Genomic DNA, 58360 nt, shown 5'->3' on the forward strand with positions numbered 1-58360 from the left:
TTCCAGTCCTCTCAAGACTACATTTTAGTGGCTCATGTCTCTGGGGTCTCAGAATCTTCCAACCCCTGACTTTTCCCCTCCCATACAGAGACATCACTTCCCTGCAGCCTCACCTCCACCTGCTCCCAGGCCCCTGCCCTCACATCACTGACTGTGTATTTGCAGCAGGAGGAAATGCTGGCGGTGCCTTCTGGCAGAGGCTCAGAGGGAAAGCTGCTCCCTCAGGAAGAGATAAGTGACAGCTCTGCAGTTTTCACTGGGCTGTTTTTCTTTGGAGGGAGGAGGTGTGCAGCTGGAGAGAGAGAGATTGGAAGGAAGGGAAAGACAGAGGGGGAGGACCCAGGCTTTTTGCCAACCTGAGTAGGAGGGGGGGTGGCAAACAGCTTTGCTCCAAGTAACAGGAACAGCAGCAGCAAAACAATTCCTGGAAATTTGCTCTTTCTCCTTCCTACCCCCCCCCCCCCCCAGTTTTTTTTTTTTTCTTCAAAAAATGTAGACAAGACATTGTAATCAACAATCAGAAAGGAAGGAAGGTACCAGGGAGGAGTTATTGGAGACAGAGATAAAAGCAGGCAGCTTCCCAGGGTCAGGTGGGGGCCAAGGGCTTGTGCCTGGACGCCAGAGGAAGGGGCTGGGCAGGCCAGCCCAGGCATCCCCCCATTTGGCTGGTTTGTGTGGCTGAGAACCCCACTTCATGTGTGGAGGGCAGATGGATTGTGGATTGGTCCAGGCTGAGGAGTTTGGCCAGCTTCCCGGAAGTCCCTGTGTACAGAAGCCCAGCCCAGCCGCAGAAGCCCTTCTGCCCTCCTCCCACAGCTTCCCCATGCCAGAGTGGCAGCCTTGTCTGCCCAACAGCACCAGATAAGGAGCTCCCCAAGGTTCCCCAAAGAAGGATGTGGTCCAGTGGCCCTGTCCTTGGTTCTGCTCAGGTCCTTCCTGCTTACTCACTATTCACTGAGACATGGCGGACATAACACTTTCTTGGGGCCAGACCTGGCTTTGATACCTGTTTCTCCCACTTAGGAGCCATGTGACTTTGCACAACCACTTTACCTTTCTTTTCTCTCTCTCTCTTTTATTAAAGATTTTGTTTTGGGGATGCCTGGGTGGCTCAGTGGGGTAAAGCCTCTGCCTTCAGCTCAGGTCATGAACCCAGGGTCCTGAGATCGAGCCCCACATCAGGCTCTCTGCTCAGCAGGGAGCCTGCTTCCCCCTCTCTCTCTGCCTGCCTCTCTGCCTACTTGTGCTCTCTGTCTGTCAAATAAATAAATTAAATTTTAAAAAAAGATTATGTTTTTATTTATTTGACACACAGAGAGAGCACACAAGCAGGGGGAATGGCAGAGGGAGCAGACTCCCCGCTGAGCAAGGAGCCTGATGTGGGGCTTGATCCCAGGACCCTGAGATCATGACCCAAGCCGAAGGCAGATGCTTAAGCAACTGAGCCACCAAGCCACCCCCACTTTACCTTTCTGAGTCTCAGTTCCTTTATATGAAGTGAGGAAAAGTGTTATTGTATGGGATGCCAGAGATGAGATATGTACAATATGTCCCTTACCCGCTTTCTAGAGGTGAGGAAGAAGAGATTCCTTCTTGTGGAATTACCTTGAGATACCTCTCCTTGGTCCCACCACCATTTTTCTTTGCACTGGATCAACACCAGCTTCCTCTTTTATTTAGTTGTCTGGTGTTGTGTTTCTTACATAGAAGGTCAAGAACATCCCCAATGGTGCTATGAACTACCACAAAAGAGATGTAGTAATAGTAACAGTTAACATTTATTGAATACTTACCATTTACCAGGCATGATTGCGAGGTGCTTGATGTTGCCAGGTGCCTCATTTAATCCACATAACAACTTAAGGAGGTGGCTACTACAAGAGACAAGGATTCTACCATAGCATGAGGCACAGGGAGGTCAGACAACTTGCCTGAGTCCCACTGTTGTAGTATTTCAGTAAACCCGTACTGCGGGGATTCTTGACCTAGATTCCTGGCACCTAATGGCTTTAGGTGATCTGTGAACCCCCTGAAAAGTATATTCAAAATCCCATGTATTTTGTTAAGTCATTTTTATGGGGCTTAGAGTCTTCTTGGATTCTCAAAAGGATCCATCATGCCAAAAATAACTGCCATGAAGCACCTCTCATGGATGGGGCTGGGATAAAAAAAAAATAAGTGGGGTATGCTATAGGCTTCTGTGGAGGTGACTCAGCCTGTGGAATTCTGGGAAATTTCTTGAGTGAGGGTGAACACCCCCCTCATGGGATGACCTGGGGAGGGGTTGAGAAAGGGGAGGAGAATTGTCTTTGCTTTCACAGGATGAAGAAGAACAACCATTTCCTCACCGTGGTTTCCCAAGAAAGTGTATGTGGAGGTGAGTAAGGTTAGTGCAAGGAAGAGGAGAGACTGAAGGCTGGGAGGTCCCCAGGGAACTGGCACCCCCCCAGCAGCCTCCAGGCATGCCTCAGCTCTTCCCTGCTCTGCAGTTTCCTATCCATCTCCTGGCTTCAGTTCCTCCCGTAGAATCCCCCCACTTCCTAATCTCCAGCACCTCCCCTGGGGGGCTCTGTAGATGTCCTGACAGTCCCTTGCTGATTCCAGATTTCTCCTGTTGTGCTCACTTTGGTTGAGCACCTGATGGGTGCTGGGCAGAAATGCCCCTTGAATTCTCCAGAGTTTCCAGAGGCCTCGACTTCCTAGGGTTCCGTCTTGATGACAACATAGGGGTTCTTAAATTCCCCAGGAGCTGGAATTGAGAGGACTCATGAGACCCTCCTGATCCTCCTCCCTTGTTATAAAGAAGAGGAGATGGAGGTCCTGCGGACTCTCACATGGTTGGACACTGTGAGAAACGCACTGTGAAAATGGAGCATGAGGTGGGGTGCGGCAGTCACCTAGCTCTGCACCCACTCCTCTTGCAGGATGTGGGGCACTGCCGGGGGCTAGACCCGTCCCTACCCCCGAGAGGCTGCAGTCCTCAATGCTCTAGGGGTTTAGCACAATGGGGTACACCCCACATTGCTTCATTCACATGAAATCATTGTGTCAGGCTGCACCTGGAGCTTCTGGATTTCTACCATATCTCTCCCCCTCAAACAATGATCATCCAGCCATTTTGTGGCCCCTTGAGAAAGGACGTTCAAGAGGTTTGGGACCACATCTAGATGTCCTTTCCAGAGTGTCAGGGAGCTGTACACTGGCTAGGGGTCTTATTTCTGCTAGTGCTTCCTGAAGGACACAAACACTGAAGCTTGCTGTAGCTTGAGCTACAGCTCAAGGGCCCGCCATGATGGCAGGACAGCTGTGAGGACAAAGACGGCCAAAATGAGCCAGGTTCAGTATCCTTCTGAGCTTCCACATGACTCACCTCCCTCCTAGGCCTCTTTTCTGGGAGAAGGTGGCTGGTGTAGTCCAGTGGATGTAGGCATGGACCTGAGCCCAATCCTGTCAGAGGCTACTGGGGTGCCCTGAGGAAGCTGCTCCAGCCCCAGCTTTGTCCACTCTCCTTTTGTGGAAGTGGGGTCCTCTGCCTCACTCTGAATCTCCTCTATGGACAGCTGTTCTGTCCGGTCTCCAGTCCCTTCTTTAGTCTGCTAAGGGGGCAGCTACCACCTCCTCCCACCATCACCCAAACACACACCAAAAGAACATCTTTGCAGTTACACGGGATTAAAGCCCTGCCTGCTTCGGTGGGGTTTAGAACACCCCCTCCCTCGGCCCCTGTGCAAACCGGTCTTTTCTGCCATTGGCGTCTGTGTCTGGGCTGGATTCTGGCTGTGGGAGGGCAGAGCACAAGGCAAGCTGGCACCCTGGGCCAGGGGAGGGGCATCTCCATGGAGTGAGACCTGCTTGGCCCAAGTGCTTCCTTTCCACCCTCCCAGCGACTGGGAGCCGTGTCTCTCCTGAGTGTGCCCACCCCCATTCCCTTCTCCCCTTTCCTTGCCTCTGAGGTCAGATTCCCCTTCAGGCTCCTAAATATCTGTCTGCCTCAGAAAACTAGTGCAGCAGGAGGGGACCTTCTACTCAGTGCCTTCTTCTAACTCTGGAGAGGCCAAGATTGACTTAGATTTCTGAGGACTGAGCTCTGTATCCTGAGCCCAAAGAGGAAACCCGGGCTCAGGGAACATGTTGAAGGCAAATATGTTTTTTTTTTTTTTTAAGATTTTATTCATTTATTTGACAGACAGAGCTCACAAGTAGGCAGAGAGGCAGGCAGAGAGAGAGAGGAGGAAGCAGGCTCCCAACTGAGCAGAGAGCTTGATGTGGGGCTCGATCCCAGGACCCTGGGATCATGAGCTGAGCCAAAGGCAGAGGCTTAACCCGCGGAGCCACCCAGGCACCCCAGCAAATATGTCTTGAATCAAAGTGTAGCTTCCTTACATTATATGTTAATTAAAAAAAAAAACCCAAAAGATGTATTTTCTAGTAAGAACCTTCCTGAGCTGGGGAATCTCCAGGTCCTGCATGTCAGCAGACAAGTGGAACTGTTCTAAAGCTGGAAGCCAGAGCAATGTGGTCCGTGTCACTCAGTGTGGCCACATGGATCCCGAGAGCAGAGTGCTGTGAAAGGGTGAGGGGGAACTGCACTAGCCATGTTTCCTTTCTGGGCAGGACTGGGGCTTTTCAAGGGCATATGTCAGCACTTATAAAAGTAGTCCAAAGAGCAGACAGGTTGGGGGTAGGAAAAAATGTTCCAGAAAGACAGTGATCAGGAGGGAAATGAAAGACTTCAAGATGCCAGAGAGCCAGGAGGCCCGACTGCCTTCACAGCCATCTGGATTGAGGAGGCCAGACTGCTGATCAGAGCTTGTCCATCTGTTACCTGCAAAGCCGTGTGATTGTACCTGGCAGCCCGTGTGGGCCTCGACTACCTCCTGGGCTTGTATCTCTGAGACAAGTACATCGTCATCACGGGCTGTGACTCGGGCTTCGGGAACCTGCTGGCCTGGCAGCTGGACCTTCGAGGCTTGAGGGTGCTGGCCTCGTGTCTGACAGAGGAGGCAGCCCAGCCTCTAAGAGGCCAGATGTCAGACAGGCTGGGGACGGTGATCCTGGACATCACCAAGACAGAGAGCATCTCTGAGGCTGCCCAGTGGGTGAAGGAGCATGTGGGGAACAGAGGTAACACCCAGATTCATTTGTGTCCCTTCATTGCTTCTCTCTGTGCAAGAAAGACCTCTCTTCTGCTAACTGGGAAGATTCCCAGGATGTTTTCCAGATCTTGAAGTCATGCTAGCTTTCTTCACCTCACCCAGCTTATCAGCAGAACCTCTTCTCTCCCCATTGCCCACCAACATTGAGACCTTGGATCTCTGGACTTTTGGGGAGAATGTGACCTGATGAGGATTTGCCTTCCCAGAATTCCCCTTTACGGTGCCCTCTTTCAGCAGAAATTCTGGATTTCTTGATGCTGAGTGTCTCGGGAGGCTCACTTCCTGGAGGAGTTGCTGAGACAGGGGACCTGCCTAAAGGTTGGCATCGGTGGCTGGGGACATTGCCGGGGCTGGGTCCTGCTCTCAGCACTTTAACAGTACCTCGTAGTATGCTGTGAAATTGTTTCCGACATTGTATTCATTTCATTCAATATACATAATGTCTTGGTAAACTTCTTTGTTGTGTTTGTCCCCAAGGCCTCCCAGTCCTTGCCCCTCTGCTTTGCAGGAGGGAGCTCTCCACTTCGGAGTGAAGATGTGATTGAGCCTGGTTACTTCAAAACTAGTATCAGCAGCCCTGAGAAGATTTCTAGGGCCACCCAGGAGGCATGGAATCAGGCCAGCCTGGAGGTGAAGGAGATCTATAGGGAGAAGTTCCTGGTGTCTGGTGAGTGAACTGTGGGCTGGGGAGAGGGAAGCAAACCTTTGTGTGGTCGTCCTGGGCCCATCCCTAGCGCCTCCTACAGACCGGGGCCCCTCTTCCAGGCTCAGAGTCCCCCCACACAGAAGGGATATTTCTTACCAGCCCCATGGTCCCATGTGATTACCTGGTGACCTCAGGGAAGACACAGACTTGTTAGACCTGCGACCGCTGTTTCCTCTAATGCCCTGGTTGTTTGGGGGAGGAACCTGAAGCCAGAGAGGGAAGAAGACAGACATGGATTCCTGGCAAGCCGGCGTGAGAACCGCTGGTTTTCAGGTGCTCAGATGGCTAGTGTTTGTAGAGACCTCGGTTTCTGCAGAGCACACGTTCCCATGATGGAGCCAGAGGGGGCTTAGTGTGGAGAGTGTTCCTGCGGTAGGAGGTGGGACAGGCTCCGCTGAAATCCATGCGCCCCATCCTCACACTGAAGGCAGAGTTGTCTCTACAGTTCGCGGCTCCCACTCCGGGGGGGGCAGAGGGGGCATTCCTGTAGAGCTGGAAACACGCTTGCACAGCTAGTACTCACGCCTTGCCCTTTCCAGCTCCCTTTCCCATCACCTGTGGCTCCCCTTTTCAGAAGAGCCACACTGGATGGAGAAAAGGGAACGGGGTGGGGGTCGCGCCGCTTGGAAGGTGGTCCCGCTGAGCCTCCAGAAGGGCACCACCAGGGGGCGCGCGCCTCCGTCCCAGCGCGCACTTGGCTTAAAGGGGCGGTCCTGGAGCCGGACTCTCCCTCCTCAGGGCGCCACTGGGGATCTCAGTGCAGAGATTCGCAGCGACCAGTCTCCATCCCCCTGGGGCCTCTGCAGGCTTTCTCGTTCGAGCCCCCACAGCTCCCAGGTAAGTGAGGGGCACCCCAGCCTCTTTTCTCTTACTGCCCTCTCTGAATTTCCTGCGGTTCTTCCCACCTGAAATGGACTCTGAAGCTCCTCGCAGCCCCAGAGAGCAGCGGCAAGCGGTCACGTTGCTTTGAGGATTTCCAAAAGTGCAGCAGGGCTGGGAGATGTCTCTGCTGCCTGGCCCCCTTGAAAACTAGTGGGGAAGGCATTTGTGGTCACTGAGGAAGAAACCCTCTGGTTCCTTGCAAGTAAAGGAATATGGTCTGCTCCCTTAGTGGGGTTTGGTGTCCAGTTAGGACGTGCATGTTGCCTTGCACCCCTGAGCGTTTCCAGGGCTCCTTCCTTCCTCTTTCTTCCTCCCCCAGCCTTTGGGCAGCCTGTGTAGGAGGGTCCTGGTGGTGACCCCAGGAAGCAGGGACGGTTTCATTTCTGCAGCCCTGTCGGTGCTGCCACAGCCTCCCACCTTAAGAGACAAACACTTTAAGACTGTAGTCAGCTCCCCACACAAAACAACTAAAGGCTTAATCGGTGCCCCTTCATGTCTTTTTCACCTGCTGGGGGAGACTTGGGGGCAGGCGAGCCTCTGGTTCCTGTGGGGCAGTCTCTCTGCCGATCCTCCCCTCCCCGTGCCTCTCCTATTTCTCATTTACCAGGTGGAGCTGTATAAATGTGGATAGTGCGGGAGATACCCAGTTACACCCAGAGCAGTCCAAATGGCTTCTGTTCTTGTCCCAGCCCCAGCTCTGTCCACTCTCCTTTTGTGGAAGTGGGGTCCTCTGCCTCACCCTGAACCCCCTCCATGGATAGCCATTCTCCAGTCCTTTCTTTAGTCTGCTAAGGGGGCAGCTCCCGCCTCCTCCCACCATCACCCAAACACACACCGAACCAACATCTTTGCAGTTACATGGGACTACAGCCCTGCCTGCTCGGATGGGGTTTAGGACACCCCCTACCTTGGCCCCTGTGCAAATCGGTCTTTTTGGCCTTTGGAGTCTTGTCTGGGCTGGATTCCAGTCTTTTCTGCCTTTGGAGTCTGTGTCTCGGCTGGATTCTGGCTGTGGGAGGGCAGAGCGCAAGGCAAGCTGGCGGCCGGGCCCGAGGACGGGGCATCTCCACGGAGTGAGACCCCCTTGGCCCAAGTGCTTCCTTTCCACCCTCCCAGCGACTGGGAGCCGTGTCTCTCCTGCATGTCTTTCCCATTCCCTTCTCCCCCTTCCTTGCCTCTGAGGTCAGATTCCCCTTCAGGCTCCTGAACATCTGTCTGCCTCAGAGAACTAGTGCAGCAGGAGGGGATCTTCTATTCTGTGCCTTCTCCTTCTAACCCCTGGAGAGGCTGACAGTGGCTTAGATTTCTGAGGACTGAGTTCTGTATCCTGAGCCCAAGGAGGAAACCCCGGCCCAAGTGTAAGCCAGCAGGCCCAGGTCACACAGCTGGTTGGTAGCAAAGCTGTGTTTTTAAATCATGTGTGCCTTTTTTTTTTTTTAAGATTTTATTTATTATTTGAGAGAGAGAACGAGAGAGAGAGAGCATGGAGGGGAGGGGCCAGAGGGAAAAGCAGACTCCCTGCAGAGCCGGGAGCCCAATGAGGGACTTGATCCTGGAACTCCAGGATCATGACCTGAGCCGAAGGCAGTCACTTAACCAACTGAGCCACCCAGGTGCCCCAAAACCACATGCATCTTGATTCACGGTGTATCTGTCATCTTTATAAGAATCTCCAGTAAGTCAGGGAGACCAGGGTTCCAGCCTTGAATAAGAATGAAGAAGACAGTTCTGAAGCATGAGATCTAGGGCATAGGGGACCCCAGTGCGTGCGTGTGTGTGTGTGTGTGTGGGTGTGTGTGTGTGTGTGTGAGAGAGAGAGAAGGTGGGTAGAGGGAAATGGGAGGAGCACAAGGACCAGAAGAAGGTAAAGCATCTGGGTAAAGCATCTCTGTGTCAAAGGATTCTTGGTGAAATCCGATGGCATCTAGTAGAAAGGGCGTAAGTGTACCAAAGAGCGTGGAAGATGGCACCGGAATCAATAATACCCACTGAAGATGGCGACCGGGAAAAACTCGAGGACGCTCTGTCAGACACCCTGGAGGCTGGCCAGCTGCATTTGTTCTTAAGTCATCCTGCCTGACCACTGGCCACACTCTTGTTTCATTTCAGCCTGTGCATTCCCTGCAAAGCCATGTGGCTGTGCCTGGTGGCCCTCGTGGGCCTCTACTTCCTCCTGCGCTGGTACCGGGAGAGGCAGGTGGTGAGCCACCTCCGAGACAAGTACGTCTTCATCACGGGCTGTGACTCGGGCTTCGGGAACCTGCTGGCCCGGCAGCTGGACCTGCGAGGCTTGAGGGTGCTGGCCGCGTGTCTGACAGAGGAGGGGGCCCAGCAGCTGAGAGACCAGACGTCAGACAGGCTGGAGACGGTGATCCTGGACGTCACCAAGACAGAGAGCATCTCGGCGGCCGCCCAGTGGGTGAAGGAGCAAGTGGGGGACAGAGGTAAGGCCCCGATTCCTGTTTGTGTCTCTTTGTTTCTTCTCTCTGCACCGGGGAGACCTCTCTTCTGTGAAACTGGGGAGGTTCCTGAGATGTTCTGACTTTCAAAGCCTCAAGCTCTGGAGTTTCCAGAGCAGAAGGCCTGCAGTGCCTGGGTCTGAGCTCAGGGTTAGATGAGCCCAGCCTAAGTTTAGGGCCAAAATTCTGGAGGAGGTGTTGGGCCCTCGAGGCTGTGATGGGGCAGCACAGGGCTGGGCCAGGCTGGACCCAGGCTCCTGGTCCCAGCAGGTGCACTGTTTCTGGATGGGGCCTTCACACCCGGGCCTCTGTAGGGCTTTAAGATCAGCCGTGCTTGACTTAGGAGGACACTGAGGCTCGGGGAACTGAAGGGACTTCTAGTCAAACATGGGTGAGGAGTCCTGCTCTTTCTCCTCTATTATGCTGCCTGCTCTTCTCGGGAAAGAGGACATCACTGATGTCTTTTTTTGTGATTAAAAGTATAAAACACACTCGTAGAAAACATAGACGAGGATTAAGATAAAAGAACATTTCCCAAAGGCCGGTTTCCATAGTCATTCTCTATATTATTATGTATCCTCTGATCAGCATTTTCATCATCACATCTTTTCCAAAACGTAATATTCAATGTCTGTATATCCAGGCATGCTACGAGACCACCATTCATTGGAGCCATCCTATAGCGTTGTCTGCTGACGTGTGTTTTCCACTTTTGCTGGCAGAAACAATGTCTCAGTGGAGATTTCTGTACGAAAGCTTTGTTTCCATTCTCAGTAATGTTAAGTAAAATACAAGAATTGGATCAGAGAGCATGCATTTCTTTAAGGCCGGAGAAGGTTTCTGAGCAAGGGAGGGATGAGTATCACAGGGGGCCTTCTTCCCTATCCAGTATCCCCAGGGTCAAACCCTGTGCTTCCCCCCCACCCCCCACCTCTCCCTACCACCAGCCCTTTGTCACTGAGGACTATTTCAAATCCCTTGTGTGTCTCTTCTCCCCATCTCTCTCCGGGGAGCTTTCCTGAAAGCTGAGGCGGCTGGGGACTTAGGAGGAGGGGGTGAGAGTGACCTTTTGGGAGGGTGAAGGAGAGGGCGACCCTTCTTGGGGCTAAGGTAAGACCTTCAGTCTCACCTCCTCCAGAAGCCTGGCCCAGGCTCACCGTGGGGGGACTTTGGAATTCCCTAGCACAAAGGCCGGCCTTGGCTTCCTGACGGATACAGCCTTGGATGTGGTGCGGGCTGTTGCAAAGCCTGTCCCCAGGTGTCCAGGGCAGACCTGTTCTCTAGATTACCCTGATGCTGGAATTTCAGGTCTGTCTTTCCCAACAGAGATTGGGCAGTCAGTTTTCATGTGTTTTTTCTTCCTTTCACTTATTTTTAAATTTTCTTTTCCCTTCTTCGCTGGTTTCCTCTTCATTTTTGTCACTTAGCCATTCCTGTCTACCTCTTGCTGTCTCTTTCCTATGAGAGTTGTGAACGCCATGCTATTATTTGGAACTCTGGGCACGCTCTTCACAAAAAAGGGTTTATTACCTCCTGTGTGCCAGGTCCATAGGAGCAGGAAGACGAGAAGGAGTGTTCATTCTAGCTCAGTGGGCATCCAGAAGATCAGTGTGCATGTAGACCCTGGCCCTCTCATAGCCATCTCGTCCCCAGTTCCTCTCCTGCACGCTTGTCCTTTGTACCATGTAGGCATTGTTGTTGGTTCTGTAAAAAAGTGAATTGGGAGGTGACTTGGGACCATAGCTGCATCTCACTCAGGCACACAGACAATGTTGCTCTCTCCCTGCCCTGTGCCCAGGACTCTGGGGCCTGGTGAATAACGCTGGCGTCTCTGTGCCCGTGGCACCCAATGAGTGGCTGACCAAGCATGACTTCATGAAGATACTCGACGTGAACCTGTTGGGCTTGTTGGAGGTGACCCTGAGCCTGCTGTCGCTAGTGAGGAAGGCCAGGGGCCGCGTGGTCAATGTCTCCAGCATCATGGGCCGGCTCTCCGTTTTGGGTGGGGGCTACTGCATCTCCAAGTACGGCGTCGAGGCCTTCTCAGACTCCCTCAGGTATTGGACTAGGACAGAGGCCCTCCCTCAGTCCTCCTGCTTCTGTGCTTCTGGGGGAGGATTTTCTAGGGCTTCATTTCCTCACAGCCTCAGAGGCTCTTCCTTCCAGATGCTTCTTTCTTCCTTTGTGCCAGACATTCCCTGGGAAGCACCATCCTGTGTTCTGGGTGTTGGAATGGGCCCCAGGTGTATAGAACTGGTTTCACCCACCACTGCCCGGGGGGAGGACCCACAGTAGGGAAGTTTCTGAGGCAGCATTGGACCTGAGATCGTTTGGCTACAGAGCTCATGTCCGTAATTCCTACAATGTTCAGCTTTGGGGGGCCTTTCACATGAGGGGTTCAGCATTTGACTTCGTTCAGTAATTACCTCTTGGCACTTCTGTGAGTATACAACATATGTGTCTGATCTAAAAAGTCTGACAGCTGAGGCGCACCTGGGTGGCTCAGTTGGTTAAGCATCTGCCTTCAGCTCAGGTCATGATCTCAAGGGTCTTGGGATCAAGTCCTACTTCGGGCTCCCGGCTCAGTGCAGAGTCTGCTTCTCCCTCTCCTTCTGCCCTCTCTCTCTCTCTCTCTCTCTCTCTCAAATAAATAGATAAAATATTGAAGAAAAAAAAGAAAAAAAAGTCTGACAGCTGAGAAAAGGGACAAGAGAGACACAGATGTTATGACCATCTCCCCATGATGGTTGTGACCAAGCCAGTTAGCCATGGTGGTGGTGGTGGCGGCTAGTGGAATGAGGAGAGGGTCCTGGAGAAGGGCCAGAGCTGAGGACTGAAGAAATGGATTTGGCACCTGGGCAAAGTTGAGTGGGAAGGCCTGCTGTGTGAGGGAACGACTTGAGCCCAAGCCCAAGGTGAGTCATGGCTGCCTCACTACACTGCCAGGTCCTCCAGGCTACTGGACAAAGCCCAGCTGGACAGGGGGCCTGCTGGGCACCTGGGCATGGGGATAGGGTGGGGGTGGGGGTCCAGACAGGTTGCAGACCTTCATGCTGCTGGCAGCAGGACTCTGTGGAAGGTGTTTACTCGGGTTTGCCAAATCAGCCTCTGGTGAACCAGGCAGAAGTTGGCTCTGAGTCTGAGGGAGCTGAGATGCAGGCTAAGGTGTTCCTCAGAGAACCGAAGGCAGAAGAGGAAGGGAGGGGGTCTGAGGAGGGGTGAGCTGGAGTAAAATGGGCCAAGTCTGGAGACGGATTGGATGTGAGCGGAAACAGGAGGAGATGGCCCGTGAACAGTGTCCTGCGGCAGCCAAGGTGGGACGTGAGCTCAGGAGTGCAGACAGTGCTGGGAAACACACGCACGTTACGCACGGACTACGCCGATCATTATTTTCTCCCCTTGGCTGCTGCTCTTGGAACCTTCCCAAGCTTTTGAGTTGATCCCACCCCAATGTCGAGTTCAGTGTATACCAAGTTTGTTTGTTTGTTGTGTTTGTCCCCGGGGCCTCCCAAGTCCTTGCTTGCCTCTCTGCCTGTCTGCCTTGCAGGAGGGAGCTCTCCTACTTTGGAGTGAAGGTAGCTGTGATCGAGCCTGGTTACTTCAGCACTAACATCTGCAGCCCTGAGAAGATTTCTAGGGCCATCCAGGAGGCATGGGATCAGGCCAGCCCGGAAGTGAAGGAGATCTATGGGGAGAAGTTCCTGGCATCTGGTGAGTGAGCTGTGGGCTGGGGAGAGGGAAGTAAAGCCCATCCCTAGCGCCTCCTACAGACCTGGGCCCCTCCTCCAGGCTCGGAGTCCCCCACAGAGAGGGGACATTTCCTTCCATCCCCATGGTGACCTCAGGGAAGACCCAGGCTTGTTAGACCTGGGACCACTGTTTCCTCTGATGCCCTCGTTGTTTGGGGAGGAACCCGAAGCCAGAGAGGGAAGAAGACAGACATGGATACCTGGCAAGCCGGCATGAGAACTGCTGGTTTTCAGGTGCTCAAATGGCTAGTGTTTGCAGAGACCTCGGTTTCTGCAGAACAGACGTTCCCATGATGGAGCCAGAAGGTGCTTAGTGAGGAAAGTGTTCCTGTGATAGGAGGTGGGACAGGCTCCGCTGAACTCCATGGAGTCAACTTGGAGGTGACCTGGGAGCAGTGGGGAGGTGGGGCGCTTTTGGTAGCTCTTTCCTTCAGTTGATCCTGAAGCAAGAAGACTGGAATGTGAGACTATGTCGTTCTTTTTGGACAGTCAAGAAATCAGTCAAAAAGCTGGAGTCATCGTGTTGCAACAACCTGTACTTGGTGACAGACTGCATGGAGCACGCACTGACGGCCTGCCACCCCCGTACCCGGTACTCCCCGGGCTGGGACACCAAGCTCCTCTACCTCCCCATGAGCTACATGCCCACCATGCTGGTGGACACCATCATTTCCTGGAGCTCTCTGAAGCCCCTTAAGGCTCTGTAACCCAAGCTGCAGTGCATGGTAAGAGTGAGTTGGGTCCAATGTGAGGGTGGGGATGCCTCAGGGGGAGGGAGAGAGATGGAGAGAGGGGGGAATCTCACATCACAAAGGACACCCGCCTCACCTTCCTCCCCACCTCCTCCCCAGGCTTCCCTGGGACATTACTCAGGACTCTGGAGCTATCAGGAGGAAAGAATCAAGTTTTGTGGCTGAGGAATAGGGATTCCAAAGCACACACCCATGTCTTGTTCCTTGAATGGCTTCTCAAGGCTTTGAGCATTTTTGGCCCTCCTGCCACCTTGAGGAATCCATACTCTTGGCAGTGTCAGCAGCGGGGGGGGGGGGTTCTCAGCCCCCCACCTGCTCTGCCTCTGTCCCCCTACACAGGGTGTCCCTCTCCCACAGGATGGACACAGCCTGGGGGAGTTAATGTCCCTCTCCACTGAAGATACCTGTGATAGAATGGAGATGTGCATGATGACCCCAGCCTGCGCCATTAGCCTGAGGGGCCAGCTCCCAGACCTTGGCTGAAAGGACATGTCTAAAATTGGGATCATGACACAGGACACAGAAACCAGTTACCGGATTTCAGTTGGTTGGCTCAATTGGTTAAGTATCTGCCTTTGGCTCAGGTCATGATCCCAGAGTCCTGGGATCAAGCCTCCCGGTTGGTCTCCTTGCTCAGCGGCGAGTCTGCTTCTCCCTCTCCCTCTGCCTGCCACTCCCCCTGCTTGCATGCTCTCTGTCTCTCAAGCAAATAAATAGAAAGAAAGAAAGAATGGAAGGAAGGAAGGAATGAACAAATGAACGAACCAGTTGTTGAGTTGTCTTGAAACCTTGATGTCCATTGATTATTTTTTGCTCAAAAGTTGAAAATTTCCATAGTTCCAGTGATGCGAACTGTGGCCTTGGGGAGCAGTGGGGTGTGAGTCCATGAAAGGAGGAGCCCGGTGCCTTCATGGAGATCAAGGGAGCAGGGGGATAACCTGAGGGGATTTTAAGAGGGGAGTTAGATCACCCCCTTCCTTCCACAGAAGTGGGGGGCCAATGTTTCCTTTCCAGGATTTATCAAGTAACGTGGGGTCACAGGAAACCCATGGGTGGACAGACAAGGAGAAGTCGCTAAAGCACTGGCAGGCCCCGGTCCCTTTCCCAGGGACATCAAGCCTCTTCCCTCAGCAGCATCCTCTCTGCAGCCCTCTGTCCCCTCCTTTAGATTTATGCCCCCAACTGCGGCCCTCCCCAGCTTCCACAGCCCAGGTCTCCCTTCCCCTATCCTCCAGGGGAGGAGAGTGGGAGTCACTTCTGGACCCCAGTCTTTCGTTTCCTGCTAACCTTTGCTGAGCACCTACTGTGTGCCAGGCAGGAATTTCCTCAATTACCCAGCGCTTCCTGCAACCGGGAACTCTCTATGTCCCCACTGCTCTGATGATGTTCTCTGAGTAGGGACTGAACAGAGAAAGCATTTGCAGAGAGTGGTGTTGGTTCCTGAGCTGAGGACAAATGAGCTGGGAGCTGTCTCATCAGGTGTCTTAGTTTTGTTCCCTCAGTTTCAGACCAAGGCCATGGAGCCTTTAGGGGGATCTGATACTACAGAATGACATCAGTGTTCTTGGTGAAAACAGAAAGCGAGGTCAGATGTTGGTGTGTCATTCATTCTGACCCATGCAGTAGATGCTAGAAATGGTCTGGAGGAGCTCGAAGCCCCTCTCTGCTGACCATACTAGTGAGCAGAGGTGTGGATGGAGCCCAACCACCGGCCTGACCTGTCAGCCTCAGGTGCCTACTCAGCAGGGGGCATTTCGAGCCCTAGGAAAAGAGCCCTTCTCCGTGGTTCCCATTCCCCACTGCATGACCTGCTTTTCATAGCTGTTGAGAGTCTGAACCCAGGGGAGCGCTGCCATGATCATCCGTCAGCACAGAGGCCCATGAAATGGTGAGTCGGGCCAGGTCCTGTGTTGGAATCGTTCCAAGTCATCCTTTTCTAAATCCAGAGACAACCCCTGGATGTCACCTGTCTTCTCAAGGACTAGGATACTCCTGGGACTGCTCAGCCCTTGAGCGACATTGTCGGACTTCCCTTAGCCAAGATTGCTCTATTCACCTACCCGGGAGTCAGAGTTGGGACATACCTCCCCAGCTGAGCGTGGGAGTTGTGCCTTGGGCTGGGTGTGCCGTGGGTAAGGTTTGCCTCCACCACTTCCCATCTCTCTCCCACACAGGGTTTGGATCTGCACCCCAGGGGTGTGCCCATGATCTCTCGCTCCCACCATCCTTTCTATAGAATGGCCAAGCTCTCTGGTCTTTCCTGAGGCAACATGTATGTTATTTGATTCTGAAGCTCACTAACCTTCATGGATAGTGGTGCATAGAGATGCTTCTTTGGCTCTTCACCTTGGGAAATTTGTGGCTCTGCTTCTGTCAGAGCCTTTGGACCCGGAAGATATGGGTGGCTGGCCCCTAGTCCCTCAGGATGAGCTGGTGGCCAGGGTCATCTTGGGGAATGATGTCTCTAGAGGTTTATTCCAAGAGCTGCCATAGACCCCAACATCCTTCTGTCCCTGCATCTCAGGGTCCTAGGTGTGGCTCCTCTCTTTCATCTCTTACTTCTTTTTCTTTATCAGCTTCCCTCCTAACTTTGGTGAGTTCTTTGCTCAATTTCCTGGACTCTGTCCCTACTCTCCACATCCTGACCCTGAGAATTTTCCAAGTCTCTGACTCTAGTCCTCTGCTTTTCCCATATGTCATCCCTTCTCAGAGCCAAGATTTGGCCTCAGGTCTTTCCTGCATCTGCCCAGGGATCTCATGGCCTGTCTTCATCATCTGGCTGGACTTCATCTCAACGATGTTCATATCATAACTGTCTCTTCTCCTGCCTCCCTTCCCTATGCCCAAAACATCCTCGACCCTGACTTCTCTTGCCACTTATGGTTCTACCTGTTATCAGCCCCATACATTATTCTAATGGGGTTCTCTAAAGGGATTCTCCCCTTGATTCGTGGTCTCCACTACCCTCTGTACATCCGATTAGCCACTGTGTCAGTTGACTTCATAATCCCTTCCTTCCACTGTCACACACCCCCGCCAGGCTTCTCAGCTCACCAGATCACCTAGTGTGTGCCTAGTCCTAGAGGTGGAAGGAAATGCCCACTGGGGGCCCTGCCCTGGGGTAGCAGCTATTGTGTCTTCTGTTCTTAACTTTGTGTATTTGCCTGGTCACTGGTTGAGGAGAGCTGGGCCTGCCTGGAGTGCCGTGAGGTTCCTCGTTGGTATCACCTCCTAAGGACCCAGGCCTGGAGCTTCTCTTCTTTCCAGTTTTCAGAAATAGCCTCCCTGTAGGCGGGCCCTGCTACCTCTGGCCTCAGGATCTTGGAGGCACATCTACTCTGGGGGTGATGCTTTCTTTTTCTTCTTCTCTTATCATGGAGATTCACCTAAGGGCAGAGAATTCCAAAGAGCTAGTAACCTAAAACTCATTTCTTTGGGGGTTTTGGGGGAGTGGGCAAAACCAATTCTGTTTGTTTTACATTAATGAATTTGTCTTAACTTTTTCCCCTGAAAATAAAAATCGAGTTTATCAATGTGTCTGGCCTCATGACAAATGATTTCGGTCCCCGGGCCGGAGGTGGGGATTTCCAGGGAGGCTCTCTGGGCGGAGTCCTCCTTTCTCACCCGCACTGCTCAGACCACCCAGGACAAGCCCCGTCTCATCATCGACCTCACCAGCAAGGTCTTTCCCATCCTTGGCAGCTTCCCCCATCAGGGCTGGGGGAGAGCAAGAGGCAGCCACCAGGACTGTCTGAGGTCACACAACTTCAGGTTGGACTTGAATTTCTTGCATCTAGGCTAATTGGTGTGTTGATGCATCCACCTCTAGAAATTATAAAGTGGCTCACTCGGGAGCCCTGGGTCTGTTGCCAGTGGTAGAAGGGAGGAGAGCTCTTCTCAGTGGGTTCCAGCAGACTGCCAGCCGGGGCTCAGAGGACCAGCCTCTCCCACCATCTCCTGAGCCCAGGCTTCTTGGCGGTCACCTTCCCCCTGCTCCATGGCGGCTCTCACGGATCTCTCCTTTATGTACCGCTGGTTTAAGAACTGCAATCTGGTGCGCAACCTTCCAGACAAGTACGTCTTCATCACGGGCTGTGACTCGGGCTTCGGGAACCTGCTGGCCCGGCAGCTGGTTGATCGGGGCATGCGGGTGCTGGCTGCTTGCTTCACGGAGGAGGGAGCCCAGAAGCTTCGGCAGGATACCTCTTACCGGCTGCAGACCATCCTCTTGGATGTCACCAAGACGGAGAGCATACAGGCAGCGACCCAGTGGGTGAGAGACCAAGTGGGCGAGCAAGGTGGGGCAAATCACATTCTTCGGCTCTCTCGGTGTTTTCTTCTCTCTTTCTCCCCCCAGACGTCTGACAGTGACCAAGGACACTGTTGTTCAGATGCGATGGGAGAGGAGATGGAGAGAAGGGGGCTGGGGCTCTGGCTCAGCGGGATTGGAAACCTTTGTGTGGTTTGGTCAGTTCATATGAAGGGGGTGATTTCCCAAGGAAGTTTTCTCTGCCAGAGACTCAGAGGGGTGGAGGGAGGCTGCCATAGGAGGCCGGAGAAGGAAGATGTGTTCTGTACGTCCAAGGCGCTAAAGAAGGAGTTGCCTTTCCAGGACCTGGGAAGTCCTGGCCATCAGCTCCTATGGCAATGAGAGCACGTTTCTTGGGATTGGACTGGGGGGAGGGGAAAGGGAACACGAGGTTGGACTCCCTGAGTGGGGGTGTTTGTTCTCCTTGACTTTGTCAGGCTAGAAGGCAGGAGAGAGAGAGAGAGATCTGTCCTCTTCCCCATATCATGGTGGATGTTGGGTTGACTTCAGGTTAAATGCTGACATCAGAGTGACCACTCCTTCTGGGAAGAGAGACTGTGGGCTGGCTGGGCTGGGCTGCCCAGGAAGCTTCCTGCACGAAGGGCATGAGCTCAGGAACAGGAGGAACGGGATGGCTCTGGTGTGGAACAGCAGCCCAAGGGAAGTACTGACTCCTAAGGGGACTGGTCTGGGGGCCCCCACAGCGGGTGGGGGCCAGAGAGCCCTGGGGCCCAGGAGGGGCCAAACAGTAACTCCCTTCTTTCCTTTTCTCCTTAGCATTTACCACTATCCAATATACAACTTACTTATTACAACTTACTTATTTTTCTTATTTATTGTCTGTTTTCCCCTGCTAGAATAAAGCTTCCCGGGCAGGGCCAGAGGTGGGAGGCGAAGGGGCTTTTTGTCTCTTTACCTTATCTATCCTTAGTACCCAGACAGTGTCTGGCATCTAGTAAGGTGCTCAGTAAATTTTTGTTGAATGAACTAATTGATGGATAATTCAGTGAGAGTCAGTCTCTTTCTTCAATAGGCCGCCTTGCCCAGTGCCCTACATTCAGCCTTGAGCCACTTGTATTCATGAGTCATTGGTATATTAGGTTCTTGTTCCTGCTGTAATCAATTAAAGCAATAACTTAGTGGCTTAAAACAACACAAATTTAGGGGTGCCTGGGTGGTTCAGTTAGTTAAGCATCTGCCTTTGGCTCAGGTCAGGATCCCAGGGTCCTAAGACCGAGCTCCCCCACCCTCAGGCTTCTTGCTCAGCAGGGAGCCTGCTTCTGCCTCTGCATCTTCCCTACCCTCCCCCCATTGGTTGCTCTCTCTCTCTCTCTCTCTCTCTCATTCAAATAAATGAATAAAATCTTTAAAAATATATAAAACAACACAAATTTATTAACTTATATTTCTAGAGGTCATAAGTCCAAAATGGGTCTCACTGAGCTAGAATCAAGGTGTCAACATAGGTGCGTTGCTTCTGGAGGCCCTAGAGGAGAGTCCATCTCATTGCCTCTCCCAATTTCTAGAGGTTTCCTGCATTTCTTAGCTTATGACCCTGTTCCTCCATCTTCAAGACCAGCAAGGTAGGGCCAAGTCCTCTTCACACTGCTCTTTCTCTCTCTGGTTCTGTTCCTGCCTCCTTCTTCCACCTAAAAAACCTCTCTGATTATATTGGGCTCACCAGGCTAGTCCAGGATAATCTTCCCATTTTAAGGTCAGGTGATTAACAATTTGACTTCCATGTGCTTTCTTAATTCCTTTTTCCCATGTAACCCACCCTGTTCATCGGTTCTAGGGACTAGTATGGGGACATGTTGGAGGGGCTGTTATTCTGCCTACCCCAATGGGCAACATCCTTGGTCTAAAAAGTGCTGGGAAAGCGGGGGGGCGGGGTTTCTGGCATGCTTTCTTGTTGCCCCTGAGATCTCTGGGCATCACAGGTTGGCACAGCCTTAGAGCTATTCACACCGCTCTGATGGTTCTCTAGTTGTTCTTTGCAGGAAAAAATGGTTTGCCAGTGGACAGAGCTATTGGCCAGGGTGATCACAGGTCGTGGCAAGTGTGTATCCCTTCTCCACAGACAGAGACCACTTGGGTTTTATAGTCTTTGGGCCCCAGGAGCCTCATTGCCTCATCTGTAAGAAAAAGAGTCTCCTGTGCCTGGGAAGGTCCGAGTCCTACCAGGCAGCCGGTCTCCTGGCATCTCTCTAGTTAGAGGAAGGCAGGAAGGTATGGTGGGAGCATGGCTTGTGTGTGGACCCCAGGCCTAAAATGAACAGTGGACCACGAGTGGTGTTTACATCTAGACCTGCCATTGGAAGAGTGGAGTTTTGCTGGGAGGGGACTCTTGAGGCTGCAGGTGTCAAGGTGGGCTGGTGGAATGAGGGGAGGGGAAGGGAAAGGAAGGAGTCAGGACAGTGGGGTTCATGGAATCTTTGAATGAAAGAGCTGGAAAGTGTCCTTAGGTATCATTTAGAGACTTTCCAACATGTTTTTAGCATCAAACATCCTCCTCCAAGTGGAATTTCACTTGGAAGCTCAGTGTGTAAAACAAATGAAAGTGAGGCCTCCCCTGCAGGTTCTGGGGTTTAGCCTGGAAGGGTCTCCAGATTGCAGACTGCAGGCCGGAAGCAGATGTTCTGCCCAGGCGATGAAGGACCTGAGGCCTTTCATCGAGAGAGGAAGTGACTTGTCAGGAGCTGGAGGTAGAACCAGGACTAGAACTTAAGGCCCTTCAAGCGTGGGTCCTTGCAGAGTTGAATGACAATACTCAGCATTATTTCTCTCCATTTACACCAACTCAAATTAAATATCTGAAAGAGAGCCCTTATTACATTTTTTTCATGTTTTATTTAATGTTTCATGTTTTATTTAAATGTGTTACATATTTACTTATGAATATTATTAATGTCCTCTCTGGTTTGTGAGCTCCTTGAGGGATAAGACCCTGTCTTGTTCACTTTATGTCTCTATCACCTTCCCCTGTAACTGACCGAGACTAGATAATGGAGGGATGAATGGATGAATGTGGGAGCGGATGAACGGAGTTGGTAATGTGCAAAATGGAGTGCATTTCTTACACTTAGGTGAATAGAGAGGAGGAAGCATGAGGGCTGAAGGACTTTAGGAAAACTAATTAGTAAAAGGTATATCTTCCTCTGGCCCATCACAACTCCCCACCACAAGCCACCAGCCGGGCCATCTTGTGCCTTGGCAGCCCTGGGCTGGTGGGTGGGGGACTCTGATGCTTTTCCAGAGACGCGAATGATTTCTGTGTGGTTCTCTCTCCCTCCATCACACCCCCAGGCCTCTGGGCCCTGGTGAACAATGCTGGTGTAGGCCTGCCCAGTGGACCCAATGAATGGCTGATGAAGGAGGACTTCGTGAAGGTGATCAACGTGAACCTGGTAGGACTGATCGAAGTGACCCTCCATATGCTACCCCTGGTCAAAAAAGCTCGGGGCAGGATCGTCAACATGTCCAGCTCTGGAGGTCGTGTGGCTGTCATTGGTGGTGGCTACTGTGTCTCCAAGTTTGGTGTCGAGGCCTTCTCTGACAGCATCAGGTGACTGAGCCCCGGGACCAAACCACTCTGGGTGGGAGTCCTGTGGGTTTCACCTCAGGAAGAGAGGGCTAGGGAGGATAGCATGTGGGCAGGGGAGTTCTGGAGGTGGGGACCTAACACAGGAGCAGGAAGAAGCCTCGTCCTCAGGGGCCTTCCCCAAGGACCAGGAGAAGGAATGAGGAGAAGAGGAGGCTGGTGATGGGCGCTGTCTTCCTGCCCTTCCCTTGAGCTGTCCCAAAGCGACTGAAACTATGTTTGGGCTTATGGGAGTAGGAGGGGGAGTCTCTCATGCAGACAGAGAAGTCTGGGGGCAGACAGGCCCAAGGGAGACCCTCAGAGGAGGAGTCAGGCCTTCTCCAGACCCCTCATTCCCTTTGCCATGTGGTTGTCAGGTATGGGGCCAAGTGGGAGGAACCTGGTAGGAGGCAGAACTTTGGTCTAGATTCACCATTGATTTCTTTCCCGCTGCGTTTGCCTAATGCAGATTGCTTGGGAAAGGGCTGAGGCCCTTATTTGCATGAAGGCAGTGCCAACCTGGTACAGGGGTGGGGGAGTGGCTCTAGGTTCCTGGGGAGGTAAGCCCCTGTAGAGGCATCAGAAGTGACTCTCCCAGACGATCCTTTGTCATCTTGGGGCCCCAGACTGAGTCCAACTCTTCTTTCCCAGGCGTGAGCTCCACTACTTTGGGGTGAAAGTCAGCATCATTGAGCCTGGGAACTATCGAACATCCATCCTGGGCAAGGAGGGCCTGGTGTCCCGCATGCAAAGGCTGTGGGAGCGGCTGCCTCAGGAGACCCGGGATAGCTATGGGGAGGAGTACTTCCGCAACTGTGAGTTCTCTGGGAGAGAGAGGGGGTCTCTGAGAGGAACAGCAAGACCTTGGGGATCATTGACTCATTTTCATTGCAGAGTTAAGGGCACGGAGGCTCAGGAGGGTTAAGGACCCAAGGTCACACAACTAGTGGCAGGGCTGGGATTTGACAATTGAGACCAGGGGCAACTGCTCAGAGTGGCAGAACCATAGCCTTCATGGGGAGAGGAGTGTTAGGGGAGATGCTGCCCACTCCTGACCCCTGGTATTCATTATTCTGTAAGCAAACAGGTGAAAATGCACTGCTATGAGTGCAGAGAAGTTATTCAGAGCACAGCTGGTTCACTGCAGTAGTTTTTTCTTTAGGAAACAAAGAGGGGGTTCATTGGCATTGGGGGGGTGAAGGGTACTTAAACTACACTGTCCTGCCCTCATCCACCACTCACCCAGGTCTTGCCCAGAAGAGGTGAATTCTCTATCTTCCCAGACCATCTCCCAAGTTGGGCCAGCTGTTGTTCCTGTCGTTTTCAAGTTTTAATCCCTTATTGGCAAGTCTGACTCTCAGGCACCATTTCCTCTGGAGTTCTTGGGGCTCTCACTGAAGCAGTCCCAGTGACTTGCCCATGTCCCGGGCAAAGGTGTACATCAGGGACCTGTAAGTGTGCCATGTGGCTTGTCTCCTATTTGTGTTGTGAGCGTTGGCAGACTTGGAGCACTCAGATGCCTTGCTCCCTTCCTCATAGCCTCAGGCTTGTGTACAAGATGCAAACAGAATAGCCCCTCATGTTTGTTAGAGCCTTACAACAGACCAGTCTGTGCCTTAGATCATTTGAGCCCCACAATGGTCTCATGACAAAGGCCAGGGCTTTAAAAAAAAAAAAAAAAGATTTTTAAAAAATCTTTAAATTTTTTTAAATTAAAATTTTTAACATTTTAAAAAATTAATTAAGTTATTTATTTCAGGGAGAGAGAGAGAGTGCGCGCATGTGCACAAGCATAGGGCGAGGGGCAGAGGGAGAAGCAGACACCCCACTGAGCAGGGACCCCCACCCCAGGGCTCCGAGATCATGACCTGAGCCAAAGACAGATGCTTAACTGACTGAGCCACCGAGGCACCCCTGTTACTATTTTTTAATAACAATTTTTTTTTCTTGCATGCTTTTGTAGAAAATCTGGGAACTCTAGGACCTATATAGGAGAAAAAAAGAGCCTTCAGTGACTAGGAATCCCACCAGCCAGACAGTATTTTTACTTATTTTCTTCCAATTTTTCCCATGCACTTGTATACACTTGTTTTCTATTCTGTCCTCCCACATCGTCTACCCTTCATCTTTATTATTCTCCAGAGCAGGTATTATGATCCTCATTTTACAGATGATGGAAGTTTAAGCTCAAAGTCACACAACTAATAAGTGGCAGAACTGGGCACAGTTCTTCTCATTGCTAATTCAACACACAGTTGTTGAGTTCAGGAAGAGAAACAAGATTATTTACAGGGCATTTGCCTAAGGGACAATCTGCAGTGTTTGGTAGATCTGCCTGAAACGTGGGATCTGGCATCTGATGGAAAGGGAATTTGGATAGAATTCAGAAGAAACCATGTCCTATGAAGAGTAACAGAGCCGTTGACTTTCCTTCCCTCTTGTGCCCTCAAACAGATACTGACAAGTTAAAAAACATGATGCAGCTGGCAGAGCCAAGGATCAGCGAGGTCACCAACAGCATGGAGCACGCCATCATTTCCCGGAGCCCCCGCATCCGCTATAACCCGGGCCTGGATGCCAAACTCCTCTACATCCCATTAGCTAAGTTGCCCACCCCTGTGACAGATTTCATCTTGAGCCGGTACCTTCCAAAGCCAGCAGACAGTGTCTGAGCTGGGGAAGTCCAGGGGTGGTCAGTAGAGTGTGGAGGAGGGAGGAGGGTGGGAGAAGAGACTGTAGGGTCCAAAGAGGTGGTATCAGACATTCTGAGGGACGCTTTGCTTGGCTGACACCCACTGTCGGAGAATTTATGGATAACTTCTAGCAGAAGACAAGTGCCTCTTCCCACTTACTGGGACTCTACAGAAACCCCAGGTGGCCTTTGCAGATGCAAAGACCTATAGCATGGCCCCAAGAACATCTGTGACTCATTAGGGATTTGGGTTTTTCTGGATGTGAAAATGTCAAGGGGAGGAAACTGAGCTCCTGCTGAATCATGAGCCTCTGTCAGTTATCACCACCACTGGGAAATACTGCCGGATAATCGAGCCCACAGAAGCATCTCAACGACTTTCCTACTGAGTCTCTAAATATGCATTAACCTCATTCCCACAACCCATTATTTAAAATATGTAGTAGAGCAGACAGGGAGTGCAAGATTATATCAAGTAAAAGTTTATGATGTTTTCTTTCTATATAGATCTCTCTGTTCATAGGTGATTGGGATCCACATAAAATAACATTCATTTATTTAATCACCATTGATTAATTTTTCAAGTATTTATTGAGTGCCTACAACATACCAGGCACTATGTAAGTGCTGGAAGGATGTAAAGAGGATTAAATCATGGTCTTGGGTTTTTTTATTTTTTATTTTGTGGTTCTGTTTTTTAACACAATATCTAGTAGCAGAGATAGGACAAACAGTGACAGAAGAAACAGAAATCAGAAAATCACATTTTTAGCTACGAGGAACCCAGAGGCCATCTAATCCAGTAGTTCCCTGTACATCATAATCGCCTGGTTAGTTAAAAATACAGATTCCTGGCCCCAATGTTAGATTATCTGATTCAGTAGCTTGGAACGGGGCCCAGGAATCTGTGTTTGTAACAAGGTGATGATTCTGATGTCCTTGGGTGCATGGGAACCACCGATATAGCTCCACAGTAGTACCGAATGCTCAGAGGAGGAAGTGACCTATCCAAGGCCTCCCAACGTGATGGCCGGGACAAAACTCAGTGTTCAGATTCCCAGAGTTATAGTTATAGAGAATATATTTTTGACATTAGTAACATTGTCAAATAAGTCATGAAACTAAATTAAAAAAAAAAAAAAACCACCAAACTTCTAAGTCATGTGAAATTCTATTGAAAAGACTTTTTTGATCTTGAGAGTGGTTATGTAATAAAAGTCAAATGTGAATTTTTAAAATTAAAATGTCTTTATTGGTGTCTCTTCAACATCCGACTGAACTTGAAAATGACAAAATGAATGTTTAATTACCTCTGCAGAGACCCCTTTTCCAAATAAGGTCACATTCATGGGTTCCAGGAATTATGGCTTTAGCAATAAAGAAAGGACAGGATTCAGTGTTTGAATAATGGCACCGAGGATGCAGATTCCTTCTACTTTGCTCTGCCATACAGTTTTGGCTTTATCCTACTTATCTTTATTGTTGTGGTGTGACTGCCAGTGGCACTGGGAACTCTGTGCTTTTCCATTCACAATTTACTGGAGAAGAAAGGGCCTGTCTTTTCATGGTATTAAAGATTAAGGAAGTCTATTTCCCAGAGCCCTCACCAAGACTCTCCTTGAGACACAAATTTGTCCCCAGTTGGCTTAGGTTTGTCCATCCCTGAACAAATCATGGACAAGGGGGTAAGTTGCTATGAATAGTTTAGATTAATTGGGACATGGTAGGGAGTGAGTCATAATGCCTACTGCCCAGGAAAATTCAAAACTTAGACTCTGTTATTAAGAGAGTTGAATCTAGGTTAAAAACAAATTTTCTTTCCTGAAGGCACAATACTTGGGATAGATCATGACTAGGTAATATTTTGAGATATTAATTTCTACATGTTCATTGTTCCCTGTTTTCCCATTTCTCTTTTCCCTACTCAGGTAGGAAGATAATCTAGTACTGCTTTACCTAGGGTGAGATATTTGGACAAATACATTTCCTGCATCTTCTCCCCCTTTAGTTTCTTCCTCCAACCTTAATATTTTTAGAGAAAACACTGGAATTGGGGAAATAAACAAAAGGAAATGTGACTTGTGGATGTACACAGTGTCTCAGAGAAGCAGGCCCCTTTCCCCAAGACAAGGAGATTCACTCTGGCTGATAAGCGAATGAGGTTTGGCTCTTCCAGAGGAGGAAAGGCCATTCACATTGTGGAAGAACCTTGGGGAAGTAGCAAGACTCGAAAGAGTGACAGCTTCATTGTGTGTTTAGGTAGATGAGACCCTGGGTGACTTCATGTAAGACACCTGTGTCCCACCATAACAGGAAGGCAGTAGAGATTCACCAGATATAAAGAGTATATAAAGAGCATATAAAGACTGGGATGGGGTGCCTGGGTGGCTCAGTGGGTTAAGCCGCTGCCTTCGGCTCAGGTCATGATCTCAGGTTCCTGGGATCGAGTCCCTCATCGGGCTTTCTGCTCAGCAGGGAGCCTGCTTCCCTCTCTCTCTCTCTCTCTCTCTCTCTGCCTGCCTCTCTGCCTACTTGTGAACTCTGTCTGTCAAATAAATAAATAAAATCTTTAAAAAAAAAAAAAAAGACTGGGATGGCAGACACTTAAGTGGTAATCTATGCATACAGAAGACTTGATTTTTTGCTCTAAGGGCTATCCCCGCCTCCCACCCTACCATTAATGGTTAAGGTGTTTGTTTGCTTTTTTTAAATTTGTGGGCTGAGATTAAAATCTGCTCCAGGGGCACCTGGGTGGCTCAGTGGGTTAAAGCCTCTGCCTTCGGCTCGGGTCATCATCTCAGGGTCCTGGGATCGAGCCCCGAATCGGGCTCTCTGCTTAGTGGGGAGCCTGCTTCTCCCTCTCTCTCTGCCTGCCTCTCTGCCTGCTTGTGATCTCTGTCTGTCAAATAAATAAATAAAATCTTTAAAAAATAAAATAAAATCTGCTCCAGTATTACAGTCTAGTTTCTTTCATATTAGGATTATAACTTTTCTTGTGTAGCTTTTGTATTTTCCTGAAGTTTTAAGTTACCTTTTTTTGCACTTACTCAACTTCTTAATCAAATTATCTCCACAAGTTTTTGTTTTGTTTTGTTTTGATTTCAAGCATAGAAGTAATATGATCTGATTTAAATTTTGGAAAGGTGGGGCGCCTGGGTGGCTCAGTGGGTTAAAGCCTCTGCCTTCGGCTCAGGTCATGATCTCAGAGTCCTGGGATCGAGCCCCACATGGGCTCTCTGCTCAGCAAGGAGCCTGCTTCCTCCTCTCTCTCTGCCTGCCTCTCTGCCTACTTGTAATCTCAGTCTGTCAAATAAATAAATAAAATCTTTTAAAAAATTTTTTAAAAAATAAATTTTGGAAAGGGCTCTGTGGAGACTGAAATGAGGGAGCAATGGTGGAAACAAAGGGACCATTGCATAGTCCAAGAAAGAAATAATGGTACTATAGGTTAAAGTGGTGGTTGTAGGGATAATGAGAATGAATGAAATCAGTATATAATTTGGAGGCAGAACCATTGAAGGATTTTAATCAGTTACTCTGTCAAAAAAGAATTTATTATGCTCCTACTATGTGCCAGGTGTAGTTCTAGATGCTGGAGTTAGAGTAGTAGACAAGACTGAGTCCTTGCCTCCAAGCAGTTTATATCCTGATGGAGTGGAGGTGCTGGGCAATACACACAAAAAAAAAATAATAAATGAAATAATTTTATATACTGATAAATGCCATTAAACAGAGAAAATTTAGTAATTTAATAGATGACCAAGGAGGTTGTTTACCTTTTCTTAAACCAATGTTATTGAGATAAAATTTATATTAAACAAAATGCATCCTTTTGACTATAAAGTTTGATGAATTTTGACTTATAAATATATCTGTGCAACCACCATGCCAAGATATAGGACATTTATCTCATCCCAAAAAGCTCCCTGGTGCCTCTTTTTTTTTTTTTTTTTTTTTAATTTTTTTTAAATTTTTTTTTTAAATTTATTTGACAGAGAGAGATCACAAGTAGGCAGAGAGGCAGGCAGAGAGAGAGGGGGAAGCAGGCTCCCTGCTGAGCAGAGAGCCTGATTCGGGGCTCGATCCCAGGACCCTGGGATCATGACCTGAGCTGAAGGCAGAGGCTTAACCCACCGAGCCACCCAGGTGCCCTCCCTGGTGCCTCTTTGAGGTAAATCTTCCCTCCTTTCAATAACACTGGTTTCTGCCAAGTCTCTAGACAACCATTGATGAGCCTGCTATCTCTATAGATTTCTTTTGAGGCTACTTATTTTTATTCATTTCCTTTAAAAAAATTTTTTATTTACATCCAATTTAGTTAACATATAGTGTATTATTAGTTCCAGGGGTAGAATTTAGTGATTCATCAGTTGCACGTAACACCCAGTGCTCATTATATCAAGTGCCCTCTCAAATAAATAAAATCTTAAAATAAATATAAATAAAAAATAAAATAAAATCTTAAAAAAATTAATGCCCATCACCCAGTTACCACACCCCCCACCCACCATCCCCTCCCCTCAATTTGTTTCCTATACTTAAAAGTCTCTTATGGTTTGCCTCCCTTTGTTTTTATCTTATTTTTTCCTCCCCCTCCCCTATGTTCATTTGTTTTGTTTCTTCAGTTCCACGTATGAATGAAATCATATGATAATTGTCTTTCTTTGACTTATTTCTTTTTTTTTATTATTTGAGAGAGAGGGAGAGCATGAGAGGGGGGAGAGTCAGAGAGAGAAGCAGACTCTCCTCTGAGCAGGGAGCCCAGTGTGGGCTTTGTCCCAGGACTCCAGGATCATGACCTGAGCCTAAGGCAGACAATCAACTGAGCCACCCAGGCACCCCTTCTCTGACTTATTTCACTCAGCATAATACCCTCTAGTTCCATCCACATCATTGCAAATGGCAAGATTTTTTTTTCTTTTTCTTTTCCTTTTTTTTAAGATTTTACTTACTTGGGATGCCTGGGTGGCTCAGCCAGTTAAGCGTTTGCCTTCAGCTCAGGTCATGATCCCAGGGTCCTTGGTTCAAATCCAGCATTGGGCTCCCTGCTCAGTGGGGAGCCTGCTTCTCCTTCTCACTCTGCCTGCTGTTCCCCCTGCTTGTGCTCTCTCTCTCTCTGGCAAATGAATAAGTAAAATCTTAAAAAAAACTATCTTTTAAAAAGAGGATTTTATTTATTTTGGGGGGGCGGGGCTTGTGAGAGAGAGTACAAGCAAGAGGAGGGGCAGAGGGAGAAGCAGACTTCCTGTTGAGCAGAGAACCCTACTACGGGCTTGATCCCAGGACCCCGGGATCGTGACCTGAGCAGAAGGGAGGAGGCTTAACTGACTGAACCACTGCAAATGACAAGATTTCATTCTTTCTGTTGGCTGAGTAATATTCCATTGTGTATGTATACCACATCTTCTCTATCCATTCATCTGTCGATGGACATTTATGCTATTTCCATATTTTAGCTATTTTGGACATTGCTGCTATAAACATTGGGGTGCATGTGTCCCTTTGAATCACTATTTTTGTATCCTTCGGATAAACACCTAGCAGTGCAATTGCTGGGTCATGGGGTAGTTCTATTTTTAACGTTGTGAGGAACCAACATACTGTTTTCCACAGTGACTGCATCAGTTTGCATTCCCACCAACAGTGTAAGAGGGTTCCCCTTGAGGCTACTTATTTTTTTTTTTTTAAAGATTTTATTTATTTATTTGACAGACAGAGATCACAAGCAGGCAGAGAGGCAGGCAGAGAGAGAGAGGAGGAAGGCTCCCTGCCGAGCAGAGAGCCCGATGTGGAGCTTAATCCCAGGACCCTGGGATCATGACCTGAGCTGAAGGCAGAGGCTTTAACCCACTGAGCCACCCAGGCGCCCCAAGGCTACTTATTTTTAAAGAAGATCATTTTTGCTGCCATTGGGGAATTAGTTGGAATGAACCTGGTTGGAGGGATACAGAAGGAGCAAGAGTAGATATGATGAGAGAAATATACCAATAAAATAATAGAAACAGAAATAATTAACATTTATCAGACATTACTCAATCCCAAGCACTCAGTGTTTTAAGTGCTTAGTGTTTTAATTTTAATTTAATCTTCCTAACAAGCCCTTTGATGTTACCCCTATTTTACGGAGGAGGAAACTAAGGTTTGGAGAGATTAAGTCATTTGCACAAGATTATATAGCTAACAAGTGGTAGTCAGGATTCCAGCCCCCACACAAGGGCATACACTTATATAGTACTTCCTACCTGCCAAGCACTGTTCTAGGCACTTTAATCTTCACAAGAACCTTCATAGATATTATTCCAGTTTTAATGAGGAAACTAGAGGCCCAGAGAGAATAATTACATACCCTATAAGCAACTGGCAGAACAGGTCCTTCTAGTTCTAAAATCCTATCTTTGAATGTGTCATTGTTTATTCATCCCAGGGAACATTTCTGTGCCCACACATTTGGAGCAGGGTTTTCTAGCCAGGAGTTGTGATGTGACTTGCTTCTGTTCCCATGAACCTTTGGAAACCTCTCCTAACCTCTTCTAACCAGCCTTGCTTGAGCCTCTCTTCCAGCATTTTCCCTGTGAAGGCAGAGGAACCTCTGTCATCCATAGGTCTCCTCTTCTACAGGACTTTCCCCCTGCCTTTCCCCCGAGGCTTGGCAAGCTCTCTGATCTCCAGTGAACCTCAACCCAGAAGCTGGGGGAGGTGGGAGGAGAGAGCACAATCCAGAGTATCATGGGGCTGCCTGGTCACTGAACTATCACCTGGCCAGACTGTCTGAGACATTCTTGAACAGCAAAAGTGTAAATACTGCATCTGGACCAGAACAAATGGATACAGAGAATTTTATTTATTTATTTATTTATTTATTTATTTATTTATTTTTTAAAGATTGTGTTTATTTATTTGACAGAGAAAGAGAGAGAGAGAGAGAGATCACAAGTAGGCAGAGAGAGAGGCAGAGAGAGAGGAAGGGAAGCAGGCTCCCCACCTAGCAGAGAGCCCGATGTGGGGCTCGATCCCAGGACCCTGTGATCATGACCTGAGCCGAAGGCAGAGGCTTTAACCCACTGAGCCACCCAGGCACCCTGATACAGAGAATTTTAATGTCAAACTTGGAACAACAAACAAAATGTTCCTTTGGTAATGTCCAACAGAAGAGCAGGAGGTATAAGGATCTTTAAAATTGTTTGTGTGTGTGTGTGTGTGTGTGTGTGTGTGTGTGTGTGTGCGTTTTTAATAGTCAGGGGCAAGTTTCAACCAGGATATGAAAATGAACTGGCAGTAAACAGCTTCAAAGGCAGAATTGAGACTCTCCTTAGAAATCTTGTGACATCTCCTGTCTTGTGCAATTTCAAGAGCCTTTCAAAATAAGGACAGAAATGCCAGCTCTTCTAAGTTTGCCAGAGAAGGAGAGGTCTGAATTTCTCCTTCTACTGAAGAATGAGGAGCACCCTCCCCACACACTCCATCCCCCATCCCCCCATAGGGTTCTACCACCTTCCATACCAGTACTAGAAGAGGCAGGTGATGGGTTGGCCACGTCCAAGACAACAATGGCTTAATTATTATGTGTGACTCGTGCTTCAGGAACCTGTTGGCCAGGCAGCTGGAACTGTAAGGCTTGAGGGCGCTGGCTGTGTGTCAGAAGGAGAAGGTCCAGCAGCTGGGAGGCCAGACGTCAGAGAGGCTGGAGTCGGTGGTCCTGGGCCTCCCTAAGACAGAGAACATCTCTGCAGCCACCCAGTGGGGGAAGGAGTGTATGAGGGCGGAGGTATGACATAGATATATTTCTCTTAATCTAGATGTCCTCTTATTCCAAATACTGGTCCCATGAGAAGATGACACCAGCCTGCTAAATAAGAGAGAGACACTATTAAATTGTAAAATTTGCTCTTAATTACCTACTTTGGCAGAAAAGAATAATGATTTGGATCCAAGACAGCAGCTAATTCTACTTAGTCATAGTCTATGGTATGTAGCCATAGGTATATAAACATGCTTCCTATTAGTAAAAACTATTTAATAACAAGTAATCTTTGTATAGTACTTCATAATTTTATAAAAAAAAATTTTATATACCCTACGTCCTGTTTAAAAAAGTTTTCTTTCACCTCAGATCATCGGAACATTTTTTTAATGGGTCTTGCTTGTCCACATTCAAGGTCTTTGCCCAGAGCTCCTGCACATACTGGTACAATGGAGCATATGGGAGTTGGAGTCTGGATACCTGCAAAACATTCCAGCTCCACTCTGTGTGACCTCAGGTAAGTCATCTAACTTCTCAGTGATCCAGTGTTTTTTTCCCAGTAAAGTAGGACTGTGATAAAGCATCCCTGAGATAATGTACATGAAAAACTTTGAAATGGAGAGATAGAGTCAGATAATGGGCCTGGTGAGTGAGTCACAGGTCAAGTTAGAGAATGAGTATTCTCTCTTCTGTGCAATGGGGAGCCATAGCAGTTTCTGGAAAAAGGCGGTTCTTCTCCTGATCTTTCCCAAATTTCATTTGTCCATTCTGAATCCACCTAATTTCTTGGACTTTGGACCTCTGTCTACTGGAGTGTCTAGCACAGTCTTACCGTGAACTAGAAAAAGAAGGAAACTGTTGGCAAGTAGCTGCAGGAATCGGGGTCTTGGGAAAACCAGGAGAGAGGATAAGTTCCCAAAAGACAGAAGAAGAGGACCTAGGGTGCCTCTTTATAGGGGCTTCTCATGAGCTTTGTGCTAAGATTGGAACTGGGAGCCTGAAGGAACCTCCCCTCCCATGGTAGTGTGGCTTCAGTAGTTGCTGGGATTTCTCACATTGGCTTCTGTTGTCCTTTACATGAAGGAAGAGAAGTTTACCAATCAGAACCGTCCTCCCTAGGTATAGAATGGTCTCCTTGTTGCTCAGCAAGAAAATGCTTCAGATGGCAATGTTGGATAGAAATCTCTGCCCCGCCTCCACTCTCTCCTTCTTTTCCCTCCTCCCTCTCTCATTCTTCTTTACTTCTGAATGGTTAATGGATACATTTGAAAATAACTGACACACTCAATAGCCTCTGGATTGTATACAAAGATCATATTCTTATTGCAGATACCCAAATTAAGAGTGGATTACACAAGACAGGTATTTCTTTCTTCCCTCATGGAAAAACCTGGCATGGTATGATATCGTCTCTCTATTGATTTGTCAGGGGCTCAGAGTTTTTCAGTCTTCTTGCTTTGCTATCCAACAGTCCAGGATGGCTCTAGCCAGCTGGAATGGGGAAAAGAAGGACAGGGCTCTATCCTCTAAGGGTACAGCACAGATGTTTTGCACATCTTGCTTGTGCTCAAGTACATTGGCCAGAGTTTAGTCACATTGTCAGACCTAGCTGCAAGGGAGGTTGTTCTCATTATGAGTAGCCATGGATTCAGCTAAAAATCCAATTATGGTGGATAAAGGAGAGAATGTATATTGTGGGAAAGCTGGCAGTCTCTGCCACACAGAATAAACCAATTCTTTTGGGGGATCTTTAGCAATAGCTTCTTCTTTTATAGTCTCTGGTATTTGACAGGTTTAATAATTATACTTCTGAATCTTTAGGTCAGAATATAGGGACGTGTCTATGAAGACTCCAGGAATTCTCCTTTTCTTAGGAACCCAGGCCTCTCTTAACAGCAGAGAATTGAGAAGAGTTTGGAGACACTTCTAAGAATCAATCAGCTTTGGTCTTTGGGTTGTTTCCTTTGCAGGATAGAGATACTTACCTTTGTTTTAAAATAGTTTTGTTGAGATATAATTTACAGAGTTCACTTATTGAATTTTATGTAACTGTATAACTCAATAATTTTTTTTTTTTACTAAATTTATACAATTTGTGCAACCATCACACAATCCAGTACTGAAAAAAATTTTCTTCATCCAAAATGTTCTCTTGTGCATGAAATCAGTTCCCACTTCCACGGATTTGTTTTCTGTCTCTATAGATTTACTTTTCTAGAAATTCTATATAAATAGAATCCTACAACATGTAATCTTTTGTGTCTGGCTTTTTTTTCTACTTAGAATAATGTTTTTGGGTTTATCCATGTTGCTGCATAACTCAAGAGTTCATTCTTTTTTATTGCTGAATTGTATTCTATATTATGGATATACCACATTTTCTCCATTCACCAGTGGTGGCCATTTGGATTGCCTCCAGTTTGGAACTAATATAAAGAATGCTACTGTGAAATTCAAATAGCCTTCATGTGAACACATGCTTTCATTTCTCTTGAGTAGATACCTTGGAGGGGAGCTGCTGTATCATATGATATTTTTAACTTTTTAATAGATTGCCAAACTGTTTTTCCAAAGACATTTCATCATTATACATTCCCATTAGCAATGTGCAATATGTGAGAGTTCTGTTTTCTCCATACCCTCAACAACCCTTAGCATTGTCAGTTTTTTGGATTATAGCCACACCACTATGCATGCAGTGGTTTCCCTTTATGGTTTTAATTTGTATTTTCCTAAAAAAAAAATTTGTCCTTCCCTGTTATTAATGATACCGAGCACATGAAATGCTATAAAACTTCCTATAAACACAGCTTTAGTGGCACCCTATAAATTTTGTTTTCATTTCACTCAACTCAAGATCCTTTCTGATTTCCCATGTGATTTTTTCCTTTGCCCTAAGGATTATTCAGATGTGTCTTAATTTCCAAATATTTGGGGTGCTTTCAGATTTTTTCTTATTGAATTCCAATTTAATTCCTCTCTTTTGTATGACTTCAGTCTTTTAAATTTTACTGAGATTTGTTTATGGCCTCATATATTATTTACTCTAGAGAATGTTTCATGTGTGCTTGAAAAGAAAGTTATTCTAGGGACGCCTGGATGGCTCAGTCAGTTAAGCATCTGCTTTCAGCTCAGCTCATGATCTGAGGGTCCTGCAATTGAACCCCACCTAAGCCTCCTTGCTCACTGGGGAGCCTGCTTCTCTATCTGCCTGATGCTACCCCTGCTTGTGTTCTCTCCCTCTGACCAACAAATAAATAAAGTCTTTTTTTTTTTTTTTTAAGAAAGTTATTCTGTTTGTTGAGTAGAGTGTTCTATAGCTATTGGTTAGGTCAAGTTGGTTGATAATGTTCAAGTCTCCTTATCTTACTAATTTTCTGTTTTATCAATACTCAAGAGAGGAACACTTAAATCTCAAGTGGTCTGTTTTTCCTTCCAGTTCTGTTCATTTTGCTTCCTGTTATTTTGGGGGTCAGTTGTTAGGTGCATATACATTATAAATTTTATCCTTCTAAAGGTATAATGACATTATACAATGTCTCTATCTCTAGTAATATTTGTATTCTTAAAGTTGATTAATACAGCTATTTAAGTTCTCTTACAATTACTATTTGTATGGCAAAACTTGTTTGATCTTCATATTTTCAATCTGTTTGTGTTTGGGGATCTAAAATAGGTCTCTTCTAGGGGCACCTGGCTGGCTCAGTTGGTAGAGTGTGCAACTCTTGATGCCAGAGTAGTGAGCTTAAGCCCCACAATTGGGTGTAGAGTTTACTTAAAAACAAACAAACAAATAAATAAAACATGTCTCTTATAGACTGTATAGTTAGGTCTTGTTTTTTATACAGTCTCACAATTTCTACCTTTGATTGGAAAGTTTAGTTCATTTACAATAATGTAGTTATTAATGTCGTTAGTTTGTTGTGGTTTTTTTTGAGAGAGCAAGAATGCACATGAATGGGGGGAGGAGCAGAGGGAAAGGGAGCAGACCTTAAGCAGATTCTCCCTGAGTCCAGTACAGGGTTCAACCCCAATGGCCTGAGATCATGAGTCAGATGCTTAACCGACTGAGCCAACCAGGCACCTTAATGTTACTGGATTTGTATCTGTCACTTTGCTATTTATTTTCTTATCTATTTTGCTATTTCTATTATCATTTAATTTATAATATTTTCTTATTAATTTATTTTCTTTAGGTCTTATATCATTTTTCCTCTGTTCCTCCTTTACTGCCATCTCTTACGTTAAAAAGTTTCTAGTAGACCATTTTAATTCCACTCTTCATTTTTAAGGCTTTTTTAAAAATGTTATTTCCTTAATAATTGGAGCAGTGGTTCTCAACTGTGAGCAATATTCCTCCCCCATTCCTGCTAAAGGATATCTGGAAATGGCTGGAGACGTTTGTCGCTGTCACAGCCTGGGAAGTCATTCAGAGTTCAGTCAGTTTTCGAATTAGCCGGGCTTTAGCTTTCCGCTGGGCTCCCACAGTTCACCGTTCTTCCTGTGCATGTGAAGAGCGCTCTAGACAGAGACCTATGTATGAAAAGCTTTTTCCAGCCTTTCAGTGGCTCTTTTATTTCCAGGACCTCACATCTAAATTTCTGGTGGGTCTTCTGCTTGCCCCAACTGTGTCCATAAACTGAGGCTAGAAGAGCTTTGAGTTTTCCCCTCTCCCCGTCCTACTGATGAGGGAGCAGAAGACAAGCTGAGGGCAAAGCACGAGATGACACTCTGTTACTCCCCTTCCCCACTGGGTGGGACACATGTGATATTCCTGCAGGCAGCTCACAACCCTCTTAATGTTAATGCCTGACTAGGGGCCCCTGGGTGGCTCAGTGGGTTAAGCCTCTGCCTTTGGCTCAGGTCATGATCCCAGGGTCCTGGGATTAAGCCCTGCATCAGGCTCTCTGCTCCGCAGGGAGCCTGTTTCTCTCTCTCTGCCTGCCTCTCTGCCTGCTTGTGATCTCTGTCAAAGAAGTAAATAAAATCTTTAAAAAAAAAAATGTTAATGCCTGACTAGAGGGAAAAACTATCTTAAAAATGGTAAGGCCCCTGGTATCTTGTGAGTCTTTTAACATGAAAATCCTTTGGAAACCTCCCTTTTCCTTACCTCCCCCGGCTCCCAAGTATATTATCATTTGTCTCTCACAGCCCCAGTGCAACAGCTCTTTCTGTTCATGGGTCCTGTCCCCGTGGTTTAATAAAATCACCATTGTGCACCAAGGACATCTCAAGAATCTTTCTTGATGGTTGGCTCCGGACCTCACCCACCAAGACTCACCTACGTTCCAAAACTACATCACTAAGTTTGCTGCTCTTACTGATAAGGCTGTGATGTGTTTCCATCTTCTGCCTGAAATTAAGCCTGCCCCCTCAGGCACAAAGATGCTAATTTTTCCAAGCAGCTCTGCCCTTCTTGCCTGTTAAGCTCCAGTGGGGATAGGGGAATGACCCCAGTCAAGGAGATCATAGTTTCCTGCTGATCTCATTTGAAGAGCTGGCAGTTTTTCATGACTAAATGATTCTCAATTCGTTATTTACTGTTGGTTAATTTCCAGAGAACTTAAACCATTGCTTCTGACAGTTCTGTCCAATTTTATACTTGCTTTTGGACAAAAGGATTTGCTGATCTCTTCATCCCATAGTTGGAAGTTCCCTCACTACCTTGGAGTTAAAGTTTGCATCATAAAACCTGGCAACCGGGGCACGTGGGTGGCTCAGTGGGTCAAGCCTCTGCCTTCGGCTCAGGTCATGATCCCAGGGTTCTGGGATCAAGCCCCACACTGGGCTCTCTGTTCAGCAGGGAGCCTGCTTCCCCCTTTCTTTCTTTGCCTGCCTCTTTGCCTACTTGTGATCTCTGTCTGTCAAATAAATAATAAAATTTTAAAAAGAAAATCTTAAAAAAAAAATAAATTAAATAAACAAATAAATAAATAAAATAAAACCTGGCAACCCTTGCGTAGCCCTTTCACCCCCAAAGGGTAAACAGCATTCTTGGTGGGGAGGAAATCTGGGTCCATGTTTCTCCAGAAGGCAGAGAAAACTAAACGTAGAAGTTCTTTGAAAACTGTAGGTCATCTCCTACCAGCAATCAAGTGTTTTTTTTAGAGGAGGTGAGGGGCAAAGGGAGAGTGAGATAGATAACCTTAAGGGGGGGCTCCATCTCGCAACTCTGAGATCAGGACCTGAGCTGAAATCCAGCTGGGACACTTAAGTGACTGAGCCACACAGGTGCCCCACTCAAGTATTTTTGACCTTTGGTTCAAAACAACTGATTTTGAGCCCCAGCCAGGGCTCTGATCCATGTGGTATGGTTTTTTGAGGAGCAGTGTTGTTAGGGTCCGGAGCCAACGTGAGATATCTTTGGTGCAGATATCTTAAAGCATGGGAACAGGCCCACTGGGTAGGAAGAGCTGCGACTGCACCCCCAGATTGTGGGAGTAGCTGATTATATATTTTGGGGTTGGGAAAGTAAAGATAGGGGAAGTTCCAAAAAGATTTTCATAGGCTAAAGAAGACTCACAGGATATTGGAGGCCTTGCTATTGTCAAAACTAAGGTAGTTTCTCCCTCTAGCAAGGCACTAACATGAAGACGGATGTGAGCATCCTGGAGAACTGTACTCTGACTGATTCAAGTATTTGTCAGTGGGAGTCAGGTTATAAGGACTTCTCATTCTATCTATATTTCCTTCTGCCTTTGTTTCCTACACCACAGGTAGCCTAAGTCTCTCAACGGGCTGGTTTAGTCTCCAGAGAACCAGCTTCCTAAGGTCTGACACTGTGGTAGCTGCTCTCCTTAATGTGCTAGCATTAGCCTATCTTTCCCACGAGACCACAGAGGGGTGCAGGACGTTAACATAACAAACACAAGGTCAGTCTGTGCCCGCAGCTGAGATAAGGCCAAGGTCTGGTCTGGGTCAGCTCTCAGCATTTACTGCGTCTGACACTGAAGCAGCAAAGGATCTTGGTTCTGTTTGCAGATCTCTTGGGCAGAGCCTGGGGTGGCAACTGCCTTTTTCAAGTGGTCAGACATAGGTGGGTCAGGTCCGAAGAGTCTGACAGTTTGCTCCCCAAATTCTCCCCTTTTTAAAGTGATTTCATCAGTTTCGGTGTCTTTGTCAACCTCATCTTGTTCTGCTTGTTATCAGTTCTGGGGTGTCAGCTGACATGGATCCCAGCGATATCCCCTAGCTGCAGTGTCTGAACTGCTTGACATTCCTTGACACAGGCCCCTGCTTGACATCAGAGACTCCATTTTGCCTTCTGCGCTGAACCAAGTCTAAAGAATGAGTCGGTTAGGCAGGCAGCCAAGTTGACACTGTGGATTAATCACCAACGTTCCAACCGAGGCAGGTTTAACTCAGCCTCCCACCCACTCATCTTACTTCTAGTTCACCCTCAGCCTCCTTGCTCCACCCTGCCTCTGTAATTTGCTTTGGGTTCTTCCAGGATTGCCAACTTATTTTAATATTTATTCAAGCCAGGTAGATTTGGAAAGATCCGTATGCAGCAGTTACAACCATCTTTGATCTGACAATTGAGAAACAAAAACCCAAATTTCCTGGCAGCCCTGAGCATGTGATGTAAAACCAACTGAGCTTCTAAAGAAGAGATTTGTGCCCCCGATGGGCGTTGGCCAAGAGAACCCTGAAATTCTAGTTCTGGTCTACCACTGATTGACTGGGTGATATCGGGCAAGTTTCTTAACATCTCTAGGCTCCCTTGGGTTTAGGTTTTTTGTTTGTTTTTTAATTAGTACAGAGAGAGGGGTAAGTCAGTTCCCAGTTGCCTTCCTCCTCTAAGATGAAATGAATCAGGTTATTTTGCAAAGCTAACTAGAAATGATCTAGAATGGGTGGTGTCATGAAAAGCAAGCTGAGGTCCCTACTCAAAGGAGGAAGCGTCTACCTACAGTGCCAGGCTGGGGTTTAGGAATGAAACTCCAGGGCCTGCAGTCACCCCAGCAACTCTCAGGCTTACTCCACACTTTCCCCAGAGGTCTCTTTCCTGCACGTTGTTGAAGAAGGCGTCTATCCCTTGTACCTATTTATAAATGTTATTGATTGAAGCAAATCTGTCTGTAGGGACAGACAGCAAGGGGCCTATATTGACTTTTCATATCCCCACCTTCACTACTCTACCAAGTTATGTTATATCATTCTCTTGTACTAGCTTTCTCGGAAGAACCCGTGTCCAACTGGAACTAGGAAAAACCTATAGCAAAGTGAGTAGACCCACTCTATGGTCCCTCTGGGGGCCATATATGGCAGTTTATGCTAAATGCACTGGTGACACTAATTCCAACACAATGTCAAGTCCTGACAAATCCCACAACAGACAAGATTCAGAAAACTGACTGAATATGAATATGAAGACTCAACCCAACATTTCCAGTTTCCAATTTCTAGTTTTAGAATTCAATGGCTTCCCTTTTAACACTCCTGCTGGGAGTGAAAAATGGTAGACAACCTTTTCATTCAGTGTAAGCTCAGAGGTCTGATATGATCCAGGGAGCCGGGGTGGGGTAGCCCGAGGATGTGAGACATCCATAGCCAATAATATGTGTTTGGGGGTGGAAGGAACAGGCAGGCAATGTCAGGTCAGTTTTCCTTTCATTTGGGGAAGATTAAATGTGAATGACTGAGCTGTTCATAAGTAACAAAGGTACGAGGGAAATGTTTACCACAGACCCATTCTAACCTGCCAGTGGGGGTGTCTTTTTGACCCTCCAGTAGGAAAGAAGGATACCTTAAAGTTACTGTCGGGTCACTAGCTCTTTCAAAGTAGGAGTCTCCTACTGTCCTAGGTTTGAAAGTCTTCAATAAGATAGGAGAAAAAGAAAATAATACTAGGAACAAACATTTGTTGAGCCCTTTCTATGTGCCAGCTCCTGGGGTAAGTGTTTACATACATATGTTTACATACATTATCCCCTTTAGACTTAGGAAGATTTATTTCTCCTGTTTTGGAGGAGAGGAAACAGACTCAGAGAGGTTACATAACTTGTTCAGAGTCGTGCAGACAGTAGCCCTGGTCAAAGTCAAGTTTGTCAGAATGGCACTCTGCCCTTTGATGGTGAGCAAAAACAGGGGTCACTGTCCTCTCAGGGCTGGAACACCCCATTGCTCAAGCGGCCACTTCCACCTTTCATGAGGGCTCATGACACCTCCTCTTCGCAGACTGTGTCCCACACGTCACCATGACTACAGTGAGGATAATTATATCTTGCTTCTCAGAGTCATTTAGAGGGTGAAGAGAGATCATGTTAGCAAAGAGTTGTCCTCAGAGCAGAGCATCATGATAAGCTTGGGCTAAACGGTAGTTTTAAACACAACCAGTCCTATTCCTGATTCCTTGAGGCCTCTGCTACCTGTGTTTATTTCTGTCTCTACTTTTTTTTTTTTTTTTAAGATTTTATTTATTTGACGAGAGAGACACAGTGAGAGAGGGAACACAAGCAGGGGGAGTGGGAGAAGCAGAAGCAGGTTCCCTGATTTTGATGTGAGGCTCGATCCCGGGACCCCAGGATCATGTCCGGACCCAAAGGCAAACGCTTAAAGACTGAGCCACTCAGGTGACCCTCTGTCTCTTCTTTTCTCTAAGCCAATTCCCCATGAAAATTAAGATCTCAGTTTTTTTTAAGTAAGGGAAAGTGGGAGAGGGGCCGAGGGAGAGAGAGAATCTTAAGCAGGCTCTATACCCAGCTCAGAGCTCAATTTCACAAACCTGAGATCGTGGCCTCAGCCAAAATCAAGAGTGGGGCCCTTAAACTACTGAGCCACTCAGACGCCCACCCTCCCTCCCCATCATTTATTTTAATTGGCCTTTGGAGCAGGCTTTTAAAAGTCCAGTTGTCTGGGGGTGCCTGGCTGGCTCGGTTGGTGGAGCATGTGGCTCTTTAATTCTGGGTTGTAAGTTCAAACCCCATGCTGAGTATAGAGATTACTTTAAAAAATCCAATTGTTGGGGGCCCTGGTTGGCTCAGTCATTAAGCATCTGCCTTCAGCTCAAGTCATGATCCTAGGGTCCTGGGATCAAACCCTGCATCAGGTTCCCTGCTCTGCAGGAAGCCTGCTTTTCTTCTCCCACTCCCCCTGCTGTGTTCCTGCTCTTGCTGTCTCACTCTCTGGAAAATAAATTTTTTTTTTTTAAAGATTTTTATTTATTTATTTGACAGAGAGAGATCACAAGTAGACAGAGAAGCAGGCAGAGAGAGAGAGAGAGAGAGGGAAGCAGGCTCCCTGCCGAGCAGAGAGCCCGATGTGGGACTCGATCCCAGGACCCTGAGACCATGACCCGAGCCGAAGGCAGCGGCTTAACCCACTGAGCCACCCAGGCGCCCCTGGAAAATAAATTTTTTAAAAATCTTTTAAAAAATCCAATTGTCTAACAGCTCACTGCACTCCTCTCATTCCCATTTAACCAAAATGGCTTGCAAATGCACAAATATGATAGGATCTCCATTGCCTCTGTTTCATTCATTTGCTTTTAGAAAGGTTGTTGATGGGAACCTGGGGAGACAAAGAGTCCTATTTCCTAAGACAGATCTGCAGATCAGATTAGAGTCAACCTCACCTTTCAGTCTATTCTGGAGATTAAAAACTATTCTAGGCAACATTACTAGAAGGGAAAAGCATGTCCCACAATGTCTTCTACACCCAAGCCATTCCCACTAGTCATTCGAGAGTTTTTTAAAGCATCATCTCCTCTGGGAAGCCTTCCCCAGATCCCTCCCCTGTGAGGTGACTATTCTGTCCACTCCCACAGCTGCATGCTTGCCATGTTTTATTGATATGCCTGAAGCTCTTCCTCCATAAGACTCTGAGCTCCTTGAGGTCAAGGGCATTGTTTTCATTTCTGCGCTCCACCCATAGCACCGTGTCCTACTCAGAGGAAGTTTTCAGTCATGTTTGTAGGATAAACGTCACATTTAGGTTGCTTTCTGAGGAAAAGGTGCATTTGTCAGGTGTATTTCCCCCTTTCAGCAATGTTTGTGTTGTTTTTGGACAGATTACAAAGTGAGTGCTCAATTATACATATAGTAAACCTTCCCTGTGCTGTAGGTCCTGACCTCTCATCTGTTTCTCCCTTTTTAACTTAAGTTTTGCTCATACCTTGACACGAATGAACAAATAAGCCAAACATACACACAGTTTTATTGTTTTTCCTTATTATATAAGCAATATAGGCTAGTCATAAGACATTATAACACATGAAAAACACAAAAGGAGGAAATGATAATGAACGTAATTCTACCACTGAGAGATAACCAGTCTTAATTTTTTTTGGACCACACATGCAGACTTTTCTTTATGTATTTATATCCTTTTAAAATGGGTCATAGTGTTTATATGATACTTTTTTCTTTTAATATACATAGAAGTGCTATATATGTTTTATGTCATATTTAGATCACATCACTTTTATTCTGTTAACAAGTCACATTTTATTTATTCTTGGCTGGCTGCATTCTCTCCAGTTCTTAGCAATTATCCACAGCACTGCAAGGAGGTTAAATATGTAAGTTGTTATTTTATTATTACCTTAAGATAAATTTTTGAGAATAAAAATACTGGTCCATACATAATACCATCCCTATGGGCATACGTAATTTATGTGGGTTTTAAAATTTTTTAATGAGCTACCAAATTCCCCTTAGGCCTCAGTGCCTAAGTACCCAGGTAACCTGAGTTCTTGTTAACCTTGGACACCCACATTAAAAATAAACCAAAACAAACAAGATACTTGGTCATTGCAAAGTCATTCTTGTTTTACTTGGTATTTCTTTAACCACTGGGGAGGTTACGTTTCTTTTCATATGTTTATTGATGTTTTCCTGATTTGTAAAGTGAGTGTTCTCATCTTCTGTTTTTCTATTGAGTAGTTTGAATGCCTTGTTTCACATAGGAGTTCTATTACTACCCAGGAACCCGTAGACTCAAAGCCCATTTTGTAATGATAGGTGTTACGTAAGGTTTTGCAGAAAAGACTTTTCTGGGATTATTTTTGATGCAGGCAGGTTGGGTCCGAGCACCCAGAAGGGATTTCCACTGGACCAGCCTAAGAGGGTCCTTGGCTTCTCCCAGGTTAGAAATCCAATGCGAGCCGAAGAAGTGAAAGCAGAGTTTATTGAATAGCGTGAATGACAGAGAACAGCAGATAGAGTGTCTGAGAGACTCAGAAAGGAAAGGAGATTGAGTCTCGTCATCGCTTGATGTTAGGGGTTTACACTGGAAAGGGGTCTAGAGTACATATTCCTTTAGGAATCCAGGGTAGGGTCCAATCAAAGGCAAGTGTCAAGTGTCAGACAGGTGTTATCTCATGAATCACTGAAGGCTGGGGGAGGGGTTGATGCCAGCATCAGCCAAGATTTTTTCAAAGCTAATGTCCTGGAACGTGCCTGGGATCGAGCTCTTCTTGGTTGGTTGATTGATTGATAAATGTTGTTATCAGGTGTTTGGGGCATAAGACAAAACTCAGAGAATGACGCACTTTCTTGCTTCTGCTTTGAAGTGGGAACACAGATTCTTTGGCTTCTTTGGAGGCTAAGTATAGAACAAGAGTAAATGGGGCCTAGCAGAAAACTGGCAGAGATGGAGTCTTTCTAAAATAGAGTCCCTTCAGCTTCCCCACTTCACTTCGATTATTAAAATTAATGTCTGATTTATTAAAGTTGTAATAAAAGACATTATTCTTTAATAATCTGTTCAACTTATAAACCTTATTTTATCCATACAATTTAGCAGATTTTATCAGTTTTTAAGGGGGAGTTCAATTAATATTTGGTTATGCTATTTAAACTCCCTTGAGAAAATTAGACTTTATTAATAAACTTAATGTATTTAGGGTCACATGGGTGGTTTGGCCAGTTGAGTGTCCAACACTTGATCACAGCTCAGGTCTTAATCTCAGGGTCCTGAGTTCAAACCCTGGATTGGGCGCCACACTGGGCATGGGGCCTACTAAAAAAAAATAATAATAATAACATATTTAATTTTCTCTTTAAAGTACATCAATTTTGTGACTGACAAACAAACCTTAAATAAGCTTTATAAATCAAATAGAAACAAATAAGTATAGCAAAGTCAAATTATCTTAATTTTCTCACGTTTTAGGTACTTAAAATACTATATAGCTATGGAGTATTCCCAGAGCATTTTAGTTCAGAATAGTAATAACTCAGGGTTTGGTTTATTTGACCACCTTGAGACTTAATTCTAAGTCTTTTCAGAATTTACCCATAAAGGAGTAAATCATTTCCTCCCAAGTAATTTGACACTGTCCTTTTGGGTAGCTGAGGTTGCATATAGACCTGAGACTTTGGTTTGGATAAAAATATTTATGCTGGTAGACATTGTCAAATGACAAAACTAACAAGTCCGATGTTCTTTCTTCAAGGGAACACAATCCATGGATTGAGGGAATACAGTGCCTCACAAGAAGTGAACGCTCTTCATAAGACATTGGGAAAGAGTGAGAGCTTTAAGAGGATTAAAATTTCCAGCGCCAAAATAGGGCATGGTTGGTTAAGGTTGCATATCTGACCTGATTTAGAAAGATCAAGGAACAAAGAAATAAGTATAGAGTCCAGAGTTGGCCTGGCATTTAGAGATTGGCTGACTGGATACACCGCATTTCTGGTAAAGCAGAGCATTTAAGGGCACGCAAGCGGGGTTTGCTGACAGGGTATCAGGGGTTGGAGCGGCTCCATCTTGGGCCTCCAAGTTTATTTCAACATGTAAGATGTGTTTTCTCACAATGATGGGAGACAAGTACTACTAGAAGTCTCTTTCCATATCTCTATGCCAGTTAAGGGGATCTCGTACAATCCACTAACACTGCATTTGAGGGTGTGATATCTAATTTTCACATCTGACTTAATTCTGCCACCCCACCCACATTGATTCACCAACTGAGTGGACCCAATAGATTATTGCCAGTTATATTCTAAGCTGTATTATTTTCATATTTTCCCTATATGTAGTGCTACAGTTCTTACAGATATTCAAATGAGATCTGTTTGGATTCTGTTAACTTGACCTCTGCCTTACTCAAGGGTAACAATTCCAAGGTCATTCTTGTAACAAGAGAACAACAAATTAGTTGTTGCAAGGCAGATAAAACAAGGCAAGTAAAAAGCTTTAAAGTTAGTGGACTAAATTATCATGGGCAACTGCACAGGTTTAACTCAACCAGTGTCCTTTCTCCTTCTTTTCCTCCCCCTTGGGCAAATCACCACAATCACATATTATCACTTGATTTACAAAGCTTGAATCCCCAGTTGCTGCATCAGGAAGCTATTAGCTCTAAATGGGGAGATTTCTCAGAAAGTTAGAAATAGTGTCACTCTGGATGTGAGATGAGTCATTTCAGATGTAACCCTACCCAAGAGATGGTTTGCTAATGTCATGCTGAGTAGTCATGAGAACCTCCTGAGTTTCCCTGGGGCAAGACAGGTCACCAGGAAAGCCTGGACTGTGCTGTGTGCACGTGACATGCATTCTACTTGGCACACTGCCACAAGTGTGAATATGGTAGGACTCTGACAGAGGGGTGGTGGGTTACATGGAGCCTCAGAGAAGCCAGAGAGGAAAGTCCGTCCAGACGGTCTGTGGCCCTGTGCAGGAGAGCGGCTATTCTGGACCTGAGGACTCTGCCAAGCCCCAGGACCCCATACTTCTAGAGTGGATAGAGGGCAGTTCACTCATGGCACTAACTTATTGGAAATATTCTTTAAAAGCATCTCATTTCTTGGCTGGCAATGTGTCCTCACCACACAATACCTTGATCTATGATCCAGATGTTCTCCATCTCACCCAGTTAGTCTTCCCTTTTGTCTCACAAGACCTCATAGTTAGTATCCTATGAAAATGCCCTAGATAGGTTTTACTCTCAGGAGTAGCTTCCCCTGTAAATTGGGCTCTTGGTTTGTACATCAGCCTCTTCCCAGAGTTGATCTTCTGGGATAATGGTTAGAACTGGATATAAGGACTTGCAGTGCTGAAATACAGAATTGGCTGAGGAATACTTTACCATAATGGCCCAGGACAGTCCCTGTCTTGCAAGTCCCCTAGTGGATGCCTGAAACTGGATGGTGTCAAACTCTACGTCTACTGTTTTTTCCTATACATACGTACCTGTGATAAAGTTTAACGTATGAATTAGGCACAGTAAGAGATTAGCAACAATAACATAATAAAATAGAACAATTATATCAATATCCTGTAATAAAAGCTGTATCAATGTGGTCCCTCTCTCTCAAAGTAACTTACTGTGCTGTACTCACCCTTCCTGTGACGACATGAGATGATAAAGTGCCTACGTGATGAAATGAAGTGAGGGGAATGACATAGGCACTGTGACGTAGTGCTAGGCTACCCTGACCTGATGATGCTCAGAAGGAAGACCATCTGCTTCCAGACAGAGGTTGACCAGGGTAACTGAATCCACAGAAAGTGATGGCCGCCTGGGTGGCTCAGTCAGTTAAGTGTCTGCCTTTGGCTCAGGTCATGGTCCTGCTGTCCTGGGATCAAGCCCTGCGTTGGGTTTTCTGCTCAGCGGAGGAGTCTGCTTCTCTTTCTTCCTTTGCCTCTTCCCTTGCGTGAGCTCTCTCTCTTTCTCTCATTCATTCTCTTTCTCTCAAATAAATAAATAAAATCTTTAAAAAAAGAAAGAAAGAAAGATAGCACACAGTAAGTGAAGCCATGGATAAGAGGGGCTACTGTAATGGGGTTCCCTCTGAGGCAAGAGGCCGGTTGACCTGCTGACTTATCTTTACCTCTACTTTGACTATGAATGTAGCAAATATAAATTAGTTTTGATAGAAGTGGAAAGAAAAATTCAGAGAGGTTAGAAGCTGGGTGGTTGTACGGCCCGTGGGAGCACCATCACATCGGGAACTGGGGAGCCTTGTTGAGGCTTGGGGAATGACTGGTTTCTACCAATAGCAGAGGCAAAAGGGAAGATCAGGAGCGTTTAAAATTGCATGTTCTTCCCAGCAGAACATGCTCTCTGAGGGGCAGCCCATTGACACGGTGAAGCTCACGATCCCAGGAGCCAGCTTTTTGAGGACTGAATGCTGGCTCTACCACTAACCAACTATGTGAGCTTGGGCACAGAACTTAGCTTTTCTGTGATTTGGTTTTATTGACTGGGAAGGTCAAATGAGATAATGTACACAAAATGCTTAAAGCTGTGTCTGACGTTGGCTAAGATACACTACTACCATCTAAAGCTAATTGTGGAATGCCTTACTTCTCATGACGTAGATGGGAAAGAAAACCTACCGGCCACTTGGAAAGAAGCCAGACTAAAGAATGGAAAAAGGGTCACCTGATTCTCATGTCTATAATCTTTTTTGAGTAGTAAAGGGCGTCAACTTTTTCTTTTAGTCCATTCAGACAGGGTTTATTTCAAATAATCAGGAAATGCTTACATAGCTCCTATCAGGTGCAGAATACTAGTCTATGTGGGTTACAAATACTAACTCATTTAATCTTCTCTGACAACCTTCACTGTTATTAACATGCCCATTCTACAGATGAGGAACCCCAGCAGTCAGGCTCTGGAGACCTGTGCTACACTGCTGTGGGATACTGTGGGATGTTGTGGGATGCTGCCCATCTCCCCCTTCAGACAGGACTGTGACTGCCAAGCAAGTGACCTACACAGGCTGGAGCCCAGCAACAACCAACGGTGCAGGCCAAACATTTGCTCACCTGCTTGGCCGGTTTAATTTTTCCCCTCATCAGATGGGCATAAGAGAAGTGATGGATTCCTTGCCCAAACTGGGTTTAAAGTGCACAAAAACTGATTTTCTTCTTCAGATTAGAAAGCTGGGAGAGGGGCACCTGGGTGGCTCAGTGGTAAAGCCTCTGCCTTCTGCTCAGGTCATGATCTCAGGGTCTTGGGATGGAGCCCCGTATCAGGCTTTCTGCTCAGCAAGTAGTGTGCTTCCCCCCCCTCTCTGCCTGACTCTCTGCCTACTTGTGATCTCTCTCTCTCTCTGCTAAATAAATAAAATCTTAAAAAATATTTAAAAAATAATAATAATTTTAAAAAAAGAAAGATGGGGTGCCTGGGTTGCTCAGTGGGTTAAAGCCTCTTCCTTCAGGTCAGGTCATGGTCCTGGGGTCCTGGGATCGAGCCCCACATCGGGTTCTCTGCTCTGCGGGGAGCCTGCTTCTTCCTCTCTCTGCCTGCCTCTCTGCCTACTTGTGATCTCTGTCAAATAAATAAATAAATAATCTTTAAATAAATAAATAAATAAATAAAAGATGGGAGAAAGAAAACATGGGGACCATCAGGCCACTGCTCTGCCCCACTTCTCAGCTGAAATCACACCGTGGTCTAGGTCAGTCTTAGTTACATTGGCCAAAGTAAGTTCTGTAAACATTGTAAACATTGACTGTACTTGACATTTTTTTTTTCTGATAGCAAACGTAGAATAAGAATTAAATTTGGTAAACTCCTGGGTAGCCCATAGTTTATTTCATTTTGAATGTATATTACCAGCTTTGGCAAAGTTTCTCCTCTTTCTGGAACTTCTGGAGCTACAAAGATTAAGTTTAATAAGGGTGGTGTTGGGGGATGCCTCGGTGGCTCAGTCATTAAGTGTCTGCCTTTGGCTCAGGTCATGATCCCAGGGTCTTGGGATTGAGTCCCACATCAGGCTTCCTGCTCAGTGTAAAGCCTGCTTCTCTCTCCCACTCCCCCTGCTTGTGTTCCTTCTCTGACTGGGTCTCTCTCTATCAAATAAACAAATAAAATCTTTTAAAAAAATGTGGTATTGATTTGTTAATAAGGAAGGAAGGAGAGGGACTTCCCTAGGTAATTAAAACCCCATGTTGCTTTTGGCTCTTTTGGAGTAACTCTAACCCATAACGGAATTGAAACAAATGGTCTGTGTCTTTGTCTGTACCTTCTTAGCATCTTAGACATAGTAGGTGCTCAGCTCGTGCTTGCTCCATTCAATTAAACCTACAGGGTAAAAAGAAATGTGCTAGGTCAAACACTCAACTGGGAAGAAACACACTGAATCTTAAAGCTGAATTTTTTTTTTAAAGATTTTATTTATTTGACAGACAGAAATCATTAAGAGGCAGGGGGGTGCGGGGAAGCAGGCTCCCCACTGAGCAGAGAGCCCAATGCGGGGCTCAATTCCAGGACTCTGAGATCATGACCTGAGCTGAAGGCAGAGGCTTTAACCCACTGAGCCACCCAGGCACCCCACATCTGAACTTTATTTTTTTTTAAGATTTTATTTATTTATTTGTCAGAGAGAGAGAGAGAGCACACAGGCAGAGTGGCAGGCAGAGGCAGAGAGAGAAACAGGCTTCCCGCTGAGAAAGGAGCCCAATGGGGGACTCAATCCCAGGACCCTAGGATCATGACCTGAGCCGAAGGCAGCCGCTTAACCGACTGAGCCACCCAGGTATCCCATCTCACAGCTGAGCTCTTAACATCAGTTATCTTTGGGAGGTGAGATTCGAGTGCTCTTTGTTTTCTTCTTTATACTTTTGATATTGCCACCCAATCACAGCATATGTCCGGCTGCCTCCATTCTGGTTGCCAAATACAGAAAGGAGACTGAGCTCAGGATTTCAGCACTGACTATGTACATTTTTCACTTCATCCCATTTTCAGAACAATATCCGTGCCCCCCACTCTTATCTAAATACTCATTGTTTTTACCCCCTCTTCCCTGGTGTAAGAGGGACAGTTGCTGTACTCATCTGGGAGGAGGTCTGGTGGTCAGTTTCTTGAATATGTTTTCAAGCAATCCTTCTTTTCTCAGGCCTTGGCCAATCCCCACTTCCAGAGACGTCTAGGGCCCTAATTCTTCAGCCCTATGGGAGTTCCTCAATTAAATTGAGATGCTTGTCAGCCCATTGGTGACACACGTGTTCAGTATTTTCAATTCTGCTAAGTCATTTGCCACTTGCCCACTTGCTTTCTCCTAAAATTTCACTGCTATGAGTCTTCTCTTCTTCCTTATGGGTTTATAGTCTTTATTTTAAAAGGTATCTTACTGGGGCACCTGGGTGGCTCAGTGGGTTAAAGCTTCTGCCTTCGGCTCAGGTCATGATCCCAGGGTCCTGGTGATCGAGCCCTACATGGGGCTCTCTGCTCAGCAGGGACCCTGCTTCCCTTCCTCTCTCTCTGCCTGCCTCTCTGCCTACTTGTGATCTCTGATCTACCTATCTGTCAAATAAATAAATAAAATCTTTAAAAAAAAACAAATAAAAAATAAAAGGTATCTTACTGTCATTTTAGGGGATTTTCAGTGGAGAATAGATACAAATCTGTGTGCTAGAGCTGCCAATATGTATATTGTTTTTCTTATTACCCAATTATAAAAGTCACAACATGTACACAGACAACTTCTGGCAAACTGCTTTTGAAGGTGTTCATGACATCTACCCTCAATACACTGAAAAGCAGGGAGAGGCTGTTTATCACAGTCTAGAACCTTGCTATTCAAAACATGTTGTGTAGACCAGCATCATTGTCATTACCTGGGAATTTATTTTAAAATGCAAAATCCCAGATTCTGCATCAGACTTCCTAAATCAAAATCCACATTTTAACAAGATGACCAGTTAATTCATAGCCAAATGAAAAGTTGAGAAGTAGTGGACCATTACAATAGCCCTTATCATTCCATTCAACAGGTTTTTTTTTTTTTTAGTTTTTTTTCTTTTTAAGATTTTATTTATTTATTTGACAGAGAGACCCACAGCGAGAGAACACAAGCAAGGGGAGAGGGAGAGGGAGAACCAGGCTTCCCGCTGAGCAGGGAGCCCGATGAGGGGCTCAATCCCAGGACCCTGGGATCATGCTCTGAGCCAAAGGCAGAGGCTTAATGACTGAGCCATCCAGGCTCCCCCATTCAACAGTTTTAGATTATGTTTGAAAATCAATTGCCCAGGATCTTTTGACTTAAATTCACACAACTATCTTTAGGGATATGACCTAAGGAAAATAATGGTTAGTCACAAAAATTGAATGATGATCCAAAATAGGTCCAGAGACTTCGAGCTCTGACCATAATTATGCCAATTAGCAGGGTAAAGACTGTCTAGGTTACTCAAAAAGAATGCCAAACACGGACAGAGTTTACACTAGCGGAAAAAGTGTAAAGGCATATATGTCTTATCCATCTTATTGGGAATCAAATTTTTTTAAAAAAGGATAGGTTCTTATTATAAGAGATGGATAAATAAGTGAAATTGCCAAAGATTAGAAGAGTCAATCCACCCTTGTCTTTGCCAACACTTTGACTTCTAAGAATTAGAAGGAAGCACCTACTGCCATGAAAATAAATTTGTGTATTCTCTCAAATCCAGGTCCCATCCAGATCCAGGAGGTCAAACCTCAGAAGAGAAGCTCATAGACTGGAATCTGGTCATTCAGGCCAAGGAAGGGGAGGAAGTATGCTCCAGGAAATCTCCCTGAGCTGGAAGAATGCAGCTCTTAGTTCCGTATCATTTAGGAATAAAGGATAATAGCTACAAAATGAGTGCATTGACTTTAGATGAGCAAGGCTGGCACCAGTGAGCTAAAGACTAGTAAGATTAGCCTGTTCTCTGCGATAAAGGAGACTGTCAGGTTTGCAAGACAAGTTGATGCCATGAGGGTTAGAACTCTTGAGTCAGCTGGCTGAGCTGGATTACTGGCCACCGCGAGCGCAGTCAAGAGTAAAGAACTTATGTAGAATCGGTTTGGAAAAGGCAAGCAGGGAGAGTGTGTGGCCAGAAGTCTCACTGTGAAGTTACGTAGGGACATGGTCAGTGCCCAGTCCTGCCGCACCCGGTGGAAGAGTCCTGGGCTGAGCTCTGCAAGAGAGGCTTTTCCTTGAGCCAGCAGAGAGTCGGTGAACAGAAAGAGAGCCATGTGATTGGCAGAAGCATGCCGAGGTTGGTGCTTCTGGGGAGTGTTGGTCAGAAACCCAATGCCAGGGTGCAGCTGGATAGATGAGGCAAAGGACAGCAGTGGCAGCCCATGGGCAAGGGACATTGGAGGCATGCTGGACCAGGTATGCGGAGATGGGGGAGGGGGGCACAGAACAAAGACCAGGAGGGGTTTCCCTTGGTTCCTGCGAACTCGGTGGTAGCTACTTTAAAGGGCTGCCTGGGGTCAGATCATCAGCTGATGGGCATTTCCACCGGACAAGTTCCAGAGAAGGAGGGAATGCCTTCTGCGGACAGGGTCTCTAACTGGGAAAACGGACATTTGGTCAACAGAGCATTACACGTAATCACCATGAGCTAGCACCCGAAGCTTACCAAAGGACTTTTGCAGAGTCAAACCTGTTCCAAATGGAATCCTTTTCTCCCCTGGAAAATGGAAAATGAGTTGAGTCCTCGCTTTAACAAGGCAGAGCATAGGGGTGAAGGGGCGTTTTCTTCCAGGGAAGGATCCGTCACCTAGGGATGGAGGCAGTCAGCACTAGGACCATGTGTTAAGGTGAGAAAGCGAGAATGTCGTCATTTGTACAAAGGAAGTTTCTGCTTGTCCTCCAAAGCATAAAGTTATTTTGTTGTTTTATAGAAGCTCAATATACACAGAAGAATTGAGAGGGGCTGAGCAGCTGAAGGGGCAGAACACGCTGGTTATGAGCTACGTTCTCTAAGCTTCCACCCTTCTGTGTCTATTTATGTCGCTGTGCCTGGAACTCTGCAAACCAGATTTCTCTTCTGCCAGCTCGCCCTGTTAGGATCTTCTCACAGAGGCTCTATAGGGCAGCCAGAAGGCTGGAGGCGTGAGGGATTTCTTCCTTCCCGTTTGCTTAACAGTCATTAGCTGAAAAAGAGCTTCGGTAAACCGTGCTAGCTCACGGTGATTACGGCAGCCGTTAAAAAAACGTCCGTTTTCCCAGTTAGAGACCCTGTCTGCAGAAAGCATTCCCTCCTCTGGAACTTGTCCAGGGGAAATGCCCATCAGCTGATGATGTCAGCGCCAGCCTAGCAACCATCCTTCCTGTGCCATCAATATTTGACTTCAGCAGCAATGGTGACTGCAGTTTGTAGCTCTTTCCTACACACCCCCTAGATGGGCCCGATGATATCCTCAGAGAAAACCACCGCCAGCCAGCTGACACCTTCTCCTGAGAGGTCCGGGGCCCTGTGCCGCTGAGACCTCCTCAGAGCTGCGACCGCACCAGCACCAGCCAGCCAGTGCCCCGTCCACCAGGGTCTGGCTTCCAGCTCCCCGCGCGTCTCTCCTTGGAGCAAAAACTCCACATTATCCCAACGGCTTTTCCCTCCCAGCCCTGGGAGAGGCAGTGGCTTGCTGCAGTTCCCCTCCAGGAAAATTGCAGTGTTCCCTTTCATCTTTTCCATCTCTCAATCACTGGTTAACAATTCCATATGCTAAATTCTCTCTCTTAGAATAACCATGGTGGTTTCTATTTTTTCTACTCAGGTCCTAACTGATACTTACACCTCTGGCTTTTCGAACATCCTCACACTCTTTTAGGAGATTAAGCCCTCCCCCCAGCTGAAAAATCACTGCTATAATTAGGGTGCTCACATGTCCCAGTGTCCCTGAAACAATACTGGTTCGTGCATGTTGTCTTAGCATAATTAGTAATAGCGTCCTGAAATACATAGTTCCCTTGGATTGTGGGAGCCACTGTTATTCACAGGAATGTTGGCTATCCCTCAAGTATATTGTGGAGCAAGAAAATAAGAACCACTGCTATAAAGGTATAGTCATCAAAACAGTATGCTACTGGCATAAAAACGGACTCATAGACCAATGGAACAGAACTGAGAGTCCAGAAATAATTTCATGCATGAACGGTCAAATATTTGACAGGGGAGTCAAGAACGCTCAATGGGGAGAGGATAGTCTCCTCGGTAAGTGGCCTTGGGAAAACTAGATATTCACATGCTAAAGAATGAAATTGGACTCCTGTCTTACACCAGTCAAAGAAATTAACTTGAAATGCATTAAAGACTTAACTGTAAGACCTGAAAACTTAAAAGCTTCTCGACATTTGACATTCGTCTTGACCACAATTTCTTGGCTATGACACCAAAAGAAACAAAAGCAAAAACAGGGGGCGCCTGGGTGGCTCAGTGGGTTAGGCCTCTGCCTTCGGCTCAGGTCATGGTCTCAGGGTCCTGAGATCGAGCCCCGTGTCGGGCTCTCTGTTCAGCAGGAAGCCTGCTTCCCTCTCTCTCTGCCTACTTGTGATCTCTGTCTGTCAAATAAATAAATAAAATCTTTAAAATAAAAACCAAAAATAAGACACTGCAATACCAGCAGGAGAGGGATAAGTATTCACTGCCAAAGAACTTGGCAGAGAGGTTACACCCAGAGCTGAGCCTCTGTGAGTAGCCCAGACATACTGTCAGGCTGTAATGGGCAGGAAAAGCTCCTGGTTGGCTGGGAGACTGGCTTGCAAAGATACCTCTGTTTTTCATCTCCAGAAGTAAGTTCAAAAGTTGCTTAGGCAAAAATCGGTTACAGAAAAAAATTATGATGATTATTTTTAAATGTTTGACAGGGCCTGTTTTATAATTGTATTAAAGGAAAAATGAGTTTAAAGTCCACTATAGAAATTACATAATGGGGAGAGCAAACCACCGAAAAAATGAAGGGCAGGAAAAATGTCTCTCAAACAGAGCATTTAATGCAAATGGATTAACTCTCATGTACAAAAAGGAAAAGTTAAAAATAATTTTTTTAAAAAAGGAAGAATTAGGGATATTTTTAAGTGATCCAATTATTTGCTGGCAGCAAGATTCACAACTTAGAAAGACACGACAATTAGAAGGTCTAAGATCTATCATGTTGGTATAATTTAGGAAAACCGGGTGTTACTTCATAAATGTTCTGTCTTTGAACAGAATACTATGTGCCAAGATCTGTGATTTCTCCATTCTCGACCCTGGAATGTTCCTGAACAGAGCTGGGAATCCAGCATTTCAATGTGTCACTTAGAATTGCACAATGAGGTAGCCTTACTCAGCAAACCAAAAACTCGTTCTGTGGGATACTAATGAGAATTTGCAAAATCTCTTCTTTATCACATCCTCCCTCCATGTGATTGTATGTTGTCAGTGTGTGGATGTCTTGCTGCCACTGCTCTTTCACTCCCACAGCTCTGGGTGGAGTTGTACTGACTGCTGGCCTAGATACACATGATTATTGATCTGTGTCTTTGCTGTCTGCCCAGTGTCCTTGTACCCTGAATTTCCCAATGAAATCTGCCAATACACTTTCTTTTTGCCTATGCTCTTTGAGTTGGATTTCTGTCACTGGCAAATAAAGAGTCCCGACTAATGTTCCTGGTAAGCCTTGTTCAAGGTCTCTGGCTTTTCTTAAAATGCAGAGAGTAAAATCTTAAAAATTAACATACATTTTTTTTTCCTTGGGGAAACATGTGTATGAATGTGAAATTCTTTTCTTTTTAGTTTTTTTTAAAAAGATTTTACCTATTTATTTGACAGAGAAAGACACAGCTAGAGAGGGAACAGAAGTTGGAGGAGTGGGAATGGGAGAAGCAGACTTCCTGCTGAGCAGGGAGCCCAGTGCGGTGCTCTATCCCAGGACCCTGGGATCATGACCTGAGCTGAAGGCAGATGCTTAACGAGTAAGCCACCCAGGCGCCCCTATTTTCTTTTTTTTTTAATTTAGAAGGATACACATCAAACTAATAACACTGGGTTACTTCTGAGACAGAGTTAGAGAGCAGAAAAAGCCTTTGGTTTTTTTTCTCCAATGTTCCATTTAAAGAAATAAGAATGTAAATATAGTTGTGACTTTTCAATTAGTAATAAAATTACCATTTTCAAAAGCAAGGTTCGTTTTCCCTCTTCTGTGCCAGCCCATTCCTGAATCATTCCATCCTAAAAGAAGGTTAAGCCTGCACATTGGGTGGAGATGGTGGCATAGAGCAGGATCCACAGCGGCCAGAAAGGAATGTCAGGATCTAAACTGGTTAGAGAGGGAATCCATGAAGGTAGGCTGCCTGGTGTGAGGTACTGGAGCCCAAAGAGGAATGTGAAGGGAATACACAAGTAAGAGGGGGCACAGAGAAACATGTTATATAGAAGGAGTTTGCTCAAATAAGTAAGTCTACTAAGGAAAATGAAAACAAGAGTTCTCCCTGAGAAGGGAGTGGGAAATATGGAAAAGGAGGAAACTAGAAGGAACTCTGAGACATTGGACTATAATTGAAGGTATCTGAGTGAAGTCAAGTTTTCCAATAGTGATAGATGATAGATGATGATGATAAGATAGATAGATAGATAGATAGGGATTTTCAAATGAGTTGTGTGTGTTTGTGTGTGTGTTTGTGTGTGTGTGTGTGTGTGTACATATGCCTCTGTTCCCTAACTGTCTCGCCGAGAGATCCTGGGAACAGCAACATCCCAATAACCATGAAACACCTGGCACCCAGATCCTGGCTCTAAATACCGTTCACCAAAAAGAAACAAGTTACTGATTTCAGGGCTGATGCTGGAAAGTACAAGATAAGCCTGGAATACATTTTTGTGCCAGAAAGTAAGGAAGTGCTCAAAGAATGACAGGGACATGACAATTGGGCACTGAAGGTGGTTTGAAGGGAGTGGAGCTCACTGGTTAAACAGGTGACAAAATTGAGCATCAAAATAAATATTAAAGTTAATAGAAAAGAACCAATGGAATATAATAGGAAACCACAGGGCGCCTGGGTGGCTCAGTCAATTGAACATCTGCCTTCAGCTCAGGTCATGATCCCAAAGTCCTGGGATCGAGTCCCACATCGGTCTCTTCGCTCAGTGGGGAGACTGCTTCTCCCACTCCCTCTGCCTGCCGCTCCCCCTGCTTGTGCTCACGCACTCTTTCTGCCAAATAAATAAATAATCTTTTAAAAAAAGAAAATAGAAAAGATAGTAATAAAATAAAATAGGAAACCACAAGTCCATATTGATATTAATTAGTTAATGGAGAATAGAATATTTACATAGTTTCACATCCACCTCCCCACAAACTACTTACTAGTTATCAAGGAAAAGAAAGTAACTTTACAGGGGAGGAGTTTCTCTGAGGTCACCTGAATCAAGTGATGGAAGTGAGCTTTGTCAGTAATGGGACACACTGAAATCACGCACCACCTGAGAAGATACAATGAGAAGAACATAGCTTCACCTGTGAGATACTCCTGCCAATGAAGCCTAGCCAGGATCCAGCCATGAGGAAAAAGCATAATGTTGGGTCGGGGGCTCCAGAAATGCAGGAGAAACAATAGAAATGACCTCCGGGCCGCCATCTTCCAGCCCCCCACCCCCTCTTCCTAACCCTTGACTCTCCCGCCATAAGGATGTATGCCCAGGTCA

General features: G+C 46.5%; 2 protein-coding genes across 2 annotated transcripts; both read left to right on the forward strand.

Annotated features, from left to right (window-relative positions):
- Nucleotides 1–2322: 2322 nt before the first annotated feature.
- LOC111160121 (retinol dehydrogenase 16-like) lies at nucleotides 2323–13678 on the forward strand. Its single transcript, XM_022522962.1, is given in 8 exon segments — nucleotides 2323–2377; nucleotides 4956–5071; nucleotides 5074–5124; nucleotides 5643–5827; nucleotides 8854–9188; nucleotides 11002–11260; nucleotides 12751–12914; nucleotides 13442–13678. Coding segments are annotated over 8 exon segments (1383 nt in total). The 3' UTR covers nucleotides 13660–13678.
- A 4023-nt stretch (nucleotides 13679–17701) lies between these two features.
- Nucleotides 17702–24959, forward strand: LOC111160227 (short chain dehydrogenase/reductase family 9C member 7). Its single transcript, XM_022523137.1, has 4 exons — nucleotides 17702–18002; nucleotides 21320–21578; nucleotides 22245–22408; nucleotides 24048–24959. Exons 1-4 carry the CDS (start codon nucleotides 17702–17704, stop codon nucleotides 24263–24265), a joined length of 942 nt encoding a protein of 313 aa, XP_022378845.1. The 3' UTR covers nucleotides 24266–24959.
- Nucleotides 24960–58360: the final 33401 nt, after the last annotated feature.

The sequence above is a fragment of the Enhydra lutris genome, unplaced genomic scaffold, assembly GCF_002288905.1.
Source record: "Enhydra lutris kenyoni isolate GAN:26980312 unplaced genomic scaffold, ASM228890v2 scaffoldscaffold74, whole genome shotgun sequence".
Lineage (NCBI taxonomy): Eukaryota > Metazoa > Chordata > Mammalia > Carnivora > Mustelidae > Enhydra > Enhydra lutris.

Coding starts and splice junctions, on each gene's coding strand:
- LOC111160227 (XM_022523137.1), top strand. CDS start 17,702: ATGGCGGCTCTCACGGATCTCTCCTTTATGTACCGCTGGTTTAAGAAC. Junction 18,003..21,319: donor AGACCAAGTGGGCGAGCAAG/GTGGGGCAAATC, acceptor TCACACCCCCAG/GCCTCTGGGCCCTGGTGAAC. Junction 21,579..22,244: donor GCCTTCTCTGACAGCATCAG/GTGACTGAGCCC, acceptor CTTCTTTCCCAG/GCGTGAGCTCCACTACTTTG.